This window comes from Phalacrocorax carbo, chromosome 5 (assembly GCF_963921805.1).
Source record: "Phalacrocorax carbo chromosome 5, bPhaCar2.1, whole genome shotgun sequence".
Lineage (NCBI taxonomy): Eukaryota > Metazoa > Chordata > Aves > Suliformes > Phalacrocoracidae > Phalacrocorax > Phalacrocorax carbo.
The window spans coordinates 34,007,698-34,079,786 of NC_087517.1; positions in this window are offsets into that span (position 1 = coordinate 34,007,698).

Consider the following 72,089-nt stretch of genomic DNA (forward strand, 5'->3'; position numbering starts at 1 on the left):
TTTGTCAAAATGAAACTCAAACTGAGGGACCTTAAGAGAAAAAAAATTCATCTCTTGCATTAGATATTACGCATGAAACCCATATAAAGAAAGGCATGCCAAAATTCTCTTGAAAAAGTCTTTTAATGCCAAAGATTTACATATGAGCATATAACCCTTTGACTTCAGCCAGAAAACCAGGCTTATCACAGAATCATAGAATGTCCTGAATTGGAAGGGACACATGAGGATCAGAGTCCAACTCCTGTCCCTGCACAGGAGTGTCACAAATTCATACCACATCTCTGAGGGCATTGTTCAAGTGCTCCCTGAGTATTGTCAGGCTTGGTGCCATGACTGCCTCCCTGAGGAGCCTGTTCCAGGGCTCCATCAGCTTCTGCATGAAGAACCTTTTCCTCATACCCCACCTAAACCTCCCCTGGCACATCTTCCTGCCATTCCCTCAGGTCCTTTTATCCTCTGTACAAACCTACTACCAGCAAAATGCTGATGCCCATGTGCTCCGGGTGCATGAGCATGTTAGAGTATGTACCTGTAGTGCCTCCTGGCAAAAGGAAACCCTCACACAGAGCTCAGGGAATAACCATCACCTGTGTATAGGACAGCCTAAGTGGGCTCATATCTGAAAAGCTCCAACACCAAAACGCTATGAAATGGTTTAGCTTTGTGAGAAAGGGAAGAAAGTATACACAGGTGTAGGTTAGGATCAGTTTGTGGGCCAGGTAAGACTCCTTTCCACGTTTCAAAAAAGCTCCAAATGCTCAAGTCATTTTCCTTAAACTAAAAATACTGATAGCCATGAAACAGATGGGAAAGGATGTTTACCACACATTCTTCAAAGTAACAAATGAGCATCTGTAGGATATATCCCACCTCCTTCAAAGACACTTGTGAAGTTCTTCCCTAGCGTTGCTGATAAGTAAAAGGTGGTCAAATGTTTCATATACCAACATGAAGAAGTTTGTTTCCCTTTTATTACTTAAGTAAAACTGAGAAAGACTTATAAAAATATTTAGGAAAATCTTCACCCTACCAAACTACACCCTTGCTACATTTAGAAAGCTAGAAGCCAGCTCTTCCAGAAGCTTTCAAGGTTTTCTCAAATACCTTAAAAATGAACTGCAAAGGTACTCTTCTCATACAAAAGGACTTTCATTTCTCAATCAATTGAGTTATTCAAAGGAAAAGACAGTTCACATTAAACTGAAACAAGTTTTACTAGGGAAAACAACCAAAATAATTACTAATTAAAGCTAACATTGAGAGTTTCCTCACAACTCTCAAAGTCAAAGCAATATATCTGTAAAGGTGAGATGAAATTATGGCCCTCTGCATGCAGGAACAGACTGGCTATTCACAAGCTGAAGCTGCTAACAAACCAGCAACAGTGCCACGAAGGTGCCAAGGCAATGAAAGGAAGGCGGTGGCTAATTCTAAGTCTGGCCAAGAGTGAAAGAGATGCTTTTCCCTCCCTCTAACAAATTATGGAAAAAGGGCTTAATAAAATCACTTTGAATTGTTCAGGCATCTCTCTCCACTCCCTTTGGTTTTATGGCACCCGTCACAGCTTATCTTTTTCAGCCTTGCCTGCGCAAGTCGCCAGAGAGTTACGAAGGAACAGATCAGTGCTTTTGCAAAACATAAAATGCCACTAAGATGATGTGGGTCAAAGGCACTAGAGGATCTGTTCCCTTTGGCTATTCTGAGGATATTGAAATACTATCATAGCATAAGGCAACAGCTTCACTTATTAACTGCCAGACTCTTTAGCCTGTGTTTTCTTGCAGAAGGTCATGTAGGTTTAAACAGAGGGACAGAGCACTTTAATTTTGATTTGAGACAAACTGAAGAATTAGTTACCTCTTGACAACTGCTGGAAAAATTCTTGGCACCCACTTGTTTTCCAGAGAAAGAGGTATGTTTCTGAAGGTAGGCTCACTCAGCTTTGTATTGTCACCGAAAGCTGCTAATAGCAGAAGGCTCAGATTTGAAGGAAAGTTTGTCTGTTTTTTTCTCTCCAAGTGGCTCTCAAAAGACAGAAGAAACTACATAGAAGGAAAGTATTAAAGTGCTGGCCTCTGCCTCCATTTAGGAAGCTGCAAGTGCAGCTTGGTGGTGGTGGCTGAAGGCACACCAAGGAGGTAGGCAGAGAAGAAATCCCAAGATAGTTATGAGCCCCCTGAGTAACTGCTAAGTAATGGGGGACCAGAAGGTCCATATACTGCTTAAAAGGCTACAAAAGAAATGTGTAAATAATTACATTTTAAAGCATCTGTTTATGAATATGAACAGGAATAGCTGTCCTCAGAACACACAAAGTCCTTTTCTAATGGCAGATAACAGTACTTACACCACCTGTAACAGATTTGAATTGCCAGAGCACCAAGTGGTCCTCAAACTGCGCAAAACATTTATTGCTTTCTGATTGTCTTTTCTATACCTAGTATGTGATGGTGGAAAGTTGTAGGAAGCACATCTCAGTATTTATAGCTTGTAGCTTTCCAAAACTAACATCCTCTGAAACATAAAGGATGGATTTCTAATATATCTGTATGTAAAAATAAATCACATAATTGCAGCCCTCCAAATTTAGTTATTTTTCACATCTATTGCCTTTGTGGATGGTCGAAAAAATTTTTTGCTTACAAAGAACACCCGTCACCAATCATAGCCCTTCCCCCCCCTTATTAATAACAATTAAAACATTCTTACAGAAGTGTTTCTTGAACAAATGAAGCAATTTATCATTTGTGCATGCTCAGAAATTCAGATTTAAAAAATGTTTGTTCCAGCAGGCAACATTTAGTCAAGGAAAACCAAAAACAATGGGCAAACATGAGCATGTCAGTCTCCACAGACACTCAGCTGGAATGATAAATGGAGCTCACACATTTCACACTTGGACTATCTGAAAACAAAATTACCTGTTGGCACTTGTTTCTCTTTCAGCCCTGCTGTCCATAAAACACAAAAATCAGTGCAAGACCTGCAAAACTCTTGATAGCATTGTTCCCTCCCCTCCAACAGAGGTCCAGCTTGGGACGAAGAATAGGACTTCAGCAGGGAAAAGGAGACAGGTGAGGGCAAGCAGTAGGAAAAATGCATAGGAAGCAGGCAATAAACCAGAAAGACGAGGAAAGATGGATGGCTGAAACCAGTTGCTCACAGCTGTGGTGGAGGTTCCCTTTGTTTTGGTACTAGTCTTTCTCCACACTTCCCTACACACCCTTGAAAAAAATACAATCTCCTCACTGATCCTCTTAAAAGAGGATTGGTAATGCTGTCTGAGCAAGGTGAAGAGACCTGTGGCAAAATAGAATTAAAACAAAAAAAAGCCCACATTTATGAAACTGGTGACATTTTATGGAAGCAAAATGGTACAACTTTCATGTATTTAACCCTACACACCATCATTTCTTGAAGAATTGAGTGTAAATCGGTTCTTTAGGGTTTTTAAAAACACATTTGAAAAGGAGGAAACGAAGCCAGGAAATGTCTTTCCCCAGCAGTTACTGTTCTCAAATTTACAAAGCGATATATACGGTAAGTACTTTGGGTCACATTTTAACTGTTACAGCTTTGAGGTCAACATGGTGGCAGAACTGCAAGAGCTATCTTATCAAATGAACCTAGTGACAAAAGCAGATTGTCACTACAACAGACCAGTTAGGACCCTCTTGGCTCATCCCTAGCACTGAGGAAACTCTGGTGAGACCTCAGCCCATTAGTTTCTGGAGCCCATCCATAGCACTCAACACCACAAAGCAAACTTTATGTGGCTTCTGCTGCCTCCATAAATCCCTCTTTTATAGCTAGTTTTGTAAGATATCAGCCCCAGTAAACGCCAGTTCTATTTTATGATACAAAAAGAAAAAAAGTCTGCAATGATCTGCCTAATGATAGCATCTCATGAGAAATTTTATATTATAACAATAAAGCGCCTGTTTGTTTTAACCTGCTATTACTCTCTAGGGACTCATTCACACTGTATTGCATAGAATTCACATGTACCCTGTGAAGGTTTCATATCTGTTGCTCCTATATTATTATTTAATAGATTTTTTTTTTTAAGTACTTTTTTTCCCATGGTACTGTGCAGCAATGCTGAAAACCGCAGGCAAAAGGAGAGACACATCTTTCACACTAAAATATCAAGGGGATGGAGTTCCAAGCAGCAGCATTCATTATCTGCAGTAAGATGCTTTTCAGTCTTGGCTAACACAGGTAGTGGAAGTGGTTACTTGTACCTAAGTCTGAAACGATCAAAGTGATAAAAAAGGATTAGATGTCAAAATACTTGAAGCATATCCCTTTGATCGGGATCAAAATCAAGACTGAACTTTGAATATAATGTGCTAGTACATTTCAGTGGTCCTTTGAAGAAGAAAAAACTTAAATTCATGAACATGTAATGCTGTTGCTATGAATGGGATAGTAAAGCTGACATCTTATTCTCTTTTCCTAATTTGGTAAGCCTACCATGCTTACAACTTTCAGTACTTGCTTAAGAAACTGAAATCCTGCTTTTTAACAGAGCTGCATGACTCATGTCATCCTCATAAGCTGTGGTGCTGGGTCTGACACCTTACTCCCCTTTTCCGCACAGACATTGAAAAATTCAGTTACACATGACCAAGTATGAAAAAAAGCATATCAGTCTTTCATTTGTATCTAGACTCTGTTCTGTGTCACACTCCGTAGTCTTACACATTGTTAAAACATATTAAGGCAATGTTGTCCCTTCCCCATGGATGCATGCCGGACCTTGGTTGGTTGGGTTTCTTCTCCAAAGAAAAAACAGTAGCGTTAAAGGACTGAGGCAATAGGATCATGTAGTAACATAAGTTTGCCATGGACAATTGGACTATGATGAAAAAGCATTCAAAACAGTGACAAAATAAAATTAATGATCTCTGCTACCTCTCAATTACCAGGTCACTAATACTTTGAAAAACATAGAGGAAAAAATTTAAATTTAAAAGGAAGAAGTCAAAGGGAGAAGCATTCCCAAAGGCCACTTTCCATGCAAAAGAAACCTGTAGGAAATGAAAATTTCTACTCAGGCCCAAAATCTAGAAGTTATGATGAGGTAAATAAGGTAAGAAGAGGTCTGAAGGCAACTAAGTGGCTTCCACCAGACTTTAAGAATGAAGAAACAAAGAATGCAATTGCAAAACACTGATTAATGCACAAGGTCATATCAGACTAAGCCAAATGTAAGCAACAAGGTGGCTACACGGACTCTCAAGGTACCTGTAAAAATTAATAAACTAGTAGCAGACTTACGTAAAGAAGATTGGAAAGTCAGCGCACACTAATAGATAGGACTAGGGGTGCTTTTGGTCCAGTATCAGCTCTATTACAAAGCAACCTTCTCAGGGAAAATGACAAGTTCAGGTTGTCAACAGTAACTTCATAGTAACTTTAGTTCAAAGCCTGGATTGAAGCTTGCTATTTAAACAAAAGAAACCTCATCTTTGTAGTCGATAAGGATTTTTCAGGGAGTTCACTCTGAATATGCACAAATTACATCCGGAGACAGCCATGTGAGCAAAAAAGTAAATGACTGGACTATTAAGTGAAATTACAGTATTGGCTAGAAGATAAGAGAACAGGCCAAGAACTGAGACACGGCAATGATTATAAAAATTACACTGCTACAATTTAAAAGCAAAACAGAGTAGAAGATCATTACAGCATGCCTGAGTCAAAAATAATGCAGACAGTCAGCAATACAATGTCTGATTTTTATTACTGTTTAGACCCCTCTATGATTAGGAGCCTGCTTGTTGGCTTGCTTCAGTGTTGAGCGACGAATGCATTTGTTGACTTTTTAAACAATGTCTATTTTCTGCATGGTAGGAGCTTGCATTCCATCATTATGTCACGGAGTTTTTTTTGACCAGGAAGATAAAAATGCGGCTAATGACTGTACAAAATCATTTGCGCTCAAAGTACTCCACCCCTGACATTAAGATGGTGTCCAAAATAAGGCCAGACACTGAAGTTGCTTCATGTTCACTTTTCAGGAAAAGTTACTTTTATTTTCTATTCCTGTGGTATAAAAATGATACCGACTCAAACACTGGAGAAAATTACCACACTAACTGCTGCCAATTTTTTATTTCTCTGAGCAAAGAAAACAATGCTTAAAGATTCTTAGCTAATACAAGTTTTCTTAGACTAAAATACATTGCTACAAGCAGCCTAGTTCAGAAAGCGCTTGCATGCACCTTGATGGGCACTGACCAGAAAAAAATAAAAAAGGTCCAGCTTTGATAAAAAAAATTGTTGATTCTGGTGCCCTTTGCATGGTAAATAAAGATGAAGTGCACAATTACTTGCAGGCTGAAGACCTAGGAGCCAATGAAAAGCTCCATCTTGAAGTGACAAACCTGAACCACAACTAAAATTTCCTTATGAAGTTACCAAATGTATTCTGGAACGGTCCTGCTCATGAACTTTTTGAAAGGATTAAAACTTTGCGTCGTATTAAACCCTTCCAGTCATTCCTTTTATTTACTCCAACAAAAAAAAGGACAGAAGAAAATTTAATGTAAACTGTTTTTCATGCACCTTATAATTGTACTGTTTTTCTATGGCATATTTAAGATCTTGTTATTTATTTAAACAATTACTGGTATGCTTAGCTCTCTAGAAGTACATTTCTCAAATAACAGTGGCAATTTGGGAAATCATTATGATGGACATTCATTCACTTTTGAAATAATGACACAGAGAGATAAGCACTCCAGGACTGAAGAGCTGCTTTTAACAGTTTGAATTATTATACATCAAAGGTTGAGCCAAAATTAACCTCCAATATAATCCTAATTTATCTAATAAAAAGTACTATGTATCTCACTCATACATAAGTACATTTAGCAATTTCGCATGTTCTTCTAGTAAGAACTTTCTTCCCATAATGACTGAAACTTTCAAACTTGTGAAAGCAGCAATTTGTTCCCTGTCTGCCACGAGTAGTTCTTTGCCAGGTGCAGAAAGGGACTTTGGTATATGAGAAAGACTGAAACAATGAAGTCAGCAGCTAAAGAAATGACTGCGTTCTGCATTGTTACATTCCATAATTATAAAAATTTAATCCTTAAAAGTTGGCTTTTGTCATAGCATGTTGCTTTACAATGTTAAAATTGGTTTTTGACTGAGACTGCCATTCTTCTTCCTGTCCACAGCACTACTGACAAGGCCATTCTCGTCAAGTGTTGAATAACCAGAAGAAACACTATCAATAGTGAGATTAGGTCATGTTCAGACACCAAATTAAGCCTTTCTAAAGGGAAATTATTAGCTAGAGCTCTTTAGTCTCTTCCTCTCCTTCTCCGCCCTCCTCCATATACATCTTAACCTAGAACCCCACCTTCTACCCCTTCCTCTAAACTTCAGCAAAAATCCAGATAGCAGGCTCAAGCTGAGCGTCTCAGTACCTGGAATTTACACACACAGAACAGAAACACAGAGTTTAATGGCAGGGTGCAACAGTACTATCCCTCTCCCAGATCAGGGCTTAGGGCTGCCCGCAGCCACCATCAGCCCCTGATGGATAGTGAGCAGCTCAGACTATGTAGCGTGAAAAACATCCTGGCCTTGCACATGGCTCCACCACTCTGCATCTGGGAGCTGGCTGCCTGCTGTTGAGCTGTAGCAGCAATAAACTCACATTCTTAGAGAGCTTCTCCGGAAGTTTCGTTTCTTTTAAGCCACCTCATTAGAAAACAACTTTGATGTTAGCTATTGCAGAGGAAAAATATGTGAGGGAAAGACACATCAACAGGCTGATTTTTTTTTAAATACAACCTCTATGTTCTTACATAGAAGGCGCAACTGAATTACAACAAAATTAATCCCCTCTAAAAATTACATAACAGGCTATTAATATTTGCTTAAAATCCTAGATTTATTTAAAAATAAAGTCAGCCAAAGTAATAAGAAATCGGAGAGAATAATTTATATGATGATATGAATCTGAACTAGTTATACAATTTTAAAAAACTCATATTTGCTAAAATATATGTAGTCAAAAATGTCATAATGAAACAATCCAGAGCATTCTAGTAATATGGGAACAACTAACACTTGTGTCCATATTTGAGTCCACTTGGTCTTTGCACTAAGAAATCATAACTACAATGAAATTAAACAGGAGGGGATGAGACAAAGGAAGCAGCCTGACCAGTGGAAGTCCAGTTCAAGACGTATGCTTACTCTCTTTTTAATCAAGTGTTTTAATTTTATAGTAATAGTGTTGCTTCCTTATGTTTCTATATTTTTCCCTTTCTTCCAATCATAATTGAACATGCATAAGTCATGTTAAGAATGTTTACATATTAATTGAAAATATACATATAGATGGATCCTAGGGGTGAAAATGATAATTTTACTGTTTGGTCCATGGGCAAGCTTTCTAGGAAATATTTGTCACCTCATAATCTCCCAAAGGGATCCAAATATGCAAATAAAATTATTTTTATTTTAAATGGTAGCCATATAAACCCAAGTGTTTTCTAGTCTTAAAATATTCACAAAATGCAGAACTATGTTAAATATGATTTCATAGCACCACAAATAGAATACATACGGTAAAAACCAAATGAGACATTAAAATTACTAATTAGAATAGAAGATTCATAGTATGAAAGTAGGTCTGAAACTATTATTTGATGTTGCTAAATGTTCCATTGTGAAGAAAAGCTGATTAAAGCAGAAGCTAGGAGAAGGCTATTTTAGAAATTCCAGCAGCAGATCAGTGTCTTGGTACGAGACTAAAATTAAACAAGAAACTAAGTATTCTCACTGAGGATGAGTACGTATTATTAGGAGCAAGGACTGGAATGAAGGTATTCACCCTGCCTGGGGAGGGGTGAGGGTTGGGTTGGGGAGAGAGAAAGAAAGAAAGAGATAGAGATATGTAGACAAAAACATTCATAGTTCAGAAAGATAACTTTGAAAGGAGAACAGAAACTTTTATCTCCCTTAGGAAATAAAGTACTGAAGGGGATAGGATGTTCCTCACCAGGTAGGCAATTTCAGAAATTCATATCACAGCCAGATTTATTCACCACAGATTTTAAAAACAATAATAGCAGCCACAGTCTTTGGGGCAACTTATTCTTTCCTTGAATTCCTCCTCCTTTACAGTTCAAGCTGTGGACAACCATGAGATACTGATATTTGATACGTATGCTAAGCTCAGTTTAATTTGCTCAGACTTACGTAAAGAAACATGTTTTAGTATTATAGATTTCAGAAGTGTAAAAAGTGAAGGAAAAGTATCATTGTTGGTGTTGCTATTACAAACGATGTACATTAAAATGGTTTGATCTTGAATCACCATAACCTATTAAAACAGGAACATTACAGTTCTTTCTTGCCTGTTCTGCCCTCCACCTCCACAAGGTTATATTATCCCAAAGCTGCCGCAAAGTTCTGCTTTGTTAACACCATTTTATTTTAGCAGAGACTCTAACAAACCAAATTTATTTTTCCAGGTATGCTTTTTACAGAATAAGATCTGTTTCTATACAATTTCTGTTGAAGAAGCTGCAACAAGAATTTAAGGTTTTCTAAACTGAAAAAATGTACTGTCTTGTTGAGAAACTGAGCAAGTGACACCTCAGCACGAGTCCAGGAATAACTAGTTCAGATTATATTGAAAACACCAAGCCAATACCTTCATGCATCCGACAAGACATTCACATAGTGTGTGTCTGACAAAAGCAGCAGATATATTGAACAGAAACACTTTTCTGGGAACACATTCCCATAGCAAAGGACAGGGCTAAGCACTGAAGTCATATTGACTCTTTGCTCACAGAATAAACGGGGATTTGTACTATGTCAAAGGGAAAAATCCTCACGTTATTCAGAGACAACCTATTCATTACCTTCAGTGCACTGTGTGTACAGTTTCACCAGACACACGCAGCACAGCTGGAATTTCCTCAGTCTCTAGTCTAAGGGCAAGCGTTGCTTGTACTACACCCCAAAACCGTACAAGTTGCCACCTCTCTACAGTGTCGGAAGAGAGAAAAGAAGTTCAATAAAACTGTTACTGCTCCCCAGAACAGGAAAGTTTTCTGAAAATTAAAGCACTCTCTTTAAACTCTGTCTTGGAAAGACCCACTCTAGGGGCATCCTGCTCAGAAATGAAGATATGAATTAAGCCAGTTTTCATACAAATACATGTTAAAGCTGAAGCAACATTAACACGCTTTAATCCTGCTACAGAAATTGGGATCATCAAGCAGCAGGGAGGGGCGCACAGAAGAAATTCAAACTTTAGACCTCACTAAGCTACAGAGCAAATAGCAATACTTTGGTACTCCGCATGCTTAAGTGGTAAGTATACATTACAAAATTTTAAAGAGCTGTCCATATGCAATATTCTTCCTTTCAACAGCTACTTACTTAAGTGGTAGAAGACTCTAGATGTTTATTGCAGGAGTGCCCAAAGGAAAGCAGATCAGCTGTGTCAGCTACCATAACCACACTCAGCTAATGGATCTTTCAGAACTAAGCATGGCTTATCAGCAGGATTTAGGTGATGAAATACATAGTTGAGACAAACCATCAATAAATCTGCTTTCAAATACAGTATCTTAATTAAAACAGTTCATCGTTTGCCTTTTTCCAGGTGAAATTAATTGCCTAGCAACAGTTACCAAGCTACCCCAATCCTAACCTTTCATCGACAGCCAATTCTCAAAAGCAAAGGAGTCAATAAAGTGCTAACCGCACAAATTCTTAAGACATAATCAAAACCCCTTATTATTCCAGGTCACTGCAATCTTCACCAATATATTTTTGCTGGTTTTACCCCCACAAACTTATAAAGAGCACAAATGACCAAAGTTTTGCAAGCTGGTTGTGTTAAATGAAGTAAAAAGCACTTAGACGATTAATTGATAAGATTGTTTAGATAGTGACAAGAAGCCTAGCATTCTCTTTCAACATGGACAGCAAACCTAAGCCTGTAGTTTTCATTATTTGTTCAAATTCAGTTCACTCATCTAGAAAAACAAACAATTCAAGTCCAAGGTCCTCCCCGTTGCTGCAAACAGACCACAAATCCCACACAAGCACCTGACTCCCTACATCTCCAGACCTTCTCCTACAACTCTTGAAATGCTGTTAAGAAGTAATGTTACCTACATTAACCTGTTGCTTAGGGTAAGACTATCTACTAGTAATGAACACCATCCACTTACCTAAGGAGACGCAACCTGCCTCACCCTCTTGCACTCACACAAGAATTACTAAAAACCCTTCATCAGCCCCCTGCCAAACTCCCTTCCAAGAAAGTCTTTCTTTTGGAAGCTCAGACCTACCTCCGTCCCCAGCAAAGCCACACAGAAACTCCTAGAGCAAATACAGCCCAAGTCTGGGCAGCCTTGGTGCTCAGCAGCCCAGAGGAGGTGGCTCCACCTGGCCCCTCCCCACCCAAACGTCCTCATTGCCACCACCTGGACCAGCTGCAGGTTAGCTCCTGCCCTGCGGGCTCAGGAGCATCACCCTCGTGTCCTTAAGCACACCGCTTCAGGTGCACTGTAGAAAAAGGTTAAGAGATATGAAGTCTAGCGTGCTTCGGGCACTTGTAAAATCTGCCTACGTTACACCAGAGCTCCTGTGCTTTTGTAGGAGGGCAACAAATCCCACCAGGTCCTTGGCTATAATGTACGCCTCACAGTAGCTCACTGCTGGCAAATATCCTCCCCACCTTAAAAGTTCCTAAAGGGAGTGTTGACACCGAGCAGGCAGGCAAATGCCTACATGCGTGTTGCACAGCTCTTCTGCCATTTCAGAGGTTCAAAGTCCTGACAGTGGCACACTCACCAGCTGACTGGCGCCCACCTTCATTACTGAAACTGCAGCGTACACCAGATTTACTTAACATCTACTAGAAACAGACAAAACTAGAGTTATGTGAAATAGTTCTGATCTTGGGCACTGCTGCAAGGGAGTGCAAAATCTCGTGACTTGTATTGTTTCTTGACTTTGTTAGGTAAGGACCTTCTGGTTATTCTTTTTAACATATGTATCATATCTTATCCCTTTCATATACCGTAACCACAGCAGAATCTTAAGGGTGGAATCCCACACCAGACCTCATGCACTGACCACATCTGGGTCTGATATCTCCTGATCACTGAAAATCAAGAATATTGGAATGGCCCTCGTGTTTATCATGTAGAATTAACACCCTAAAATATAAAACATAACAAAATTTAAATCATAGTCAATAAAAAATATAATCTCTGCTAGTAGTTAAAGCAAAGGTTTTTAAGAAAGAAGAAGTAAAAAAAAAAAAAGAGAGACTAGCTGGCTAATATTTTCCTTCTCTGCAGTACTTGGTTTGACAATAGTCCACAATAAAAAATAATTGCTCAGATTAGCACCTCTTCAACACCTTTTCAAAACTGTGTAATTAAAAAAGTAATGAGGGCAAACTATGGGAGAATGCTTTTTCTCACAATTTCAAATTAGGTATAAGTTAGCAGACAAGAGACTGCAGGATTCAGGGAAGGGTCTTGGCTATGTTGAATATTCATGTATGCATCATGGTGCTTAATGTAACCCAAGGGCCTCTGCGTGCCTTTTCTTTGCGAATGGCTGGATCGCTCTGAGGCTGTCACTCTGCTGGGTCTGATCGACCCCAGGCCAGAAGCGGTGGGACAGACTGCATGCACGCGCATTGCCCATTTTTGGTGTGGATTTGATTATCAGATTATCATAGCCTGAAGCATCAATACAAGTCATTCAAAGGAAGCAGGCTGATCTGATGACCAGCCAAGGACATGGATGGTGCAAGAGGGGTGCCAGTTTCCAGCTGTTTGGTGATGATGGGCACTGGGACATAGTATCATCCTTGGCCACCCTAAAAGAATCTGGAAGTGTCTGTGCATCCATATATACGCACTATCTCTTTGCTGGTAAATTCGGAGAAATGCTAGAGATGCCTTTGAGGCTGCTGTAAGAAATCCTGGGGGGAATTCTTGGCAGTGGGGCTGTGCATTGCACGAGGGCACCAGCCTGTGCAGAGGGTACTTGGCCATTTTAAAATGTTTGTGGAGCCAAGAGGTGTTTTTGTTTCAGCTGTAGAATGACACTTTGTTAGTTTTTCTTCCACTGTACTTGTCAGATTATTTTTATGTGCTTTCAAAGGAGGGATATGTGAAAACTGTGTTGGGTTATGGAGTGTGCAAGCATTCATTATTATAGGGTGTATTTTATAAAAGTGCAATGCCCATTTGTTCTAAGAGTTTTTCCCACTGTCCAGTGAAATACAAACCAAAGCAGCATGGTTCAAAACTGCTCTTTTTTGGACTTACTGATAGATTTTAAAGTAATGTCTTTATTAGTGAATATTTTAAATTTTTTTTTTTTGTTACCTTCATTGAGGTTATACTCTTGGTGTTGGAAGTATGAATCAAAAAAGAGGGAAAGCTGAAACACTGGCTTTTAGCTATTTTCTGTAAGTGTGAATGTGTGTTTGTTTTTATAATCTGCTTTGATCTATCTATATCTTCATGTACACACACATATAAATATGCAAATATTTAACTATTTATCCCTTTAATTCATCTTATCCAAAATACAGGTATTTGTTACCAGACTCTCAAATATTACAAAGTATTTTTGCTGTATTATCTTCAGTGAAATTCTATTAATTTATAGGAATTTTCTGATGGATTTCATGATTGTTCTTCCAAAACTGCTGACTGTTATCCCTCACAAAAAACAAAGTCATTCCAAACTCCATAAACTAAGGCTTCACTTTTGCAATCATTTTTCCTGGTGTCTAATGCTCATTTCTGGAAGTAAAACCAGGGATGAACACCTTTAATTTAAAGTTCTGGTCACAGTCAGTAAAGGTGATAGACTTGAGGAAATCTGAAGATTAATTAAGGATTAAGTGTTAATCTGAGGATCATATTAACAAAGATGCATAGACCAGATCTCATATTTAAACCAGTAGGCATTTTATGTTTACGTACCTTTATGGCTCAGACATATATCTTGATGATCCTGCTTGCAATGTGCATAAAAGCCTTTTTAAAATATTCTGGCATCTGCGCTTATGGGAAGAGCTGAACCTTAAAAACGGAAACTCATTCTGCCAAAAGTTAATGGATAATATGCCTCAGTTTGTCTGCCAGACCAAGGAATCAGTAATTCAAATAAGGTTAATATGGTATTAGGTATTGAAACACGCCTGAAGCAATGTGGGACATCAGCAGTTTAGAGCAGAGAAAGAGCTGATCTGCAGTTGTTTGTCTGTGACACAGCAGCAGCAGCACCAGCTATGTCCCTTTACCGTGAGCTGTAAAGTTAAGATAACTTGGGATAAAAAAAAAAAAGCCCCACAAAACTCAAACCATGTTGCAATTTAATTAAAATTAATCTTCATTTTGATAGGATTTGATTTATGAAGATAAGAGTATTTTATTTGCTCTGAAAATAAATCATGTGTGTTTCCAAGACCGAGGTCTTTGTCTCAGTAAAAATACAATTATCGCAGTTAAATCTATAAATCATGTTCAAATTGTATTGTGTATATGTGCAAATGATCAAAAGATGTAAAAACAATTTGTGAAAATTTAATTACTTTAAAAATCAATCCAAAAAGTGAAAAAAACATCAGGCACATTCTTTCCCTCTTTATTTCTTTTTAAATAAGTTCATTTAGATTTGTAAATATTTTTCATTTTATAATTTTTTGCTTTAATAACAGATTTCAAGTCAATCACAATATTTTTTGATTAGTGAAAATCTTTCTTAATAGTCTTAGTTTCCTCTTTAAAGTAGCCCATTTCAAAGTAATTCCTATATGTGAAAAATACTTTCATTATGTAGTAGAGTACTATTCTTTCTCAAAAGGAAGCCATGAAGAAGTTTTGAAAGTCTCTTTTTCATCTCTATCACACGGGTCAATTAAGTCCCTTAGATTACCTATACCATTGATCATTTATGCAAATTATATGGATAAAATAGTTATGTAGCTGCATAACAAATAACCCCATAACCAATGTTAGGGAGACTTACTTTCCATAGCAGTAAATCTTCATACAGTTCCATTCTTTCACCCAGAAAAGGATATCTTATTATATATGGCTTTTATCTATACGGAAGTCTCCAGCTAATATAACTTCAGCTTTCAGGGTGAAAAACATCGCTATTTATTAAATAAATGGTAGATCTTTAAAATTACCAACAGACATTCATACTTACTAACAATGTTACAACTAGGTGAGTCTCTGCAGTTACAGCCGTAATGGGAAAACATATCCAGATTCACGTGATATTCATGAGCTCAAAATTTACTCATAGATCAAATCTTTGGAAATCCTATTAAGGGTAGCACCTTGAGATGTCATGATTAATCCATACTAGTCCTTCAGGAAATCTTGGTGTAGTCACTTTGAATGCCTCAGTAATTAATTCCACAATGTCATTTGGCTTGACTCAGGAACATAATTTAGACTAAGTTGAAAATAATGCTGTCCTCCTCATCGTAGACGACATATGACAATTAGGGGATCATTTATGCTTTTCTTATTTTAGAAGTAACTCTGTATTATTATTTTTATTAAAACATTTTTAATATTTTGGTACTTTATTGCACAGTTACCTACACAGAAATACCAATATTTTAAAATTTATTTTTGTTGTGGGATAACGTGGAAAAATTGTCCATTACACATCTCTCAGGGTGAAGCAAAGGGGTCACTTATTTGGCCCAGATAATACTATACCTCTAATCAGAAACACAGAACAGAAAGAAATCTGAGAATAGGTTTGTTTAGTAGTTAACATTTCTACTTCATGATTCCTTAACCAAAAAATTTCCACTTTCCCATATCATGTAAAACCGTTATAGCCTACATATAAAAATGGGTGAATTACTGTATTAATGATGAATATCAGTTTTACTAAGCTTTGATGTCCTACTGTCACACATTTCTAATTTCTACATGCACACATCTATATGCCTGGCGTACCTCCAGACCCCTGCGTATTAAAGCTCTCCAAATTCAAATCACTCCTGAAAGCTTGCTCTTTCCATGCATTGCTGAACCCTCCTTGGGCTGAAATGGGAAGTGCTGGGACTGTGGTGGGGAAGCGATGGGCAGGCCCTGTCAAAGACAGGCATCAAGACAATGCCTGTGACAAGGTAATTAAAGGAGGCTGTTTGGAGCCTCCACTGGTTGGAACTAATAAAACTGATAACAGCCTGAAGACGAGTGTTTGATGACTTTTATTCCTCACTGTAATTTCTGTGTTCTTGTTTTAAATTTCATGGACTAAGGATCTGAAAAGATATCGGTTTAGTATTTTTTCATCTGGGAATGGTTTTAGGCTTATTCATAGTTTTGCTCTAAACATGTTGGATTTTACAAAGATTCACCTCATCTCACCTGGTTTAGGTAGGCGCCTGCCCTGATTCCATGTCCCTTTCATTCTGCTGACAAGGTCCTGCTATGACCGCCAGACCAGACCTGCCACGTACGTGCCCTCCATCCCAGGCTATGGCAGCTTTTTGAGGCCTTCCTTTAGGCTTCTCCAGGACCTTCCCAGACCTGAGCGCCAGGGTGGGTGGTGAGTTTACTCAGAGGACGTGACCCCCATGAGCCCTGGGGAACTGCAGAGGCTGCGGCTCTCTGGGAGCCCCACACCAGAGCCAAGCCACCAGCTCTGCTCTGAAACGTCCCTGAGGTTCAGCTTAACTTTCCAGCCTGGGGCCAGGCACTGGGAACAAGGGTGGTGTCCGGGCTTTCGGATTCCTAAAACTGGAAAATATTGATTTGATGGCAAATCATAAAACATGAAAGGAAAAAAGTAGCCAAATGAAATCTGTAGCTGAATTAGATGCCTGACCACAAAAAAGGGAAAAAATCAAATGGTACATTAAAGTCTTTAGGGTTTTGCCATTGATTTAAGATGGAACTTGAGATTTTAGGCAGATATTTGGGGAAAGAGGACATCTTTTGGGGAAACCTAGCCAAGATTTCTTAGATATTTACCACAAGCTTGAAATACTTGTTTGTATATAACTTGCACATGGTATAAAATATGTGTCTAATTAAATATACATTGTAAGTCTGGACATCTTAAAACCATCCATAGGCTTCTGTTACCCACATTTCATTGCGCTTAAAAGGCAAGTTGGACATTCAAGCCAGCTATGATCTAGTAACAGTTAAGTCTTTCAACTCTATGGATCTCTTAGATTCAAATCCCTTAGGAGTGAACCATTTAACTTGTAAAATTTATTCAGACTTAAACACTACTTTGTAAATCTTTAAATGCTATCATACACAAAACTAGAGGACACTTGCAGAAAACAAGAGTATGGGATATAAATAGGAAAAAAACCCCACCAACTACTGTGCATAGGACCCAGAGTTTTAAATAGCAATATGGTTAAAATTCACAGTGTGTATGTACGTGCATATATTACACATATCTATGTAATATACTGAAATAGATATATGTACTGTATATATATACCCGTATGCAAATACATAAATATATACATATTTAGTTTGACTATTTACACACATTATATCTACACATATAATATATATATATGAAGTGTGTGTAAATAGTCAAACAAAATATATATATTTATGCATTTGTATGTGAGTATTTGTGTGTGTTTGTTAGGGGAGAGAAAGAAGCCACGGACCTCGAGTAGCACAGATTAGTAAACTGTGTTTATTTCTGACAGGAATCAAAAGAGAGCAAACACACTGTATGAGAATTGCTATTTACTCGAACACAGAAGCCAGCGGTGCAACCTGGTGTGATCTAATCCTCCTGGTATGAGAGTTGCGAGGAGAAAAATAAGCTAGTTTAAGGCATCGCTAAGCAGAGTTTGAAGCTGCCGCATGGAAGCTCTGCCCTAAGGCACTGCACTCTCTGCTTTAAAAATGACCAGTTGGGGCTGCCCTGCTGTGCCCTGTGGTGTGGGGTTTGTGGCCTCCTTGCAGAGGAATACATTCCTTTTCATTTCAGTCTAAGTTAATTTTAAATACTGATTTATTAGTGAGCCTAAAGATGTAAAAAAAAGTATTTTGCAGTGAACAAAAAAAGGGGAAAATCCCCAAAGAGATCTATTATACACATATTCCTATTTTAGATATAGTGACAGGTTTTCTAGCACATTTCCTCTCTGAGGTGCAGTCCACAGCATATTACTCAAAAACTGACTGCTTTCAGATGTGTTTTAAGATGACTGTATGAGCAGATGGTTTTCCAAGAACTGTGATAGCCTGATCCATAAAACACTATGCTTGATATACTTTTGCTTCATTTATAAACTTAGAAGAAAGCAGACGCTTATGCTCATTGTCAGATTCGAAAATGAAGACCTGAACTTCACAAGGCACCAGACACCTCTGCTGAAAAATTTGTGCTGTAACAATGACTTCGGTACCTGTTCCAGTACTGTTGTTGTCCGTTTCGTGAGACGCTTTCACCTCTTCTAACTCAGATTTCTGTTTGTGTCCTACAATAAAGAGGCGTTGGCCTACACTGAGGATACTTAAGGGAGGATATCCTAACCTTAATACTAAGAAAGTACTCATAATGTAAGAAAAAAATAACCAAGATGGCTATTGTTCCTTGACTGGAAGAATTTATTGCATGGGTCACCAGCCACCAGAAGTCACACATGTGTCCAGGGGTTTGACTTATACTTGAAAAAAAAAAAAAAGGTGTGATTTGAACTGTAAGGACAATCTCATCTGAAGTGACAAGGTAACTATCACTTCTTTAATAACAGCAGTGGAAAAAAGTGAGGGTAGCCAAATGGTGACACACTGCTGACTTTGCACAAAGAGACTATAGCCATGTTTATTTGCTTTCCCCCCAGACTTTTATTACATTTTAAAATTTATCTATTTCTATTCTATTGATTTTCCATAGTAGTGAAGGCTGAATTAATTTTGTTGTGTGGGTCATTTGATGTATCAGGAGACAAATTTTGCCTGTTAGACATGGTTTAGAGGAGACAATGCAAGTCTAAATGTCTGAGATTTGGCAGTTTACAAATCAATTATTTCTGTTAGATAGCCAACTGCTGCACCAACTGGGAAACAGATTATATCAGATTACTCCACTTTTAATTAGCCGATCGTGACAGGCAAGGTTTGAAGAGGAAAAGAAATCAATCAGAAACTGCCAAACTTGGTCAGCTGAGTACACAGTGCTGTTATTGAATTTTAGACATTGTTCTGAAGCAGAACTTGATCTCCTGGGCTCTGCGAGGGGACCTGCGTCATGTGAGTGATCCATCTTAGAGCCAAAGGTTATTCTGGAGCAAATATTTCCAAGCATTTGTTATAATTAGCCTCTGACAAGATCTGTCACAAAGCAGAATCTCATTAGAGAGGAAGGAGGAACAGGGCGCACTGCACCAGAGCTATTCCCCCAGTGAGATGGTAGAACAACAAAAGCCTCCACACACATTAAGTGTTTGTGTGTGTGGGAAACATGCATATGGGGATGCACTTCTGTGCATAGAGGAATGCATTTTGGCTGGCAGATTTTAGAGAAATTTCTTTCACCTGTTCAAGGGACTGGAGTGCTTCAAAACTGAGTCGCTATTTGTTTTTCTATCTCATTGGCTTTATAACAAGATAATTCTACCGACCCAGAGTATCCTGTCCTATAAAGCAAGATTTATGGCATGCTGTCTTAGAACCTAATTCTCTCATGCCCTCACCTCACACAGACATTTGCTTGTAAACTACATATACAATGGCCTTACATCAAGATGGTCCCACATTGCAGAAGCAAAGGGAATTCAAGGTTAGCAGCTCAGCTGAATTATGGTAAAAAAACCCCAAAACATCAGAGGACATAGGAGAAGTTTCTACATTTTTGCAGGAGGACAGAAAGCAGTATGTCTATCTCTCCCAGTGCATCAGTCGGAGGTTAGATTTTGGGAAGTCTTGTTGAGATTTAAATTGTGCATGGGCACATTTTCCAAAAGTTTGTCCATGAAGGGACAGACCGCAGAAGTATCCTTGCAAGTGCCTCTGCTGCCTTCACTGTTCTTCATTTTAGAGCCTGATGTGCATCCCTCCCTAGCAAATAAAGACAACACTTCTAAAGTAAATTGATGCCTTTGTATCATCCTCATGCAGATACCTGGGTGACAAGGACCTAGCAAAGTCCTCTCAGTTTCTCATGTGGCTTGATCCTGCCTGAAGAGGACATTCAGTCTCAGTCTAACAAAACATTTAATGATAATTCAATGATAATTATGTGGTTTGTCCCAAGGATTGGAGCGTTGATTCACACTCCAATTAAATGCATACTTCAGAAGATTGTTGGATCAGAATGACATTGCTCAGTCCTTTGCAAGATCAAACAATTCCTGGTTAATTTTTAAAATATCTTTATTTTCAGCTTTAAAATATATTTTGTTTTAAAAGATGGAGTAAACCACTAACTGTTTCTTATTCTGGTATATTAACATAGTCTGGCTTTAATGTCCCTTTTGCTAAACCTTGAGTCCATTTCCACACATTGATCTGTGGTTATATGTATGCTTTTCTTTTATTCTGTTTGTTCCTTAAAAGAAAGATTCTTACCTTGATAATACAAAAAAGGCATATTATACTTATATAATAACTAAAACCACTGCATGTCACTTTTGTGGATTTTGTGAACTGTGCTTGATGTTTGGCACCCCAGAGCTCCACGTGGGGGTTCTGTTTTGTCTAGTCTTTCTGTGCGTTTCATTGATTAGGTGGGTGCAGAAGCAGAACTTCTTTGTCACTTCGCTGGAAGCTGTCTGGATGGCTGCAAAGTGTATCATAAATCAATTCTGCTCAGAGGACTGCTTGCAACAAAGTCAATAACAGAGCAGGGAAGCACACATGCTATCAGAGGAGCCAGAATGTAAGAAGGAAAAAAACCCGGTACTCAACTTAAAAAAAATAATTGAGCTGCAGCCAAGTTTTGTCAAATATACGGTACAAGGCCACATTCCTTGCTTTCTTCTACATCATCTTTTTAATGCTCTGCCAGTTAACACACCACCACCATGAGGATACATACTAAAGCAAGGATCTCTTGTGAGCATCTAAAGCATAAAGGGTGTTAGCTCACCCTTCAAAGATAATTTTCTAATTTCACTCTAGTGCAGGCTATCCCCAAACTTGTAGGATTTATAATTGCATCTTATACCTTTGTAAAATTTTGTGCTTCTCATTCCTTATTGCAGCCCTTTTTTCACTCAATATTTATGTATTGCCATCACTAAAATTACTCCCACAGCACTAGTTTATGTATTACAGATGGAATAAAATTATATTTGTGCAAAACCTACTTTGGGCAATACCACAATGCATCTTATTACTGTTGTTTCTGGCAATTCTGCCTGTCTGTTACACCTAGTTTTCTTCTACCTAGAGAGCCCCGATTCTGGCAAAACACCCTGACACCCATTAACCTGACCAGATACAATGATGGGAAAGAAGGAAAAGAAGAAATCTGCACAAATGGACAATGTTCTGTTAAAGTCATTGTCAACAATCATTTTTCTGTACTAAAACAAGTAAGTAACGTTAAACAAGGCATGTTATACTTCAGAGAAACTCTTGATTTAAACACCAATAATTTCCCTTCAGTTTAGAGACCAAGTACTGAAATCATTAGTGTAGTTTGCCAATCTGTGTGAAATTGCTAAGAAAAATCCTCTGGGGACAACACAGATTTAAATTTCCTTCAGTTCATTTTCATGATGAATATTAATACTCTGTGTTTCCCAGTTTCAAGTTGCTTATTTTTTGATTTTGTTCTCTAATGGAAAGGTTGGCTTTCAAAGGAAGCTTAGTGCTTTTTCTCTAGTCTCTTTGTTCAAAAGTTTAAGGATTTGTAGGCAATTCTTCTGAGAGTCATTAGTCTTAACTTAAGACAAATATGAAAGTTAATTAAAAGTTTAGTTCATTGACAGATAAAATAAAACTTTACATTTATTCACTCTGTAAAATAATGAGCAGGACTAGCTACCAGCTAATAAGCAAAGACCATGATAAAAAATAACAACCTAACTTTTCATCACTAGAGTCAGAAATTGTACATTTCAAGTTTTGTTTTGATCTTTGTCTTTGCTTATTAGCTGTTATCCCTCCACAGCCATTTTCACACCTCCTTACTTGATTTCCAAGTCCAAACATACTTCTGAAAGTGACTAGGAACAACAGGAGCTCATATAATGATAATTTTCTGTTAGAAGCAAAAATGGAGATGAGGCCTGTGAAGGTGTAACCTTCCCCTCCTGCAGCAGCCAAAGAAAGAATTTGCTTTTCACTCTCTGTACAGTTCTTCTCCCCATATCCCAACATGGCCTGGAGGGAATATAATTTTTTGCCTGACTAGGAGAGTACTTTGCAGATTGATATTTTTGCCTGAACAATTCTACCAATTCTGCCATCCAAAGATGTTCTGACCAACAGGTTACACCAAACAGTATTTTTCAATACTTTGACTGCTAGGACAAACAAGGAAGGACAGAAACATAGGCTGCTGCTTTTCTCTCTCTCTAGCATCTCTAGCCTGAGAGCAGTTCACCTTTTAATTAAAAAACAGACACTGGAAAAACATGAACAGTGTTTTACTTTCCCCTCCACCATATGCCTCAGCAATAGGTTCTGCCATCCTTACTGTCTCAGTCGAGTGGTACCCAGCAGTATCTGTTCTTTTCCAAACACTCTTTTCTTTCTCATCTTATTGCTAATGTATGATGAAAAGAGCATGAATTTTGAATGCAGCAATTATCGTTCAACAGATAGGTTTAAATGCTCTAAATGCTACTTGAATTCACAGAGGAAAACTTTTTTTCATGCTGTTGGGGAAAAAGTATTTGAAATAAAGTGAAATCAGTTTTTATAGAATTATATCTCTTGAGTTGCTATTGGGGTTTGAAACTCACTACTTCTGTTATTACAACTCGAGATAAAATCCCTTAAAGCTAAAGAGGTCTCTTCTTTAATTGTTTCAGCTAAACATAGGTCTCCCATATATGATCCTACATCTGATGTTGACCAATGGACAGAGTCATGCAGAAATACACAGACACCCAGCATGGACTAAAAAATTCCCTGACTTTGCTTTAAATAGGTAGCTCAAACCATAGCCTGGATCATCAAGAGATTTTACTAAGCTACAGAATTGAATTAATTTCTTCAAATATGTAACTCTCTCTAAACTTATAATGAGTTAGGAAGCATCACCTGAGAGCTAGTTTTCCTCATCAATGTGCATCTGAATGCATACTATGATATGAAGGATATTTTGAATGGTAGCTTTGAATAGAATGACAAGTTTTGCAAGCGACTGAGGAATCATTGAGCATTTATCACATCACGTGAAGCCAGGATAACTTATTAAAACTTATGACTACTGTTATACAGTGAGAATTCTTGCAGAGCTTGCAGATGTTTACCAAGCAAAATATAATTTGTTCACCATTTCATATAGAAAAAAAAAACTTTCTCAAACCTCTTCTTACATAATAAGGGTCCTGGAAGAAAACAATGCTGTGACCCCCATGAGAGACAGTCTGACAGGTACACTACAGACCACCAGGCTTTCATCCACAGGCCCAGGGGCTGTTTAATGCAGAGAGAAGGTGAACACCAGCCAATTACCAATCCAAATGTGTACTCAGGAGAGTGTCTTTCCTGCTCAATGATTCTAAAAACATCCATTGATGTCCATATTTAGAGACAGTAATGTTTTTAGTGGGGGTAAAAACCACCTTCTATCATAACAAGCCATAGAGAGAAGCTTCAAGCCAATTAGAGAAAATGGACCACAGTAAGTCAACATTCAATAGCTCATGATTTAGAAAAGTATTCACCTTGAAACAGTCAATATGTGCATTACACATGGATATTTAACAGAATACCTCACCCATAGTTTAATTAACTGTGCAAACAATTAACAGTGCTCAAGTACGACGACTGAAAATTCTCTGCACAGCTTAAGTGAGAATGTTGTCATTCTCCAGAATTGAACCCTGTGACATGGCTGGCTCCACCGATTTTGAAGGGATCCTTACAGATGTCCAGGGACTCCTGCTATTATGACACTTATTTATCCAACTGTGAAAATTTTCCAAAGGAATGAAAGTATAACAAGCTGTAATAACAACCAATGCTCAGTGGCTGTTGAAGCACAAAAGGTTTAGATGCATGCTGACCAATGATTACAGTATCCCACTCATTTTCTGGAAACCAAATGAGGTGCAAAATAAAGATACGAGTCTTCTGTGCATCGCACTAAGTAACAGCTTTATGGCCACCTCTGCAAATAGTGGAACATCTGTTTCACTATTCTCTGAAAACTACAATATTGACTTTTATTTTCTAATTATCTTTTGGAGGCTAGTAGCTGTATTTTGCTACTTTTCCAGTCCCTGTGCTTGGCTTCCCAAGTCAAGGAGCAGGGTGTGTGAGGTGAAGGCTTCTCCAGGCCCAGTGGATTCCCATCAGGGAGCACAGTGCTCCTCCAGGGCTCCCTCACTGGAGGGAGCTCAGGAGAGAGAACCACTGCATTGCCTTATTCCCCATGTCCATCCATCTGCAGATGGTGCTGTCCCCTGGGCTTGAAGGCATGAAGCTGATCTTTCTTCAGGAGCCATATGCCATCCAGGGATGATCCCAGAGAAGGGAATTCCCAGGTAACTGCCTAGGAAGCTGCTGCGTACTTTGGGATTAACGTTACCAATAAACACTTCAGAAGACATCATTAATGATTGAGTAGGTAGTTAAATGGGTCCAGAATGATGTGAGACAAATCCTTAGGAACAAAACATTGGGAAAGTGGTATGGGGCACTGGAGTTTTACTCAGAAAATGTTGGGGGAAAGAAGAGAAGGAGAGCTATAGAGAGATTGAGGAAGTGGCAACATTTTTGCACTTTCTTTGTATTACAAAAGGCTCCAGGTGCAGCATGTTTCCATTCAGATCAGCAGATCTAAAGCAAACTTTGAAATATTACCTTGCATCAGAGGTTTTCAATTTTTATTTTCATTTCAGAGTCCTTAATTATTTTCCTGGGGAGGTATGCACTGTAAATGTAAGCCCGCTGCCAGTCAGCTTTAGTTGACCCTGTGGTCCATAGGCAATTTAGTCTTCAGGATCTGCAGATCAGAGGTTAAAAGCCCTGCCCTCACACCCTTTTGAAAAATTGATTTGGTAAAGCTTGTCACTTTAAGGGGTGGACTGGCTGCCACAACTGTAAGGGTGCCTTTTGATATCATTACACTTCTCTTTCTATTTAAATCTGTTGTTAGACTGGATGAGCAGAATTCAAGCTGTAAAATCCCAGGTGGGCTTGGGAAGGCTGTAATCAGAGTATCCCAGCAGGCAATGACGGTTCTCTGACAAGATAAGTGCTGTGTATCAGAGGCTTCAAATACTGCTGATGAAGAGCACAGAAAAGGGAAAATTAGGAACTGTAAATACAAAATATTCTTAGTCACTGTAAAGACTAGGTAATTATTTTCATAGCAGCTGATCTATAGGAAAAGCAACAGACTCTTGGCTGTGATGTAGTAGCAAGCCTGGTTCAATATTCTTAACCTTTGCCAATCAGTTTATAGAGGTTTAACTGTATCGGTCTGTCTCCTGTGGACCTATGAAGGAGACACATCAGGTGCTAACATAGGTACTGTGCAGGGCAAGAATGGAAGGAGGCAGTTTCTAAAGTCAGTCACTGGGGCATGCAATATTTTCTTTGCTCTCCCTGGCCCCTGAGGGAATTAAAAAAATATATATATTTTCTACTAGAAGTCACTTTCCTGTGGTGACTTCATTCCTGCAGAAATATACTTACAGACCTGCCTGAAAGCACCTGTGGTAGCTAAATAACAAAGGTGGATGGCCTTTAAATTTATCTTAGCAAAGCAGGTAAATAGAGAGGGATGCTGAGCCAAGAGGATCCTGAGCCACTGGGTGCCAGTGCTGTCCTGCCGCCACTGCTGAGTTTCCCCCTCCTGCCTTTCACTTCTGAAGACAAAGAGGTGGCGCTGCTTATGCACAATAAAGTGAAAATGGTCAACATCTGAGAACAAAAAGGAAACAGACTTCTTAGTGCTATGAGAAGAACTGATAAGTGTTTTCCATTTTCTAAGAAACTTAAGCCTTCTTTCAGAAGAAAAGAATGAAAAGCCAAGAGAAATACCATAGTCCATGTTATGAATATGACCTTGACATTAGCTGAGTAAAGTTATCCAACCTGAATGCCACTGAATTACTCCTCTCCTTCCTGAGTGGTTCTGAAGCTGTCGGTAACCTGAACTTTAGTAAATTTGTGGCTGTATTTAAAATGTATTTAGACAAAGACCAAACCATCTTTGAAAATAAGTCTCTCCCACTAAAAGTCTGAAATATATGAACTTCTTATTTGTACCCTTTTTATGACCAGAAAGGAGCTGTGTTTATTTAATGTTACAGTTCATTAACTGACTTTCATTTCTTTATAATAGCCAGTTGAATTTTGTTGGTGACTGTGTTTTGTCTGGTTTTAGTTATGGTGAGCAGTATAATGATGCACAATAACAAGAGAATTGCCCTTCTAGGTACATCAGTGTCAAAAGGTACGTGAGTAAGAGCATGGCAGATCTAACATTCAACTTTGTAGGCAACTCACTTTGCATTCTGAGCCATTCAGCCATTAAAAAATATATATAAAAAAATAACACTTCATGACAAGTATTCCTTTCAGTTCCTGTAGCTGAGTGACAATGTTGCAAAAAACCAAAATTCCACAGAAAAAAATTATCCAGGACATATCATTCAGTTTATAAATTTATTAAGAAAAATGATATTTTGTTGGAATGCACAGACTTCGTGGCTGCTGCTACTGCTAGTACTGTCATTTTGTTGGGAACAGCTACCTTTCTCCCAGTGGCCATTTACTGCTCCGGCAGGAAGCTACTCAGCATCAGCTAACAAGGTTCACACGAAATAGGATGGCTGCAGGCTGCTTTTGAGTGTGAGCCCTTTGGTGCTTGCCTGTTTGCTCAGTTACCTCAAACCTTCTGGCATATGCTGTATTTCTGACAACTGCACTGAGTGTTATTCATACTGAAAGAGATTTTAAGTAACTGGGGAAGAAATATAACAAACCTAACACGTTGCTGACCTCTATGCTATCAAATGGAAACCTCCCACTTCTGTCATATCCCTGGCAGAAATTAAAAGAGGGTTTGTACAGTTCTGTGATACTCCTCTGCACACTGAAGGTGCTAGCAGAGTTGCTTCTATATAGGGTACTGCATGGTTAAGAAGCTCATCACAAGAATTAGTTTTATAAATTCTCATAACGTTTTAGTGATCCCAAAATTTTATTAAAAATGTTTGAGAGCCAGATGTTGAGAGCCAGCCTAAAGCATAATTTACAGAGGTGGCTTTCTTTGCCAAACCAGATTATCTGAGCAGATCTCTCATACATACTCACTTATAACTATATACCCCTAGACCACTGAACCAGAAATGCACAACCTTGGGAGGGCTTTTTTGTTTATCAGTTCCTTGCTTTCTTTGTACAGACTTTTTAGGCTATGATACATCAAGTAAATTAGCTGGCCTCCATATGAGAGCCCTATCTTTTAAAAAATTAATATTTTAATTTTTCCTTTCTCCATTTCCAAAGGTACAGAAGGAATGTTAGTACTACCTTTACCAAGAGCAATCACGTATTTGGGATCTTCTCAAAGGTGAGGCAGCCTCTTGAGCAAGACACCTTTCTTTCTGAGGTTCTGTGCTGGTGCTTTATGGGAATTTTCATAATGGATTCCCAGTATCCCAGAGGGAGGACCTGGAGTTTTTTCACAGGGCACCCTCACTGCAGCCTAGCCGGACATTCTGAAGGCAAGAATGGGAACACACCACATAGAGTATAGGTAGTGTTTCAGAAAGAGAGAAAGGAGGAGAGAAAAAAAGAAAGATTGGGAGGGGGGGGAGAGAGGAAGGATTGAATGTACTGGACAGCCTCATATGGAAAGCCTTTCATTGACTGAGTTTGGGGAGTGCAAAGGTCAAATTCGGAGTTTGATTGCCATTATTACTTTTTAGCTCAGGTCACTTTGGTATTACTTGGTGCTGGTGTGATTGACCATGATGTCTCAGAGGGGTGATGAGGATGAGGACTCAGTGCATCTTGGGAAAAACAGTTTAGCAAAGTAGCCCTGGCCACCTGCTCAACCACCAACTGTTCACACATTTTTTTTCCCCTTTTTTTAAGCAAATGTGCCAAAGGATATCAAAACACATTTATCAGAACACTAAAGTAATAAACTAGAACAAGGTGTCAGTTTAAATAGGAAATGTGGTGGAAAGATATATTAAAAAGGTTTGAAAAAACACTCCTCTCGATTTTGTCCTTGAAGGGTGAGTTAGTCCCTCCAGTATTATTTTCTAGCTCAGCAGCTTCCTATGGCTTCCTGGGTTGTATAGCAATAGACACCAGTACAAAACACTCCCTCCTCCTGCCACCCTGAGACTCAAGCTCCCCTCAACTTTCCTTTGCTGCTCTCGCCTCCTTGTACCACCCAAGGCCTTCTTCATGCTGGCCAAACTCACTAGATAGAAACTATTCCCTTCCCTCCACAACAACCATCCTAAACACATTGACCAGGCTGTTTCCTGTCCATCTATTACCCCATCTCAGAATTCTTCTTACAGGTCATACAGAGTCTTTGTAAACAAACTGGAATAAACCTACCTAAATACACATCCATTTTATCACTCTATTATAAAGGGAGGCAGCTTCATTTGTGGAGGCCTACAGGCTGTAGATATCTGAAATGGAATTTTCTCTTCTATGGAAATAACTTCTTTCCTGTTACTTTTACCATTTTCATTCAGCATGAAAATCAGAAAATGCAATTTCTAACCTGACAGAAAATCCAGTTTTTACCTACTTATAATAATTCAGAATAAGTTGCACCATATTTTCTGAATAGAATAGATCAGCACATTGGGTATTTTAAACACTTTTTTTTAATTATTGAAATATAGATTATTTCAAAGGAAGACCCAAACATCCTGACTATTTCAAAAATGTCTTTCATTTTGGTTTAATCAATTTCTCTTACAGCTCTCCTTATAAAAGCTTCATTAATTTAAATTCAGTTTGAGAGAGACAAGACAGAATGCTTTCAACAAGATAGATTCCAATTGTTTGTTATGCTAAAAACAAAAACATTATTATAAACTTTGCATCTAATACTCATGAGGAAATAATTACATTTTTACTGTAGGTTAAGATTTTCAGAAATGTTTGTTGCATTTGTTATCTGTTTTTTCAGTATGAGCAATCAGCATTTCTAAAAATTAGTCCTTCTTAAATTGGACAGCTGAAATAATAAGGCATTCTGGTGTTTCTTTTTTTTCCTCCATCTTTCACTATTTCCATATTCAAGGTGAAATTATTCCTTTTATTCAAGGCATCTTTAGATACCCAACACTTCCAGGAGAGGAGATTAAACTAAACAAAAGCTGCATGTTTAATATAATGCCATAGAGTATAACATTCCTATCTTGATATCTTATCAAAGACTTACAAGGGTGGGGAAAACATTCTTACAAATTTTCAGCAGGGAAATGTAACTTCTTCTTGTAAGGACTTCAAATAAAATCAGTGTGCAACAGAACCATGTAAACTCAGACTTCTGAGTGTTAAAGGAGGGTCCCCCCACTGCATTCACTGACAAAGGCCACCAGTAATCCCCAATCTGTTTCATGCTGAAACAACGGAAACCTTTAGGAGATGTTACAATCTGAAGCTCAGCAATTTTCTAGTTTGAAATTCCAAATATAGAAATCAGAGCCTGAGGCTATCTGTGCTGTAGTCCAGCTGACACCACACCAGTGATGGCTTAAATTATTTCTTTTCACTTGCAGATAATCTCGAGGTGTGTTAAAATCTCTTCTTTCTGGGTGAAAGTATAATCTATGTCTGCCTTATTCAGCTAAAGCATTTCATGGCTATGCAAACAGCTACTTTCCTAATGGGGGACACACAGGGCCTGGTCAGCAATAGCACCAACATCCTTAGTTTTAAATGGACCCTGTGAGAAGTTGTTGGAGAACAGTATCTTTCTTCCCTTTTTTTTTTAGTATTGATGCAAATCAAAATGCCCTTGCAGTTATATGTCATTATCCCCATTGCTTCCTCCAACCTATCAAGTTGCTCCCTAATCTGCTTTGGAGTTTAGAGCTTATTGTAATCAAGTCAAAGTAAATTGGGTTAACAAAGACCTATTTATTAGATTCCTAAGTAAACCTGTTTGATTTTGAACCTGACAGCCAACAAGCTGAGTGGGAGGACAGAAAGTACAATATCTAGCAGAGGGGAAAAAAATGTCAGGCAGCTAAAGGAAGATGAAGGACCATAACCTCCCCATTTGGCAAAGGGGAAGATATCTGTATCAGGGGTGGATACTGTCAGCTCTCGCACAATGATTCTCTCCCTTCTCCTTCCAGGAAATTACAGATGTGTTTGCAGGCAAGTAATTGCTGTTCTCCCCTTCCTTTCATCCTCACATCATGCTTTTCGGTGATATAAGTATGCTTTCTTGCACCTATTATCTAGGTGCTTCATTATATGTAATATAAAAAGAGGCCGAGGAAGCAAAGACAGAAGACGCTTCAGCAAATCTCAGATCTCAGTGCTTCTCACAGAAATCCAGCGTCTGCAATTCTTAATTCTCTTTCAATGCCAACCATGATGATTTGCTTGAATTGACGTGGTAAAACAATATGCTAAATTTGGGAACAATTCTGTGCGCAAGCTACAGCAACAGTCCAGCTGTTGCTTTTACGTGAAAAATTGTCCAATTATTGCCTTGAAATTGTGCAAATTCTATCATGGTCCTGGGCTTTTCTGGCATTCATCTGTTACACTGTCTGTCAAATAAAACCACCCAGAATTAAAATCCACATCCCTTTAGCATCTCAGCAAAGAGTTGTCGGCCAGGGTTCTTGTTCTGATAGATGGTACTAGTGACAGCTGCCAGAAAACACAGCTAAATTGCTCAACAGATACCTTGAAGGCGTATGCAGCAATACATATTACCTAAAAAGAACCAATATATATCTTTCCATTCATCAGTTTGTACTTGTACACTTTATTCTTTAATACAAACCTTCTAAATCCAATTACTCTGGAGTTACTTATTCAGACATCACTGCTATGATTAATAAAAATAGAACTGGAATTGACAATGGCTAGATTAAAACACCAGGCTCAACCATCAGAAGCTATAAATTGGTATAGATCTATTGACAGAAGTATGCCAAGGGTTTGGTCACTCTTCTTTATGATACTATTATTTCATTATCGTATATTCACTGACAGAATGACACACCTCCTAAACCTGACTACTGAAGTAAGCCCAGATTTTTTTTTACACTGTGAGCTGACTTTGGATATCTCTTTTTCTTTTCTTTCCTTCTTTATTTTTGGTGAGCCAACTGATTGTACTTGGTTTGTAATGAGACTGATTTGTCCTTCATTTCTAAAGCAGACCCAGCTTCACAGAGCTTAAATGGATCTACGAGTCTTTCTGCCAAGTAGGTCCCATATCAATAGGTGGCCTGTCAGGAGTAAGTGGATTTGGAAAACACAGCTTCCAGTTTCCTGGGATTTTGTATCGTTCATTTAGTTTTGGTCAAAATCAGACCAATTGCTTATTTTTATTGTATTCAGCTAATTTTGAATGAAATTATTCTGACCAGATTATTTTTCAATAAAAATTGCTCTATCAAAACATTTCCAATAAGCTTTAACAGAAACAATAAAATCAGTGTTTTGTAAAATTTAAGATTATCATCAACACCCTTTAGCTCTGCATAAGCTCTAAAATACTGACAGTCCAAAAAAGTATGAAAGGAAATAGTGTTAAAAAAGTAGAAACATTGGGGTGAAATAGCTAAGGTCAAACTTCAGGTCAGTAGAAAAGACTCAAAGAGAGCACAGGTCCCCTGACTCATAGTCTGGGGCCAGACGTTGGCCAGCAATGTCTCTAATTAGCAGTGTAGATATCCACTTTATTCATGTCAATGATATTTACCTACTTAAAGCTGTGACCACAGTTAAAAAGTCACATTGAGGTTCCCTTGAAAATCCAGGTTGTTATTTTATAATTAGCATAGTATATACACATACAGGACAAGGCTGTCTCAGCAATAGATTTAATTCAGCAGCTAAGCCTTGGCAGTCAGGGTACATTTTAAATACTCTAAAGCTGTTTATTTAGTCCCTGTTAATTTTAGCACTGAACAAGCTGACCACACATTTATTTCATGGTACTGCTATATCCCCAGCAGGTTCTGCTCTTTCTTGTTGATAAATATATTTGCTGTCAATTATTATTAAGTGGGGTTTGGGGTTTTTTCAGATCAATGAATGAACCAGAAATATCATCTTCAGTCAGTTCAGTATATGTATCAAAAATTAAAGTACTCTCATCTCTTAGGGTTTCTGTCAAAAATATGGAGGTATAAAACTATTTCAACCTAAACTGTGCCATTTCATGCAGAAGTAGACATATAACTGAATCTGTTGGGTTGGTTTTATTTTTCCCCCCAGATAAACTATTGGTTAACGGAATTCTATTTAAAAAACCACAAAGCAATCAGGATATGAAGTGAAACAAAAATAATACTGTTAATATGTTAAAAACTTTACAAACTATAATTAAATTAATAACTAAATTAATTTAAGCATTAATTTTCTGAGAAAACTGAAAAGATGAACTCAAAAATAATAATTTCACTAGAAAGATATTAAAAGAAACATAAATGATTCAGGGGAAACTGAGAGTATAGATTTAGTCTGGTTTTCGTAGAACCCCAGATCCATAATTTCACATGTAAAGGTAGATAGTTACCACATATAGTCACAGTTCCACTTGTAGTCTGTAGCTATCATAAAGAAATGCTTTCATAACAGTCATGTATCCTACAGTCCTTTCACCTTATGGGCTAGCCATTTCAATACTGCAATCAAGAGATGTTCATCAGGCCCAAGAGCTCGTTAAGCTATAGACCAGCTACAACGAATTAAAAATTTTGGAGGGTGTATGCCCTCCTCGTTCAAAGTCTCTTTTAGATTACTACAAGGTGGCATTGGTAGATGAAGCTGAAAAGTGTTAAACACCTGCCTATCTGGCATTAAAGTATGGGCAAAGGAAACCATGAATGGGACTGCAAAATCAGATAAAGGAGAGAAAGAACCTGCTCATATAAACATCTTGGAGCACCACACTGGAAAGCAATATTCAGGAAGCCAATGCAGTTAGAGAAAGCGTTGCCTAAGCAAGGATGAGGTTAATGAGAAAGCAACTGAGAGACTTGAATGCCAATGTGGGAAGTTTGGAGAGACAAGAACTCTTGGTGCAAAATGTAAAAAATGCTATTAAAGGGAGAGATGAATCCATGGGGAGGAGTTCCATATTGGAATAAAAGAATCAAAGGTGTGTGGTGGCCAGGAAAAATAGGAATAAAGGTTACAGAAGTGGGACAGCATTTTATGATAATTGAGTGGGTTTTGGGTTTATTGTTTGTTTGGTTTTTTTTTAATTGATAGCATAGATAAAACTAGATTGGTTTAGGACAAAATGTCTCTGAGGAAGAATGGCTTGTGATAGGGACCTCTTCTTGGTCTCCACACTTGGTTATAGATATAGATGAAGAACTTTGCCAAAAATACACCTATAAGACAGAAAAGGTAATGTGAATTATGTCATACTGAGAATGTATAATTTCCCTAACACAAATTAATTTGGACTGAATACCCCTGATCTGAAAATGCCATGCTGGAAGACACAAAATTCTGCCCTAGTCTTCCTTTTTTATCATTATAATGGCTGCCTCAAACTTTGGGAAAGAGTCTAGACTAATCCACATTTCTCTCTGATAAAATTAAAACATAGACTTTTGGCAACAAATTGATATCCATCAGTGATTTTTGAAAAGTTTATTAAGAGAAATTAAATATAATGAAGTGATGGAAGAGTAATTTTGAAGTAAAAAAAATCACAACCTCTTTGGTTGTAATAACTTTGGTTGGTTGGTAATAACTGTTACTTTGAGAGGTGGACTCAGTTGTTTTGCAAAAATTTATATCTTACATCACCTACTCATAAAATACTTATAAATATTAGAAGATGCATACAATATTTTTCATAAGCTTGTTTTAATAATTGTGTAGCTTAACTTTTGTTATTTCAACATGAAATTGTGGGCTTCAAGAATAGTTTAGTTTACCTCTTATTTCTCTTCTAGACAAGCCCAAGAACTTAGTCTAATATTTGATTTTTATTTCCTTTGCATAAAATATTCATATACATACAGCATGTTTCTGCATGGAAGCTAGGGGTACTGTGTTTACATTAGTGTGAGTATATGCATATGAGAGTAACAAAGGCAGAAAATTGTCTGGGTAATTTCCAAGTGAGACAAGCTGAGCCTTTCTTTAATATATTTGATTATTTTTCTTAAATTATAGAATCATAGAATCAATCATAGAACCATTAAGGTTGGAAAAGACTGACCTCTAAGATCATCAAGTGCAACCGTCAGCCCAACACCACCAATGCCTCTTAAACCATGTACCAAAGTGCCATGTCTACACGTTATTTGAACACTTCCAGGGATGGTGACTCCACCACCTCTCTGGGCAGCCTGTTCCAATGCCTGGCCACTCTTTCAGTAAAGAAATTGTTCCTAATAGCCAATCTAAACCTCCCCTGATGCAGCTTGAAGCCATTTCCTCTCATTCTGTCGCTAGTAACTTGGGAGAAGAGACCAACACCCACCTCACTACAACCTCCTTTAAGGTAGTTGTAGAGAGCGATAAGGTCTCCCCTCAGCCTCCTCTTCTCCAGGCTAAACAACCCCAGTTCCTTCAACCTTCCTCATAAAGCTTGTTGTCCAGACCCTTCACCAGCTTCGTTGCCCTTCTTTGGACACGTGCCAACAGCTCAATCTCCTTCTTGTAGTGAGGGGCCCAAAACTGAACACAGTATGTGAGGTGCGGCCATACTGTTCCTGATACAAGCCAGGATGTTGTTGGCCTTCTTGGCCACCTCGGCACACTGCTGGCTCATGTTCAGCCAGCTGTCAACCAGCACCCCCAGGTCCTTTTCTGCTGGGCAGCTTTCCATTCACTTTCATAAAAATGTAATGTTTGACATTGCTGTGTGGAGACACCTGAAGTATTTCTGGAAGAAGAAGTGAACAAGCTTGCTCAATATGATGCTGCAACTAGCCTACCCACCTAATCCAAAAAGGGTAGAGCATCTTACCCCACATAAAGTACTCTGAATCTGGCACCGAAGCACCTCGTCTGTGTGGTAATAAACATGTTTTCTGCAGAAAGGTGTATTCCCCTGTTTGTGTGCTTTCCATAGTCAGAACTTTTAAGATGGGACTTCTGCTATCTTTGAAAGGGAGGTACAGAAACAGAGAGATGAAAAAAACCAGTATCTAGACCAGTCCCTTGCCCCAAAGTCATATGGTCTATTCCCAAGTCTTTAGTGACAGGTGTTTGTCAAGAGTCTTCTTGAAAACCTGCAATGAGGGAGACACCACAGCATCCCCAGGCAATCTATTACTTATTTCAAACCATCTGAAAACAAGCTCAAAGGTACAGAACGTAAATTAAAATCTGCTTACAAACCTCAAACAGGTGCTTTGGGAAAATCACAATCTGCTTTAACACTTGGAGAATACTGTTTATCTTATTCATGAAATCTATAAGTATTGTCTATATAACTACATAAAGCAGTAATTTGCTAAGTACCATTAACTGGTATAACATTACTTAACAATCAGTCCTAATCTTGGGCTGTTTATTGTATCTGCCCTAGAAACACAGAAAGACTATCTTTGTCCCTGGAAAGTTGTATTCAATGGATAAAAGAGGTGGCAGCCCATGGGCAGACCAATCAAAAAGTACACGACAGCACTGGAGTGCAGGTAGGAAGCATTTACTATTTCAAACTGTCATGAAGCTTTGGTAAGCTTTTAATGGAATCATGGAACTGAAGGAAGAAAGAGAGATGACTTTGCACTTAGTTGTAAATAACTCCTTGCAGGTACGAGAAGCATCACAGAAAAAGCAGAAAAACTGTTTTAATGTGAATCCAGCAATACAGGAGGTTGATGGCATGGACCAGTCAAGAGCCAGGCAAGTGGCTTCTCTGTAATGATTGGGAGATTATTTAAGAAATGATAGGTCAATAGTAAGAAAATGGGGATAGGCTGTGATCAGCTTAGAAATCGATGGTGAGCAGCTTGTATTTGATTAGAGTAACAGAAAGAGAACCCGGGAGAACTGCTTATAGATTTATAAATGAAGAAGTAGTACCAGAAATAAATCCTGTCCTCAATATTTTCTGGAAGATTAGGGGGGAAATAGGGAAGATTATATTTTTCAAGGTTGGGCAAAAGAGTACTTTCAGTACAAAAGTATTAAGTACAAAGAAAGGCTAGATGAAAATTTCACCTGTGTGCTTTGATATAAAGTCCATGTTTTAGTTATGTTATTCAGGAAAAAAAAATCTGCAAAAGCTAGACATGGAAACACATGTTGGAAACACAAAGGGGTTTGAACTGAGGTTATTACTTGTAGAAGACTGGTATGATAATGATATTTTCTGCAGTGATTAGGAAAATAGGTAGGATGACTTCTGGGAATTAAAATTAAAAGCTCCATTTACCAGCCACGTGTTACTAGAGGCAATTGCTTGTAAACCAAAGGAAGACATCTGAGACATGGTAAGATTATTATTTCTTTTGGGGGGGGGGTGGGGGTGGGAGGGGAGAGAAATCAATTTAGACTATGGTTGTAGATTTGTGAGTAAAGCAACTGGAGGAAAAGTTTGTCCTTGCTGATGAGGTTTATAGGTGGGAACTACTTCAGGAAGAGAAACTTTAGCTACTTTTAGTGTGTGGTATTTCTGTACTTTGCAATACCAGACTCTTCTGTTGTGACATGTGTAATGATACTGCTTATGATCACTATTATACTCATACATTGCAATTATATAGAAGGAGTGATTAGCAAAGAGAAAACTTTTTGAAGCTTTATCAACCTTTAAGATATGCTGATTTCTAGTTGATCTAAAGGAATATGTTGCTAGCACAAATTGTATTTTCAACTTGTTGCTTCGCAAGTACTTTAAAGTATTAAATATTCAAAACTAAAATTAAAAGTATGCTTAGTTGAATGGATTTTATGATGATATTGGCTTAATATCACTATGACATTGGGCATTTTAATTCCAGCTCACAGAAACTACCAATGGAAGAAACTCTGGTAATATGAAAGGGTAATATTAATAAATCATTCATCTTGTATTTCTCTGATGCTAGTGAAGAAATTTAGTCAGTATGCAGAGAACTCCAAGCAACACTGAGGAAGTTCTCACTGGATATTTTCATGGCAAGAAAGTGTGCGTGTGAGGGACTAGTTCTGGAGAGGTTTCACTGCACCAAGGAACTTTGTAAATCTTCAAAATGGTCATGAGGACCATAAGTATTTATGCAATACACGACCAATATCACAAACCAAATATTTTTACCCCCTCTTTCACACAGCAGAGTAGGACTGGACTTCAAAAGATAAAGACCAAGATATTTTCAGAGGCCCCACAGGCTCCAGCCCTCCTCCAGGTAGAGGTGGATTCCTGAGCCCTCAGTTTTTACTAGAGAGCTGCTACCCTGATCTGTATATATTTACACACAAAATCACAAACTTGAAGGTTTTTGTAGTTTGTTTGGGTTTTTTGGTTTGTTTGGGTTTTTTGGTTTGTTTTTTTTTGTGTGTGTGTGTGTGGGGGTTTTTTAGGTTTGGTTTTGGTGTGGTTTTTTTTGTTTGTTGTTTTGTTGTTTGTTTGGTGTATGGTTCTTTTTTGTGGTTTGTTTGTTTGGTTTTTTAACACATTTTAGGCATGCTTATGGACAGCTAAACTTCCTTAATTTTAACAGAAAATGGGCTATTTCAATTTAATTGTTTTAGCCTCTTTGTAGAATTGTTTGCAAGTCTGTAATTCTAGCATTGCTTGTACCTTGGAGAAACTGTGCACCAATAAACTGTTTTGATCCCTGCATAAAACAGAAGTAGTTAATCCTCAGTATGCTGAGTGAGAAATTTTCCTAAAAATCTTACTAAATGACCTATAAAATTTAGGCTTTTTCTAGGATAACTACCTGAGCAGTTGCCTGATGAAATGCCAACACCTTCATATCATGAAACACAGTATAACTGTGTTCTCACCCTTCTATATTTCATAAGGTTACTGCCATGACCTGTAAAGTCAATGTAGAGGTAGTATACAGAGTTGTGTTCCTACTCTGTGTGTGGGTTCTTAGTGGAACTAGGCCTTCATAATAGGAGTCCTTTGAGGAGTTAAACTGAGTTTAATTAGGTCTGATAACCCCTTACAAAGAAGTTTTTCGCAGCAGGACCCTTACAGCGGTATATTGGTGAAACCTGTAGTCATTTTAGCTCCAAGATAAATGAGCTTCAATGATTTTACTATGCAAACAAATTTGGCATCTATTTTTTCAAAGCACAACTCTCACTGCTTTGGCTTCACATTGTACAATAGGTTGAAAGAGTGCATATAAACACTGTGCAATCCATATCATCTCCTGAGTTGTTTAATGAATTGCATGGTCAGCAGTTTCAAGATCCCACTTTGTGCATAATTACCATCAGTTGAGGTTAATTACAGCTACCCATAAAGCTTCATTACAATCAAGCAGAGAGTAAAACTAATCTGAACAGTTTAATTATTTAAAAAATTATATTATATAGTCAATGTGATAATCACTGTACAAGAGTTTATACCTTTTCTAAAATACACTCTGCAACTTCCTAGCTATTTTGCAAGTATTGTGTGCAGGGAATTTCCTAAAATACATTGTGAAATCAGGTAGATAGTCTGTAAGTACTTATAACTAGTAATAGGAACACAAGCAGCTGTACAAATAATGCAAAGAAACAGGTCAATGCTGAACCTTGGTCATCTGAAAATAGAATTTATCAAAACTTGGTTGTGATGATGCAGGGGTTTTCACTTCACAATTATCTTTCTTCAAGGTGTAGTTCCAATGCTTTATCTATTAACCATCTTCTTCCAGCATTCTTCATCCAAAGCTAGAAGAGTTCAAGATCTTAGCATTTTTCTCTATGTCCCAAGACTTGGCTATAAATTTTCTAGCAAATGGAAAAATTAGATAGTGTGATGTTCTTTTTTAAATCATCTTGAAACCCTCTGTACATGGAGCAGGTAAATGTTACTCTGGTAACCCACTAAAGTATCTTCAAACTGAATCTAATAGTTTATCTCTTCTCAGAGAATGAAAAAAAAGTATGAGAGAAAAAAAATATGAAAGAATTCTTCTTGCAAATGATTGGAAGCTGGTAAGACTAGACTGGCTTCTTAGGGTATGTAATTTTTACATGGTTTTAATTGTAATCTGAAATTTCAAATCAGTCTGTAAAATTACCTGATTTATCTAGACGCAGGCATGCAAGTTACTATGACAAGGATTTATCACCAAAGGGAGTAATTCTGTCTTCGTATAGAGAGACAGAATCTTATTCTTCACCATAAAGTACAGTCACAAGAAATCCAGAATCATAGAATCACAGAATGTCCTGAGTTGGAAGGGACCCACAAGGATGAGAGTCCAACTCCTGTCCCTGCACAGGACAACCCAAATTTACACCACATCTCTGAGGGCGTTGCCCAAGTGCTCCCTGAGTATTGTCAGGCTTGGTGCCATGACTGCCTCCCTGGGGAGCCTGTTCCTGTGCTCCACCACCTTCTGGGGAAGAACCTTTTCCTAATACCCCACCTAAACCTCCCCTGGCCCATCTTCCTGCCATTCCCTTGAGTCCTGTCACTGGTCACCTGAGAGAAGAGATCAGCGCCTGCCCTTCCTCCTCCCCTTGTGGGGAAGCTGCAGACTGCGATGAGGTCTCCCCTTGGTCTCCTCTTCTCTAGGCTGAACAAACCAAGTGACTTTAGCTGCTCCTCGTACAGCTTCCCCCCTAAACCCTTCACCAACTTCATGGCCCTTCTCTGGATGCTCTCTAGTAGCTTTATATCCTTAATACTCTATACTCTAGTCCCTGGAACACAGAGAGGAAGCTGAAACATGCAGGAGCAGCAGGGAATTATCATCTTATATTAAAAAGGTGACAGCATTGTAGTGCTGTAAGATCCTTCCTATGGCCCTTCCAATTTGCCATTGTATCTGTCAAACCCAGTAATTTCAAATACTATATTTTTAGAACATTACTGGATACAGAGAAAATTATTTTGAAATTCTCTGAGAAAAATGGGGATAACTTCAGATGTGCTCAGTCAGATACCCAACTCAAACATGAATTTTGGCTTCTGAATAAGTAATTTAAGTAGAGAACAAAAAATCTTACGAAATTTATTCATGAAACACTGAAACAAATTTCTTTGCAACATACTGAAGTAGATATATACAAAATATGAACACTCAGTCAACATCCACCTAGGTCTTATTAAACAGTACATAAATGACGCATATTTAAAAGCAGCGTATGGCTCCATGGCTGCTGGAGGGAATGTGCCATACCCTTATGTTATCCACATCTGGTAAAACTTTCCAGAAATTAGAACACTTTAGAAGGATGCTAAAGAAATGACCCATAGAATTCCTAAGGAAACACTAGTGATTGACTCATCTGTGTCTATTAGATTATATCTTTGATATACCTAGTCTAGAGTAGGAAAAGTTTTCTAAGAATGCAGAGCTTTATTTTGCTGCCAATGAGATTTACTGCAAAATAATCCACATGCATCTGCAAAAGGGTTTGCATATTTCAGTACTTTAAAAATTATGGTTAATGGCATGTGTCACATTTGCTCCCCCATCTGGACTAATTTCCAAACTTTTTTTGTGAAGATGCTGATGAACAAAAAGGCTAAATAGTTTATTCCCCTGATAAAGGCCAGTACCTGCCTCAAGACTGAGCAAGCAGGTTTGGCATGGGTGCTGCCAAGAGAGCCAGGGAATGCACCTGGCCCTGGCTTTCTGGCTACTTCTTGCTTATTTAAAAGGTCTGCATTTATCCTCCCATACAAATGCTGTATAACAGAATTACAAGGTGTTATTCCATCTTTTTTCCAGTTCTTGCATTCCACAGGAGGAATAGGTTAGGCTGCCATGCGGATCCCATGGAAGCCAGCTCAAGACTGTGTAGAGCTGGAAGAAATTAGACTTTTATGATTAAGAGGTTTTTCTGTTGGTTGGACAAAATGTACCTTTTCACAGGGAAATATTAGTTTATGCGCAAACAAAATATTGAAAAAAAGAGTCTTAAACTAATCTCAAAGCTGTTGAAATGAAATATTTTTATCATGTCTTTTATTGATGGGGATAGGCAGGAGAATGTTTAATGATTAACAACAACAAAAAAAAGACATTTTTTTCCCCCTCTACAAGAGGAAAAGTGGAACAAGAGAACATTAGGGAATCTCACTTTTTCCATGATGGGAAACACAATGGGCTCCTTGTTCTCCAGTCAACGTCTTTTACTCTTATTTGAGCTTATTTGCAGGGAAAAGCAGATTTATCCCATGACATTTGGAGTTTAACATGTAATTAACTGGCAAGATTGCCGCATTGCATAGGGTACAGAAGCAACTAACAAAACTGTTAACAGTTACCGAGAAAATTCATAATGGAAGGAAGGGATACTCTTACTTCATTTTTGTCCCATCAAGATAAAGTTAGCTTAGTTTTACAATGTACCATTTGTTATTTTGCTTTCTATATTTTACTTATTAGTTGTAGGTTACATTCATATAGCAGGTCTATTTCCCTGTCTTTTTGCTATGTTCCTTCCTTTGAAAATATTGCAAAACCTTACTTCAAAGAATAACTTTCCACTGTGAGAATCATGCTTCTCACTGCCACTGATGCTCTTGGATTCATTTATCACTCACTAATAAAAAAATAAATCAGTAAAACGTAAAACAAAAGAATGATAAAAACCCATACTCCAAAGAAAGTTTTGACAAAAGGTAAAAGAATTAGTAGAGCTCCATGACATTTTCCAGGGACTTTAGTATTGCTTTTGACTAAATGGAAGGACTCCAGATAACAAGGTGAATAGAGGCAACCTAGAGTAAATTAGGGAAAATTAGGATAGAAAGATTTCTAATAAAAATCAAAAAGGAACTGTAGCACTAATTTTTTTTTGCAGGGAAATGGAGAACTTTAAATATTTTTAAAATAAAGAAAAATAATTAGTCTGTCAAATTGTTCAAACATACTTAACTTCAAGCCCAAATTTAAATTGTGTTTCACAGGGTATTCAAGCACTGAAACAGAGCACATTGTGGTTATCAGCATGGATAGTCCCAGCCCTTTCAATGGGTCTTAAAGGCACACTTGGCTTAAAAATCTGCTTGGCTTAGGGCCCTAATGAGTTAGTTAAGCGATTCATGGTGGATGCAGTTCAGAAAAGGACAAAAGCAGGTATTAATCCTTAATTAATTTTTAAATGCTTTAAAGAAATTAAGGTCAAATACAGTGCTTAAAGTCTTCAGTAGAGAACCATGGGAAATGCAAGGTCAGCCAGTTAAGTATGTGGATATGCCCATATTTCATTTTGAGGGTCACCCCAGACACCTGTAGCCCAGAGTTTGAAGAAGCAGCTCCTGCCAAGGCTGTTGCAGGTACAGCTGGGGATGCGCCTGCCAGGACAGCCCAAACCCATTTGCTCAGGTAGGCTGCTCAGCAAAGCAAGCATTTAGATGGGGAAGAAGTAGAGCATGGAGCATGTCACACTCTCTAAAGCACTGGAGGCACATTCACCAAGGCAGATTTATAGTAAACCAGATGGACACATGTTATAGATGATACGGCATGGAAACCATGCTCAACTATCATCAGCTGCTGACTTACCTAATCTTGGGGTAGGGAAATAGCTAGGACATGATTTTAGTATCTCTAGCAACTGATATATATTTCTTTCTTTCTCTCCCCCATTTCCCCATACATGCACCTTTTACTGTTTTCTATTATGTATTTTTTTATAATATTTTATTTTTTAAAAATAGATTTTGCTTGCCAAACACACACACAGACACAAAAGCCAAACCGTATGGACACTGCAGTAATAAAATTAAAATTAATCTAAATAGAACTTAATTCTCTGAAATCAGTTTTGTTCCACTGCATTTAGCAGTATGAAATAAAAGAAACCATGGTTTATAATAAAAAAAATGAGATCTAATGGAAATTGAAAAACAATGTAAATTTCCATGAAAAGGGAGGCAAACCAGTTTCAGATGTGAAAATTTACATTTCATATTTATTGTTAAATAGCAAACATTTAGTAAGATGATTTGTGGAATGACCAAAGTAATTTGGGATGCACATAATACACAGAAAACATACATAACCTGACATGAAGTACATTATAATATTCTTGGTGCATATCAGAATGTAGCTGCCCTTAAATGAGTAATACTTTGTTTAAAATACTGTGTGATGGATCATGAAATTAGGAAAAAAGTTAACATACACAATGAAAAACTTGGAAATTTTATAGGTGTGTTTGGTAAACAAAAGTCATTTGTATAATTACAGAATGCACCCAGGATGTGAGCCTGAAGGAAGGAAAACACCACAGATTATATCTCTGAAATGACAGAAAATTCATAGAAATGGATATGAGCTGTTTTAACACTTGAGTCATTTGGGACTTCTCAACAATTCATTCTACCTATGTTTCAGGGACTCTGCCAAAAAGCTTTTCATTCTTCCGATTACAAGTACAGGCAGCTGTATTTTGGTGCATGCTCTGAATAGATGTATTAGATACAGCTAGCAAATCTCTGGGTAATGGGGGTGGGGGAAGAGATGAGGTTTTAGGAAAGGGGAAAGCTTTACTGAAAAACAGTTGCCAAAAAAATCTTAGTGTCACAGTTGTCACCCAGGGTGGCTGCAGAAACTCATGGATTTTCCCATGGCACAGAGACAGGATCCTACCCGGAAGGAGAGTAGACCTCAGTCCCCAGAGAACAAATTCTATGAGAAGGATTGAAAATGGTTCATTTCAGTTTAAACTGTGTTAACTTTCTTTTCCCATCATAATGATGTTGTTTGCTCCTTCACATCTCCTCTGTCCTAGTTAAATCGGTAAGAATCCCTCCCTGCTGAAAGAATCACATGAGACAACCCATCACTGGTGACAGGACAGTGTCCTGTTCAACCTAGTTTTGTGAAGTACAATAATAAGCACGACCTTGAACCCTTAAAATGGATTCTACATACTTCCTTAAAAATATTTCTCTTCTTTCACATGTATTTTTCGGGGTTTTACACTTTTGTTTTCCAGTGACATAGAACTACCTGCCCACTGCAGGTGTTTCAAGCCTGATGCAAAACTACTGACAGTGGGAGAAAACATTCCCCTTGAATCCATGGAGTGTTGGATCTGGACCTCCTTCCTGTTTATCATTTGTGCTAAAATTTTTAAAAAATTTAAAAATTAGCACTTTACCTCTCTTGAAAACAATATTGACCTTTCTTTGGCTTTTCATCCAAAACATTGTTCCTTTATGAAATCATGTCAGAGGAAGAGCTATTAATTTTCCCGAAGGGTATGCAGCACACATTTTGCAGATGAGCCTGACTGTGTAGAGGAAGGAGCCTTCAGTTTTAGATAAACAGTAACATATTCCAGCAGGATGATTTAAAAGACAATTGTCATAATTTTTCACTTCTTTTTGCTGACAGCCACAGTGGTCTAGCCCATTACTGGACTATGTTGTTTGCCAGCTCCTATTCACAAGATGCGCAAGAACTAAAATTCTTTGTATTTATCTGCATAAAATGGAAATTTTCATTTCTATTTTCAGAGCTGCTCCCCCCCACCCCGAAATTTCCTACATACCCTCCAGAGTATGAGCCAAGTGACCTATGAACTTCTTATCCCTCAGAATTAAGCTTTTAGGATTCAGCAAAATAAAGCTTATGACTGACATTAGGAAACAGCTAGGCTGTGTAGCTCTTTTCTGTGCCCCACAGGGGGTCACAGAGATCATACCCTACAGCTTCAACATCATCTCTCCTCATTTACATTTTATCTAATTTTCTTTTGTCTGTCTTGGTACTTATCACCATAATTGCTTTGCAATGAGCTTTGACAACTACTATGAAGGCAGGGAATATGGGCAGGAGAGTAGGTGCAACAGGCCTAAAAACTCAGAGCCTGCCACTATGAAATATTGTGCAAAACAAGAGCGGAAACCCTCAAGTTTCCAGCAGAGAACCCCAAGATAGCAGGTGGTTTCTCTATCAGCAACTTTTTGTTTTTACCCCGGGTTTCTGGATGTGCTTGTTTGTCACCCCACATTATTTATATCCATCCAGTTTGATGCACAGTACAGAATTACAGTTCAGATTTGACTGCTGGAAAAAGTTAAGGTGTGTTGTCTGTGACATCTTCCTGGGGAAACAGCAGAACTAAGTTAAAAGTGATGCAAGCCTTTTAATATCATTTCTTTAGTAATTGGATGCTTTAAGAGTAAACAACTGTTAAATAACATTGATGAAAGGTCTGTCAAAAGATTAATACATTGTCTGGTAGGCAACTGTGTGAGCAAATATTTCAATTGCTCCAGTCTAGCCAGACACACTGTGTCTGAGTAATTCCTGAACCTGGTCTTTCAAATTGAGCTGGGCTGGTTTCCAGACAAGAGCAAATCTATCCTCTGGGCTGTGTGGCTAAAGACCTCAGTGCAGAGCTATGATCATTGTTCCTTCTGTGATTTCCCATTCTTTCAAATCCTGACATTCTGTGTTACAACACTGGTTTTGTTACTGTTGCTTTAATCCCCTAGATACTGCTAGATTTAGAAAGCAGAAGAATAACTAACCTACTATACAAGGGTTTGCTTCATCATTACAGATTAGGATTCCAGTTCTCCAGAACTTCATATATGTGGGATAAATCTTCACAGGACTTACTCAGGAGTTGCCCTTGAAATATTTGCAGGACTTAGTCACAGATAAAGTTTCTGTTTAACTGAAATTTTCTTAGTCTGCTGGTAAAATGAAATAGTTGCAATGTTCTGTGAATTTAATGGAGACCAAATAAAGTGAAAGCATTCCATAACAACCCTTTCAATACCAACTTTTGTTACAGACATTATCATACTAGATGTATAGTCTTAGCTGCATGCACAAAAAGAAGTCCTGCTAGTTCAAATTCAGTGGGACCAAAAACATCTAAAAGGAATACTGAAGTAGACTCGATCATATATTCCCCTCACTACAAGAAGGACATTGAGCTGCTGGAGTGTGTCCAAAGAAGGGCAACGAAGTTGGTGAAGGGTCTAGAGAACAAGTCTTATGAGGAGAGGTTGAGGGAACTGGGGTTGTTTAGCCTGGAGAAGAGGAGGCCAAGGGGAGACCTTATCGCTCTCTACAACTACCTTAAAGGAGGTTGTAGTGAGGTGGGTGTTGGTCTCTTCTCCCTAGTAACAAGCGATAGGACGAGAGGAAATGGCCTCAAGCTGCACCAGGGGAAGTTTAGGTTGGATATTAGGGAAAACTTCTTCACTGAAAGGTTTGTCAAACATTGGAACAGGCTGCCCAGGGAGATGGTTGTGTCTCCATCCCTGGAGGTATTTAAAAGAAGGGTAGATGTGGTGCTTGAGGATATGGTTTAGTGGTGGATTTGGCAGTGATAGGTTAGCGGTTGGACTTGACGATTTTAAGGGTCTTTTCCAACCTTAACGATTCTGTGATTCTATGTAAAAGATACATGCCCAAACCTAGAAAGGTTTTTCATGATATTCATATAAATATGTTCAGTGTTATTTTATTTAAAGAGCTCACTCTCATGTTTACAATTATAGCATCTTTGCAGTATTAAGACCAAAATTTTTTTCCCCTCAAGGTTACTAACTACAAATAAATACAATACCATAACTCCTGAACCTCACTTTTTACTGTTTATACATGGGCAGGTCAAATATAACTATTGTTCACCTAATGATACTTGAAAGCTAAAGGAGCTGTGCCTTTAAATTTGCTATTGTCACAGACAAATCTATTTCAAAAATCTGATGTTGTGAGACAATAGTGAGAATGTGACAGCACCCATGTGGTTTTTTCCCACCTAAACCAACATGATATTATTTGAGTAAACCCACATAGTTATCCATTACAATTTAAAAAAATACTTAATGTTGCTAGTAGTACTTTTTTGGAGGATTTTTTTTTAAATGTAATGGAAACGTTAATACACTCAAATTCTCTCTAACTAGTAATTTTAGTATGCCTTTTTCTTGATGCAGTTAGCAGAACCAGCAAATAAGAACATAAGAATAAAACCATATTTAATCCAGATTTTAAAAAATATGTATCCTTCAAAAGCCTTGCAGGACCTGAGTGGCTTAGGTTCCACCATTAGAAGTGACTTAGATATTTAGGGGTCTGCATGCCACAGAATTTCATGAACAGTTAATATACTACCAAAAGGTACATGATATTCTAATATTTCCTTTACCACAGAGATGTAACTCTTTACATTGTAGTAACATGCCAGTAAGACAGCATCCAGCTGGGATGCAAAATAATCTTTTTCTTCTCTTTATTTCCAAGATTGAAATTAATCCCTGCATTAGATACTGACAGAATTTATTTTGGGGATTAAATTTGCTCAAAGCCTTTGTTCATAGGAAATGCAGCATGTGATACAGAGATGACTCTAAGCATTACCATAAGCTAATAAAAAGACAGAGATAATAAGGACCAAGTCAGTAGAAACCAAATTTCAAAGGTAAAATTCCCCCTGCCTGCAAGTTTTCTTTCCTTTTCTCTCCCCTTTTCCCTTGTACCCTTTCTGCTCTACTTTTGGATTCAAACTCATTTCTTCACTATGTTATTTTATGGAGTCAATGAAAACCTGATAACCCCCCTTTGTTAAGGAGGCAGAAGAACTAATTGCTTTTTGTTCACTATCTTGGCTGATGGGTGAGAAGCTAAAACCCAATTTATCCAGTAATTGCTACGTTCATGAAAAACAGCATCAAAGCCTTGATGCGTTTTACTGTTGTCTCTTGGGAAGGCTCATGTCTAATTCTTATGCTGATATGGCTCATAATATAGTCCTCTGACTCTTCTATTTGCTCTTGCAATTACAAGGTTTCTTATTCCATTGTGCATATTCCTCTGAACTAAGATTAGCTTAACTGAGCTTCCTTTGAAAACTTGCCTACCCATCAAATGCATCAGGCCTAATGCATTCTGTAGCCACGCAAAATCAATGAACAGCACAATTTTCTGCTTCCTGCAATGATCAATAGGATTCACATAATGGGTGGAAAATTTTTAATCATGACAGCCCAGCATCTAGCGGGCATAAATCTTCCCTGCATTATAACCTCTCCATTTCCCACTAGGGCAAATTTGCAGGTATTGAATAATATTTATGTAGCAGATACATTACGAAAAGCAATACAATTAAAACTTCACACTTCAGTGATGATAGGTTGAGATCCCACAGGCCTGTTTCCTAGACAATGTACTGGCTTCCATATTCCAAATGCAAAATCTTTTTCTCCTGAAACTATGATTTTTGCTGATCCTGGGATCAGATCTGACATAATTCAGGAAAAGGTGAATTCAGGCGGACCATAGTTAAGAATAAGTACCTTTCAGTGAGAAAATATTCTGCCACCATATGAGCAATTTCTGTCTCTGACAGAGTTCGCTTTTCCACTGCTGTCCTGGCTGAGCTCATGGAGATGCAATAATCTCTCCCTGAGCCCTTCCTCATCTGAAAATGCGCAATGGAAGAGGAGAAGCAACAGGCACTGCCCTCACCTGCCCTCACTCACAATGTGACCCAAGGCACACTGGCCTTTTACAGACTACAGTCCGTTACCACAGGTATTAGAGAGAGAGAAAGAGAAAGGGGTAACTTTCATTTTCTGCATGAGAGTTTAAAAATAAAGACAGAATTGTAATATTAAAGATTCGAGATTTTTTTTCTAATTGTCTACGTTTAAAATTGCTTGCTCTTTTCACTTATGAAGTCACAGAAAAAATAAATAATTCTCAGCTAATTAAAAGTTTATCTAAAAAGGTTAATAGAGCAACGACTAGATGAACATACTTTTCATTGTATACCAGTTTTCTATGTCTGATGTCTATGGGCAAGATTTTGAAGAAGAAATTATCATAGAATCACAGGTTGGAAGGGACCTCAGGGATCATCTAGTCCAACCTTTCTGGGAAGAGCACAGTCTAGACAAGATGGCCCAGCACCCTGTCCAGACGACTCTTGAAGGTGTCCAACATGGCTGAGTCAACCACTTCCCTGGGGAGATTATTCCAATGGGTGACTGTCCTCACTGTGAAAAATTTCCCTCTAGTGTCCAGTCGGAATCTTCCCAAGAGCAACTTGTGTCCATTCCCCCTTGTCCTCTCCATGTGACTCCGCGTAAAAAGGGAGTCTCCATCTTCTTTGTAGCTACCCCTTAAGTACTGGTACATGGTGATGAGATCCCCTCTAAGCCTCCTTTTCTCAAGTCTGAACAAACCCTGTTCTCCCAGCCTATGGCAGGCTTCCCAGTCCTTTGATCATCTTGGCGGCCCTTCTCTGGACCCCTTCCAGCCTCTCCACATCCTTTTTGTACAGCGGGGACCAGAACTGTACACAGTACTCCAGGTGTGGCCTGACAAGCACTGAGTAGAGCGGGATAATGACTTCTTTCTCTCTGCTGGTGATGCCCTTTTGATGCAACCCAGCATCCTGTTGGCCTTCTTGGCCACAGCAGCACACTGTTCGCTCGTGTTGAGCTTTCTGTCCACCAGGACCCCCAGGTCCCTTTCCACAGAGCTGCTCTCCAGCCAGGTGGATCCCAGTCTGTGCTGCACTCCCAGATCATGTTTTCCCAGGTGCGTGACCTTACACTTTTCCTTGTTGAACTTCATAAGGTTCTTGCTGACCCACAAATTGGGGGTTTGGTGCCTGTTTTGAAAAGTTATTTTAAATGGCAGTTTTAAACTTGGAGTACCTGCCTACTTTGTTAAAATACGTGTGGTATTCAATGCTTTAAAAATTATTCTAAATAGTGGAACACTGAGAAGCACCACCTTATGCTGAATTCATAACCACTGTGGAAAACATGACTGAATGTTTGAACTAGAGTTATGCAAAGGTTGTAGCCCTTCTGCAGAGTCCTTCTCCCACTGCCTTTGGGCTTGGATCAAATGCTTAAAGGAAGGCTGAGCTTCCTGAAAAGAAGTGCAGGACAGTTGCCAGGTCAAACTGAATGTCATTTTGCATTTTTTTTGTTCTGGTTTTAGTGAAAGCAGACCATGCCTTCAATGTGTGGTTGTGGAAATTAACAAGACTGAGACACTCAATTTTTCTCTCCCAACTCTGAAGGATACCAGATCAGTACCGCGAAATGAAATTCAAGAGTAATATAAAAATCCAGATGCACTGTATTTTTAGTCAGTGAATTTTAGTCAAAAGAAACTTGAGCATCTTAAAATGTAATTAGTCATTTTTATGACTATTAAAATGACAAATTTGTAGGTTTGACCAGCTTCCATCTTTGCAAAACGTATCTTTCAATTAGAAGAACTAAAATTATTTCTGGAAATATGTTTCTAATTTATTTTTCTTTTATATTTTTCATATGACTGAGAATATATACTTGTGTTATTCGGGCTTTTTAACAATATTCTTAGCTCTGAGGGAGTTCTGCTGACCAAGTAGATACTAGGAAGTACTGGAGAAAGCCTAGCTTTCTCATAATAATTGGGGTTATACATATTTATATAATCGCATCCCTTAAGTTATTTTAATATTGTCTTCTGTGCTGTTCTTACAGACATACACATAACACACAGGATCGTATCAAATATGGCAAACCTTTGTGGAGAAACAACCACTCTTTGACAAACTTTGGCAAGCGCTTTTGCAGTGTTTAGCTTCTTATATTTTGCATAACAAACAGGAAAGGATTGGCATAAGGAATTCAGCAGGAATATCAAGTTTGAATATTGGTACAAACATTGCCATAGTCCCAAAATTGTCAGTAATGCGCATTTCTTCAATTTCATGTTTTCTCAGGAAAAGTACAAAGGAAACATTCTCTGTGAAAGTACGAAGGAAGACTTAGGTGCCCTGAAAAAGTTTCTGAAGGTTGAACAGCAGGACTGCCCCTATATTAAGGTATAACAGGGCCTTTTACTGGTTTTTGGGTCTAAAATCTCAGAGTCTGGTCTTAACTGGGAAGAGAGGAAGGTCTATGGTGCAAAAGCTTAAAGGAACAAAACAGCAGCTGAACTTCTGCAAGTGCCTGAGACATAGCCCACCCCTCTGCCTGGCTACATAGCTCACGGGCCCTTCTGCCAAATGAAAGCAAGCAAATTACCTGTTACAGACGACTGTAAAGGTTTATGTAACTGCAATGTTCTAGGAATGGATTTAATTTTCATCATCTGTCATTATGTTAAAATCACAACGCTATACATGGTTTAGTGCTGAGCCTTTTTTTTTTTTTTTTGTCCTTGCCAGACTGTCATATCATCATCTTTATGACTCCTTAAGCCAAGTGAATCAGAGTAATGATTCACTATGCCTTTGATCTCAGTTCAGAGCAAGTTTTACTGGCTATGAACAGAAGTGCTAGCCACATGTGAACCCCTGAAAGTTTAGACTGGTATGTATATTCAAATAATTCAGAGCATTGTGTCACTGCTCAAGTCTGATGCTTCTGTAATAAGAACGAAAAAACTTGCAGGGGACAGCACAGTTTTAGACCATTCTTATAATAACCACTAAAACAAAACTGGGAAAAACAAGGAGTATGCGATAAGCACTACATTGTCACACTATCGCAACCATAAAAGTCTACATATTTGCAGAGGTTTAGAAAGACAGATTCTTTCCTTCTCCCTAATTTTTCAAGAATTTTCTAAAGGAGAAAGTATTAATTTACAACTTGTAGTGAGGACACGTGAATGTACTCACTCAATACAGATATAGGATTATAGCATGAACCCATCAGGTATCTTCAGAGAGCATAAGGCTTTTTTCTTTTTTTTTTTTTTTAAACCTTAATATGAGTGGGTGGAAAAGACAGAAAGTCAGTGAACATTTAGTGGTGGGTTCTGCTGTTACTTCTCAATCTTTCAGCTTTAATTTGAAATAAGAAATTAAAAGCCTCAGAGCCTCTTTAATCGGAACATTGAATCACAACTTCACAGCCCCAAAGCCTTCCCTGTAGATAGATGTACTTCCTGGCCAATAGTCTATATTTGAAACGGATAATTCAGTGCTAGCTGTTGGCAGATAGTATGTGAACGAGAACTTGATTGAGCAGCGTCTATGGACTGGGTGCAGCTGAGGGTTACATGGCCTGTGGAATCCATAAGGAATTAAATATACAGGTTTTATAAACAATATAATAAAGGAATGTTTTATTCCTGTACACTGTATTGACTGCTTGCCTGTAGATATAATTTATGCTATGATATATCCTTCTTTCTTTACAACATTAGGAGGAAGACACATTTTGAATTTTTGCACCCAGCCTGCAGGAATCTGATTTAGGTTTAACCTACAGCAAGGTCTCAGGTTGCTAGCATAGTTCTCGACACTTTAAAAATGTAGCATCTGATTTATCCTCTTTATCTGATCAGTGTCTTTATTTTGATCACTTTATGGATCAATATCACAAGTAGTTTCTAAGGATCCAAATTAAGAGCCTCAGAAGATATACAGAATAGTAGTTTAGCAGTGTAAGCATACCCCTTTTCCCCCAACCCATCATACATACAAGTAGCTGGGTAACACCATTTAATTCCTCCTCATACAAGACATTCTACACTGGCTTTCCTTAGGAAAGAAATTCACCTATTCAAGTATGTTAAAAACTGACTTAAAGTCACAGTTTATTACCAAATTAGTCTCCAGAATAGTTAGAAGCTCATCCAGTTCTAACTATGAGAAGTGAAAATATAAAGAAGTCATTACATTACTTCTTTTCTATACTATCACAGGTGAAACGGGTCCCTCTCTGATCATACTCCTCAAAATTGGCATCAGGGAGATTACAATGGTTAAGAAATTTATAAATTACACACTTCATTGTTAGCATTAATTCAAAAGGTGAAAAATGCCGTTTCATTAGCAGACAGCCAGCATTCCCACTCAGCTTAAATCCCAAGATTAAGTGGCCTCTCCCAGGTAGGATACATTGGTTCAAATGTTCAGCGTCTGCCTCTCAACTCCAAATGCACTAACACAAAAGACAATGCTTACGTGTTACTTGCTATAAAATGTCTATGACATCTGTAATTGCTGATTAGCAATGAACTAAAGTTATCCTTTTAATTAAAAAAAGATTGTTCAGCGGAAATAAATTTCTGTCAGAGCCCTTGTTTCTCTCTTTAGGTCAGGGAACTAGGCAGTTCCCCTCTCAGCAGCTTCCCTCTGGTGAACACCAGTTTTTGCCCCACTCTTATCCCAACGTTGAGGTAGAGGCATGTCGTGCAATGCTGTGGCTGTGCAACATCACCAGTGGTAAGCAGAACTACAGAGAAAGAGGCAGCCCTTCATGAATGCCTTTGCATCCTGCACATAATTCCTATAACAGAGCATTGCTTTTAGTCACTCTTTCATTGCCTGTTTGTTTTTCTCCAAAAGCTCCTTCTGGCAGTCAGGCTAACTTTAAGCATGAGAAATGAAATATCCATGATAGTAACAAATAGAAATACAGCTGACACTCAGTGTGAAGATCCTCCTGATCATCCACTGCAGATATTTAAGCTAGTGTAGCAGTCAGTCTTTTTTTCATGTCATTAAATGACAGACCCATCTTGAACTTAGAAACTTTGCAAATGAGTGACTCTAGATGGGCCCAAGGTGACATAATATAAACACGGGTTGACAGTGACAAAAATTTTCTACAATTTTAAACTAATAAATTATATAAGAAATGGGCAAGATTACCACCATTTAAATTAAAGGTCTTAAATTCTGCCAGTTGTCAATTATTATGCTGTGTAGGTGTGGTGCTAAGTACTAGTAGGACTTGGAAAGTTTTATGTCCCTTGTAACAATGCCTAATTTCAACTTCACATCCTGTTACTATTTAGCTCACTAAATTATTCATGCATGTATGCACAAACACACAGACACAGACATATATAGTTGCCTGGGCTACAAACCTCCTAAAAATGATACATGTCTGTCTTCTTCCTGTTTAATTTGCTGTGTAAGTTTTATAATGCACTAGTTTCCTCTTAACATCAAGAAAAAAATAATTGCAACATTATATTTAAAATAGCTAGAATATTATGTTAAAATATATTGCTGGCATCATTCCTTGTCTCCATGCTCAGAGTAATCAAAATGTTTTACTCTCTTTTATGTTGCACATTAATTGAGGTTCCATCAGAGCTGGGGAGCCACAGTCTAGACAGTATAAAACACCACACAGAAATGACAGTGCCTGCTGAAAAGACTTTATGTTCTGGTAGTCCTTTTAGTCATTATAACTAATTATGTAGGACCAAATAAGCCTGCAATATTAACTCAGCACTCAGGGGTTCCTAGAAATGGATGCTCCCTGTGATGCTATGGATATTAGAAAATGCAGTTTCACAGTTCTGTTGTCAGCAGGGTCATGTGGTCTATTAAGTACTGTCAAGTAGGAGAAAGGAATGGAAAAAAGAAGAGCAAGTCTTTGGTGATACAGCTTGGTTCTCACTGGCACTTTTCACTGTTCGTTCATTTTTATTATAGCTTATTCCTAGGTAATGATATATGGACAGGGGGAAATCCTACTCTGCCTATGGCCAGCTAGCTCAGTGAGATGTTTACAGCCAATCTCAGGATACCAGGGGTGGGGTGGGGAAATATGCTTTCAGGGAAGATAAAATTTCCTGTAATTACTATTCAATATGAAATTCCAAAACATATTAGTAGTTTTAAAAATTCTTTGGAGGAGAAGGAAAAAAGAGAACATTAAATATTTCTATTTATATTTTTCAGATTACAACATTAAAATCTTTGAATCCAAATTAACTGGTTTTCCAGGAATCCTAATTTTTTTTTTTTTTCTAGAGGTCAGGTTCTGGTTCTCCAGAAACATTCTTTTCTTTATTGAAGATGTTTCTTGAAGGAAAACTAGTTTTCCTTGATAACACAAAACCGTATGTGACTATGCTGGGCATTGAGAAATATATAATTGCTTTCTCTTTCTTAGATGTTTTGCCTTTGATGGAAGTTAAGCTGTACAATTCTGTAGTTTCCAGGAAAGTAAGGGGTTTCTGTTGTATTAGTATTACTAGGCATGCTATTTTGTTATCAGTGATACTTTCTATTAATTGTAAAAAATTATGTTCATTCTCATTGAGCACGCGATTAATTAATAATCTGGAAGAAAATCTATTTCTCCTGATGGAGTATCTGTAAAGTAGTTACAGTTGTACTCAGTGTTAAATCCCCACATTTCCTTTATTATAGTGTCACACACTGTGTTGCCATTTTCCCAATTTTGTTTTTCTGTTCCATTTCAGTAGAAGAAGCTAGGCTTTCACTTGCTTTGTGAACTTTTGAAACAAAGTTGAAAGAAGTTATTAAACAGATCCAAAGCTACGCTAGGGTACCATTTGGTGCATAATACAAAGACATTTACATTTGTAAACCAGATCAGTTTGCTATAGAAATTACTAGTAGTAAACTAGAGACTCTGGTACCCCATTTTTTTCAAGGCTGCTTTTGGAGAGGAAGAGATCATTGCTGCCGTGAGTGAAAAACCATCTAAATCTACAGAGTCCTACTGACATGAGTAGGCTTTATTCAGCCATTGGTTCAGGCCTTTAAACACTCAATGTATTTAAACTTCAATGTATTTTGAACCAAGCAAAGAATTTTGTTTGAAGTTCAAGAATGTGTGCCACACTTTGACAAGAATATCACAGAATGTCTTCATACCTCTGTAACTACTATTTTGTGGCAGATTTACTGTTTATTCAATTCCAGCCTGGTTTTGTCCCCCTGTGACTTATACCCACAACTGTTCTCTTGTATGTCTTCAATGCTAACATCTATCCTTCTTGCTGAGCATGCCCCTTTCCTCTGGCATCTGCCCTGACTCAACAAGCCAGTCATAAATGTTTATAGGAAATCATGGTAATGTGGAAAGTAACACTGTTCCTATGCCTCTCCTGACCATTTGAATAAACAAGCTGAGGTTTGGACTAGCAAGCGGAGCCAGGAGATGATTGTTCAGCTCTGGCATATTACATTTTCATACACTAGCAAAGCATCTATAAATAGCCTTTGAGGAACATAAACGTTTTAGTATAATGGGATTCATGTTTAATATGGGCAATGACTTCCCTTCCCTTAGGATTGCAATTAAAATGTTTAGACAAAATTAAACTGCTTCTTGGGAAGATACCATGATGCACAGCACAATATTTAAACAAACTCCCAGCGCCTGACAGAAAATGGTTCTTTGCAATCAAGCTCTAAAAGAGGAAACAACATAGCTGTTTATTATTGCTACATATGCTGATAAAATATGGGCACTTGAGCACCAGTATCATAGAAGCTTATAGAAAAGCTGATTTTCTGAAAGAGAAGGACATACCTCTTTTCTGAAAAACAAATTAGTAGTTGTCTGAGGCAAGTTTGGGACATGTTTTCATTATTAACTAGCATCATGTTATTAGCCAACTCCGGCTTTGGCAAGACAGATTTTCATGTACCGACAGTTTGATAGAAATCACTGTCTGCCTATTATTTGAAAGAAACAGGTTTTAATCAGTGTTCTCTAGCCTTGCAAGATCATTGGCTCTGGCTGCAAAGCACTTGTGCAGAGCTCAGGCAGGGAGGAAAGATAATTGTACAATGCTTTTATGATGTTCCAGTTAATCCAGTAGCTAATCAGGGATTGTTTAGCCCTTGGCACAAACTGGGATAATATCTGGGCAGCTCTCACCTGTGCCCTATTCCAATCCTCTACAACAGCTTGTTATGGCAGACTGGGACTATCCAAATTCAGATAATTTTTTAGAAAGACAGCTAGGAGATTTTCTTCTTTGCTACCCTTGCACCCTGCATTTCGGAAATTTAGGAGAGGGATGACATGGATTTCTTCAGAACCCCTTTTTAATTCCAGGAGACAAGCAGCAGGAACCCATAGTGACTAAAAACAAGCACACTCGCACCCCAGTTCCATCAGACATTCAAGACAAAATGAGCTATGCTAGGCCAACTTAAAAAGGACTAGTTCATTGTTTCCAAATCTTAATTGGATGTATATGCTACTTAGTCACAGAAAAAGATCTACTATTCAACGTTTACTATTTAATTGGTTTTAGGCTTGCTGTTCTGGTCACTGTAGCTAAAGTATGCTTCTTTCTTTCCTGCTGTAAGGATTAAATGTTACAGTCTGTTGTTAAGTCCAGGCGCACAACAATATGCTTGTTGAGAACAATTATGCTAAGGATTTATCTCAGATGCGTTGAGAAATTTGTGCCTTTCTAGATCCTGAGTTTTGTCTATACTGCTGCCGAGAGTACAATGCATAGAATCACAGAATGGCCCAGGTAAGAAGGGATCTTGAAAGATCATCTGGTCCAATCCTCCCTGGGAAAGGGAGCCTACGTGGATTATTCCACACTTAATTACAGTTTCAAATTTTATTTTACTTTGCAACCTGCCTAGTTTCATGGGTACACTCTGAATACTTGTTCACACATACAGCAAGGAATTTCTCTCAAAGGTGGTGTTAGAGCTCTTCACTGTATCAGGTACCTTTTTCAGTTTCTGTTTCAAGTTGCAACACCTCCTAACACTAGTTCTACTAGTTCCAATCCTCTTCATCACATAAAGGAAATATGGGTAGAAAGTATGTTTCTGCTAAACACAATTCATTAAAAGCTGTCAAGAGCTTCTGACTTAATACCATAATGAGAAGAGGAAACAGACACAGCAAACAGAGATATTTTCTTCTTACCAGAGCTATTTAATCTCGGCACCGTGTTGAAGAACTGTAGCATTTGCATTGCAAAGAGAGGATGTGGGGAAGCTGTTGATTTCTTCTGTTAATGTTGCTACTCTCTGTCACAGTCTATACGCCCTGGAGATATATACTAAATGCTTAATTGAAATCTGTGATTCTATAATGCTTTTCTGCTTCCACATCTTTCCTAACCTTGGTTTGAGTTGATTCATGCTGTGCACAACTTGTGTCTGAGGTTTCTGGCATGATGGATCCTTCTTTAATTAATGTGTGTGGCCACGGCGAGATACATTCCAATGCCAGCTTCTGATTGACTGCCATGTGCATTGACCATGTTGACCTCAGCCGAATTTCCTTTCCACCTCTTACACACAAGAATGCTTATGACTTGAAAGTACAAGGACATTTGTTTTTACAACTTTAGTTATCTTGGTTCAGTTAAAGCTAGAAATGGGTATTTCCCTCTTGCACATGTCAGTTGTGTTAGCTTCTTGCAGAGCTATCGTGAAACCATGCTGCGTGGAAATCTGGTGCAGCTTGAAACCTGAGATAAAACACAGCTTCACAGTTCACGTGCTTGCAGAGGTATATCGATCTTCCATTCTCCCCCTCCACCCCACCTTGTGGTGCAATCAGCATTAAAAAGATTGGTAGAAACAAAGCCTGTGTCAAGCTGGCTAAGTCCAGTCTGGTATGAATATTCTGCATGCCGTAACTCATCATGATACATCATATCTGATTTATGCTGGCATCCCCTCTGGTTACATAGGGGTTGAACTCCTGCATAGCCATCTAGAAAGTTCCCAGTGGTCTCAGAGTGCTCGATCTAGCACATCAAATCTTCAAAAGGTCAGCATTTTAAATGATGCTATTATGGAGACACTTTTATTTTTGCTTTGTTTTATGAGCATTATCTAAATTTCCTTGTTTAAACTAGCCTTTAAAATGCTTGTTGAAATACAGTATAACTTTTTAATTCTTACAAAAAAAAAAAAAAACACACCAGAAAAACCCCAGCAAGATACAAGTACTTAAGATTTCATGAATCACTAAAAGCCATAGAACTTTTCCTCTTTCTAGTACATAAAACTGAACATTTCATAGTATCTATGAGGGTAAAAGGCAATAAACAAAAAATTAAAACTAACTAAAAATACTAAGGAATCATTAAAAAATAAACCCTCCATTCTGAAATACGAAAATATCTATTTAACACATTCACTTTCAGAAGTATTCTTGGCTTTGTCAAAGTGCACAATGAATACTTACTTCCTCAAGATTTATTTTTCTGAAAGTCTCTTAAAAATAAAACCTTTGCAGTCCACACAAGCAGGTTTTTCATTCTGATAATGTATGCAAATTGTATTACAAACACTTTTACAAACTCAGTCATGAAATGCTTTTTTTCCTGAATAAATGCATATAAAAATGTAATAATGAATTCTGAGAACAAGAAATCAACTATTAAAACTACATACATGCTCTCACTTCCAACCAAAATATTTAAAATATTACACTTTCAATTACTCTCCAGTCTTCATTAAAAAAGGAAAATCACGTTGTTGCTTTTTAAAATCTAAAGGCCATACAAGCTAGCTGATCATTTAGCTGACTGAAGATTAGTTGAGAAATAATTCTGCATGAATACTGCCCACAGCCTGAATTGTGAATTAAAGAAAATCACATAATCAGAGGAAGCCTGCAGCCTGCTCATAACACAATTCAGGTGGTTTCTGGGCACCCAACTTCCTTAGGTTTTTTGAATAGCCCTGGGATTCTGCAACCATCCAAATTTCATGTGCTAAGATTCAGGGGTTTCAGAACACAGGTGTGGATAGCAGGAGCAAAGGTAGATTTAAGATCAGAATCATTCTGAGTCACGGCTGTAACCTGTCTGATCTGACTACTGTTATGAGTTGTATATGAAACACACAAGCATATGAGCACCTGTGCTACCGGTCCCTTCCAAAATAATCCCTGACAGAAACACACACAGATACATCCATTCCCGAGGCTGTTTTGTGAGGTACAATGTAAATATTACCATAGGCTCTGAAGACAAGGTTTTCTTGTCCTAGTGTGATTTTTCTCTGGAGACTCTTCATGCAAGCCGTGTAGTAGGAATCCAGTATTTACAAGACTTCTAAACATGCTATGAAAACACCAGCCTGTTTGCCTAAAAACCATAAAATACAAAATTGTGAGGGATCCTCTAGAAACCACAGCTTCCATGATGTTTCCATTATTATGATACTTTAAAAAAATTTAGGTGTTCTTCAACAAATCTCCATGAAGAGACAGTAATGATTTTGTAAAACTATGATAAGATAGGTTGGATATTTCTCTACTTAAAGAGGAGATGTTATTTTGGAAAACATTAGAGCCAAAATGTATACAATGTATATATAGTTTCATTTATTTTAAAAATGTAATTTTATACACTAAGATAAATATGCTAAATATACAAAATAAGATAACAAGGAATTCGTGCACATATTAAATGTATTACTGTAACATAATTTGTACAATCAACATCTACAAAAAAGGGTGACATCTCTTTACAAGTTCCACATTACTTTAGGGACAGTATCTGTCTTTGGTCATCTAATGACCAATGATCTAAATAGGCACATTGGTCTTTACTGCATACTTCCTCAAATAAAATACATATAGGTCTATTTTTGAAGAGTTTGGATCTTTCATAAACAGGGGGCAATATGCTACTAAAATGTGAACAAAAAGAGTCGCATACCATGAAGGCAGCATTTTTCCAGATTACAGGAAACAGCTTTTTCCATATTACTTTCAGACTTAAAGATGAAAGTAAAATTTGGTCAGGGGTCAGGCTAAGGTTGGGGCTGATCACTACATTTCTGACTTGGAGTTGGGATGGGGGTCTGCTAAACACTGTCCCACTGGTGCATGGATTGCATTTGACTCATCACAACATCCACCTTGTTTTCAACAGAAGCAGATGGGAGGGGAAGAAAAAAATGAAAAGCAGGGCACTGTTTTTCCAAAAGGAATAAAGTGTGACTGTCAAATGCATTAATATTTCCTAACATTGCTTCTCCCAATTAGCAACTGTGTGTGGTTGCTATAGGGATGGTATGTGATCATGAATCCAAGAGAAGGAGACACACACAGAGGGACGTGAGTTATTGCAGCACCAAAGAGTCTAGAGGCATCAAAGTTGTACGGAAGAATGGAAGGGAGTCACATAAAATTTCTTGATAAAGATGGGTGCAGTACTATGTCCGTATTTGCAAACAGCTATGGTAAAACATTTTTCACAAGCTGGGAGTTACACACTTCACTGCGTCAGGACCAGAACTCTCAGTGCTTGGAAGACAGAGCTCAGATTAATCCGTAACATGACTTAGCTCCTGTCAATTCTACACCTATCACGTTACAAAAAATAAGCAGTGCTTCAGAAACAACTATTGCTAACGAGCTTTTTAAGGAATACCACAAAGTTTTTACAGGAAATACTGGACTAATAGTTTGGAATGAGTCGTGATGGCATCCTGAGTAAGTAAATCACATTTTCATGATGACTGCTAGCTACCATACCGATTCTTAAACAAAGTCTGTGCACATGATTAGGTGAAGAACAATTACAGCTGCAAAGGATGTATTATTGTTTTCTGAGGAAATAGAAATATCATAAGAAGTTTTTTCTTCAGTCTTATGTTCTTCTGCAAGAGTTTATCTCCTTTCAATAGCCAGTTTTCAACAGAAAAAGAATTTTCTTTGCCTTGTTGGGTTCTGCATTCATTCCCCATCTCCTGCAAAAAGAAGGTAAGTTTACCTCATTTTGAGTCACTAAATCATGGTTTGAACTTTTTCTAATGGTCATGCCACACTTAGAAGCTATGGGACTCATTAGGTTCTTTACCTGCTACTTTGCAAAAATAAGGTCACAATTATCTCTCTGTCCCTAAAAACTGTAGTGCTAATCTACATCCTGTGATCTCATCTACACCGTGAAGGTAGGTGAGGAAACGGGAATCTGTCTGCAGATGGTAAGCGGAAGTATCTCCTATCAGAGTAGAATAAAGTATTAATGCAGATATTCAAACTCTGGGTTCTCACTTTGGCAAACAATGGTATCAGCAATGGAATTGATCTATTTCTGTAGCTATGTAGCATTTAAAAATTCCAACTGTTTGTGCTAGCTAGAGAGCAAAAAAGCAGCTCTGATTCTGGGGAGTTCTGATTCTATGGGAAGGTCTGAGCTGAGAGCCAGGAGTCTCTTCTGCTTCCTCCGTGCTTGTCCAGAGTCAAACTCTGGCACAAGGTACAGTCTAAACCTGTTGCGGCCTCCAGGTGCAAAGGAAATTAAATAACACTTGATCAGCTGTAACAAAGGTCATAAATAGAATCACCTCAAAATTGTAAGAAGTGCAGAGTAACACTTCCAGAGGCGGCTAAAGAAGGAAAAACTTAAACCATATAGAGAAGGAATAACAGATTATGGAAAGAAATGCTAAAATTGTACCACATAAGGAAAGTTTCTACATATCTACAGGAACAGTTGTCTCTAAAGAACAGAGGTGTTACAAGTCAGACGGAAGAACCGTTCCAATGTGTGAATATTATGGAATGTTATCTTTTTATTTTTTTAAGGCAGGCATGATTTAATTCTATCATTAAAGCATTACTAGTACAGTTTACTCAACGTGTCAATGTTGGTCTGCTTGCACTGACATAGCATTCATATGCATAAAAGCTTTGATCTCTAAGTGATTGTAGTTCATATTACATCTACTCAACTGAAAAGGTAGTCTGCCCAGGGATTTCTTCATTGCTTTTCAGCCAGAAAATATTTTGGGCCAAACCTAGTAATGCAGATTCATAGGAATGGAATCTTAATTCACACACACAAAAAAAATGCTCAAAACTACAAAATACAGTAAGTGTAGTTTCCGGGAGCTGTTGACACTGTTTTCTTCACATTCTTCAGACAGAAAATTCTTAGTTTAAATCAGCCTCAAAGTACTTTATTATTTGGGCATTACTCTAAATGCTGCATTTTTCCCATATACTTTGAGTTTATAACCTGACTGGCTCAAGCACCTGACTGGCCCTTTGTTTCAACTGATGAATTTCAAGCAGGTGAAGTGTAATTTACTTTGACATTTAATCTGTTTTCTGACTTACAGAAAAGTGTAAAAGTTGCCCGCTGAACTGAATTCAGGCTTTATGTAAGCAAGCATCACCCCACAGAAATTTGTAGGGCAGACTGTGTGTTGATATAAACAAAGGTGAGGATTGATTAGAAAATTAGTTGCAAATGTTGTACTTAACTAAGGTTCCACAGAAAGGCAATGGGAGAATGATAGATGTATCCAAAACATTTCTGAGCCATCTATGCTGTTTGTCCTGCAGCAGTTCTGGGATCATTTGTGTTCAAGGGCACATCCAAGGACCTGTTTTTTTCCCTGATAATTTCTCTTCTAGGCAGCCTCACAACAGGTTAGTGAGTTTAGGCTCACAACAGATCCCATTTTCCTTTATAACTGGTATATTAACAATTTTGAGATAGGAGGGAAATGGATGGAGAGGGGTGTTATCCTAACTGGGTAACTAGGACCAAAGATGTAGGCTAGAAAAATAGGTGCATTTTCAAGAACCCTTCACTGACATCCTAAGCAACCTTAGACAAGTGAGTTAAGTCATATGTACACTGCAGTCAAGAGAGAACATGCAAGTCCCATCAACCATGCACTTGCCTTCCATGGTATTGACTTTAACTTACCCTCTGTATCAAGAGTGCAGTGTGGTGATGAAGTACCCCTCCATCACTTGCTACAGCGAAACTAATGTCTTCCACTTCGTACCCCCTCCCCACCCTGCAAAGGTTATGAGATTTCCTTGTACATTTGTTGGCAAATTAGATGCACGTATATCCAGGTCTTTTTGTCCTCAGTCTATCTAGACTGTCACAAATATGGAGCCAGCAAAGGTAGCCTAGGCTTTGCTCCTTGCAAGTCTCATAACCAAGGCTGGGGCTTCTTTTTTCCAATACAGGGCTTCATGTTAGAACAGGAGACTCATCCTTCCCTTCTCGTGTGTCTCTTCCCTGTCTGTGGAAACCAGCAAGAATCACTCTGTCATAAGTTTTACAGACCTGAGACACTGTGTCACTGCAGAGTTACTGCAGCAGGACACTGCTTTTGATTGAGACTTTTAAGGTTTCATATAGTATAACTAAAAATTGGGAAGATTAATATACTTCACACAGGAGCTTGGAACTGAAGATGGAAAACCCATAATAGAAATATGCAGGAAGAATATGCTGGTTTATTTTATTGTTTCCTGAGGGCTGCCACTTTCCTCCCTTCCACTCATCAGTACATAAATTATGTTCGTGGTTCCTTACACCCATTGAATACCAAATCTCCTGCTGCCTTCCTTCTTATGAAGATCATGAGTTAGGGGAACAATAATAGCCACTTTCTTAGGCTATAATAGCAACATTTAGAGGTATTTGTCTTTTCCGTTTTCTGACAGATCCATTACTAGTTCATTAGCCTTTAGTGGGTAGAGACATTCAGTAAACAAATGAAAGTAACTCCATTTAAGAGCTAGTGAGCTAAATACAGCTCTACCGCTTAGCCTGCTAATTATATGGAGTGTTGCAAGCGCACACTGAAATAGATCCATCCTTTTGTTGCAATTTTATGCCTCATCTTAAAATTTCTAAAAGCTAAGGCACACAGAAATTGGCTTTCTTTGTCAGAGTGTCAGTGGCTACAAAGATGTAAAATGGAAATCCAGTCCAGGAGAATTTGTGCTACTTGATCTTGTCATATTTCAGTAAGTGTGGAGAATATGTATTTTAATTTCAAAAGATCATTATCTTCCTCTTCTACTGTATTTCCCTGTTAAGGTGACAGACTACTCCAAGTATTAAAGAGTATAGTAGTTTAAAGACCAATCTTCCTTTAATTTTTAAACATAAAAGAAGATTTTAAAAAAAGAAAGGAAGAAGGAGTAGAACATGGAAGTCCAGTCTTATGTTTGTGATAAAAGCTATTCTGGAATTAAATAATCCAGTACAAAATAACATTCACCATACCAAGGAATAGGATATAGTGTTATTTCTCTTCCCTTTCCACATCCTTTTTTCCACCCCACATTCATGTTCCTGCAGAGAAACCAGAACTAATGATCTTCTAATACTCGGACAGTAACTTCCTTGTGGTAGGCACATACTAAATTTGAATTTGTCAACACAATGGGACCTTACCCCAGCTGGAATAGGTGTAAAAAGGGACTTCTGACTTCTGCAGTAGCGGCAGAAGTCAACAGAAACATAATTTCCGTAACAGGAATGTAATTGGTCCACCAAAACTAATCCTTTGTGGCTGAACACAGCCACACCCTATTCCTTTCTAGAATTATTTTATATTATTTTTTTAGGAGTAGTAAGTTTCTATGCCCTGTCTAGTTTTACTGGACTATTAGCAAACTTCCGGCTTCAAGACTAAGTGCATTTACTCTTTTATTAGGGCCATCCTTTAGCGGATTCCCTCCTCACGTTTACAATAGTGACCACCTTTCATGTATTAAATAGTAGGGTACATGTAATCATAACATACCCCAACTCCCAAAGGCACTGCCATAAGCTAACCTATGTTAGCGTCTTGTTACTCCCTCTTCCATCACATCAGGTCATCAGTTTTGGTGAGAAATTAGAAGAGTCAAAAGGAACAAAGTAAAAAATTTTATAACTATCCCTGCCAAAAATACCTGGTCATCTAAACAACTCTGTACTTCTAGGGACAGGAAGGGAATGCATATTTTTTTAATTTTAAACAAGTTCAGAAATTTCTTACTGTTTTGATGTGAAATAGAAAAATAGAACCGCAATCACTATTTTCTTTTAAATGAAAGAGAGGTCATTCATAAGTAGCTTTGGAATTAGTACACAGGACTCCATAGATGAAAGATTTTCACACTGATTAACAGGCAGAGTGAAAGGGAGTTGTACAGTTAGCCAGACTCCTTCTCAGAAATTTAACAGGGAGGCAGAAAGCTGACATTCTTTTTTTCCCCCCAAGTCACAGAGAGGAAGCTATTTCCTATCCAGAGCTTATCTTAAAATGACTCAAAATGAAATAAATGGCAAGAAGTTGCAACTACTATTTTAACATAACCTTTTCTGTTGGGGGTGAAGTTGGAGGTTGGAATGATGATTCAACATGAGGAGCCTAAGATCTTTTTTTACTTATTTTAGAAGACTGAATTATGTTGTTGGTGCAAATGCTGGCTGAAATTCGACAAGGTATGATGTAAATGTCAGTGATACACATTTTGGGAAGATATGTTATTGCAGGGTCCTGTTGTAAAGATTCTTTTAAGAAGCTGTTGCCTCTTTTTCTAATTGATCACAGGAAACGCATCTCTCTCAGAAGCGGTGAGAGCTGGGATCAATGACAGGCTAGTTTAATGCAGCTCTTAACAACAACCTGCAGAGATTAGGAGGCTGTCAGAAAGATAACACTGGAGATTTATAGATTGTTTTCTGAAGCCATTCTCAGCTCTCATGGGTGCTCTGTTATGTTTCTCTATGCTTGGATATGTAATATGTACTCCCCTTATAGATCCAAGCTGTACTTCTCATTTATGAGTAAAATAGCATTGCACCTTTATGTGCTACTCAACTTATAACAACCTGGGAGGGCAGTGAGGGGGGTGTCTGGAAGCCAAGTCAGTAAGTAGTTAGAATGGCTCAGGGATAAAGGGAAAATTTGAGCTACAGCTGCAGTTTCTTCTGTCACTTGAGTAGGGTATGATGGGCCTAATTCAGCTACTGTAATGCCACTAAATCAATGGAGAAGCATTATCAACAAATGAGCCCCCTTCGTGCAGAGCTGGGGCTCAGGTGCTGCAGTGTTTGAGTTTGAAGGTCCAGCTTCTGAAAAGCAGCTGAAGTCCTTGGGGAAGGGCTCCACTCCATCAGAGGAAGGAGAGTGCCTCTTTTCTCACGTTTGTAGCTTGGGAAGGAGTCAGAGTGATGCCTGCCAGACACAGAAGGGAAAATAAGAGGCCTTCTGCAGACCCAAGAGGAGAGCAGAACTATTGATTTTTCATGGAATTAGGCTACTTTGGACTAGCTAAGGATCTGGTCCCCTTCCCTCTGGCTGGATGAACCAATTCTGTTAGCATTACACTGAGATTTCTACAGCCTCTGACACTTTCAGAGGAATTTACCTTTATGGGATTTGTTTATCGTACCTTTAAAAACATTGCATTTTTTACCTAACATGAATTAGACAGGGCTATCCATTGTAATTATTCCTGAAGATCATGCTGCTTATCAGTACTCAGAACACAGGAAAAAATTACTTGAACAGTCACTATTTGAACACAGAGGGCACCCTGGTCAAAGAAGAGAAATTTAGGATGGACAGGGAAAGGTTACTCCCTCAAAAAGCATATAAATTGTAGAGATAAAACCAGTTAACCACTCCTTTAAGAAATATTAGGAAGACTTTCCCATGACTTTTACTTTGTTTTATTACTGTGAGTCGGGAATAGAAAGACCTGAAAGACAGAAGTATAATGTATTGGGCGGTCTCAGCCCACAGATTAATCTACACTTCTTTTCCAGCTCTGCAGAGTGCCTGCTATCATTTTCATAAATAGATAACAAGGACAAAGATGGACGAAGACAATTAACTTAGTTTCTCATGAGCTCTGTGCAACGTACAAGGTGATGACTTGAAACCAAACTCTGGAAACTCAAGATATATAGCTGTTAAAGTGGGTTGATGTGATTTCTTATCTACAGTGAAGCATTAGGCAAGACCACACTGGCCAGCAGCAAAAAAGTTACCTGTTTTCTAGTGGAACTGAGAAAGCGAAGGATTCCTTTTCAGTGGATGGGTGTGGATGGTTGTGTCCATGGCCTGTTTGTTGCCAGATTCAGTTTTTTAAATATTTGTTTAGGAAAAAATACTTTAAGTCATCTATGACAACAAATAAATGAGGTGGTTAATATTCTACGATTCTGTTTGTTACCAATTTGGATATGTTCACTATTGCTTTTTTTTGTCAATATGCCTAGTATGAAAAGTGCAACAGTGCCACCATTTAAATAAGTCTGAGAACTTGAGAGGACTGTTTTAAAAGTCTGAAAAAAAATAATCTAAGGAATTACTACAAACTTCTACACGAAATTCAGGGTTTATTTCAATTAGAGAGCAGAGAAAAAGGGAGAACAAGATACTTAAATACTTCTCTTTTTTAAATGAGAAGTGGTGGGCTGAGTAGAGGCACCCAAACTAAAGTGCATCTTTAGTGAAACTAGTACCAAAAGGTTAGCTGTAAGAAAGAGCTGAGCTAGTAACATTTATAACTTACAGCAACAATGGAATCTCATTTTGTGGACTGCATGTGCACAACAGTTGCTTCCCCACACTGCCATTTGGATTCATTTCAAGACATCTACTTTACAAAGGTGGCATTTTGATCTGAAAAGGAGCAACACTACAAAAAACTGGAGGAAATAAACCTGTGAAGTTATAGCTTAAAATAAAATTTCTGTATGTCGTAATGTGCTTGAGAGAAAAAGTAACCAAACGGGGTATAGCCAGCAGCCCACAGAAAACTATTCTTATCCTTACACTTGCCAGTACGCTTTCTCCAGACCACTAAGAGAGACTAAAAATGCACTTTGAATTGTGGACAATACAGGAAAATCCTGCAACCACACAAAGATATCCAGACACAAATATGTCTAATAGGTGTTGAACACTAGTCCCTCACAACTTCAGCACTAACTAAAAAGAACTAGGAGATTAATAAGTACAAAACCAACAGTACAGTAGCAATAGCTACCATCAAACAAAACACTGGGGAGTTGCCCACTTCTTTCAGACTGGTGGGAGGATGGAATGGAATATGTATGATTAAAAAAATCAAATAAACCTGTTTCTTGGTATAAACAGTTGCATTTAAGACAGTGGAAGTAGTCACTAAAGCCGAATATAAACCATTAAGACTTTGATAAAATCCATATGGCAGACAGATCTGAAATAATCCCCACCCCCAGCCTTAAAGTTATATTTTGAAAGCAAAAGTTGGAGAAGATAGTGTTAGCAGAAATTCTCTAGAGCAGCTGAGAGAAATGCAGTGGAAAAGAGTCTACATCTGCACTATGTTTATATGAGTTTAGTGTGAAAATTCTCCAAGACTAGATAAAATGTGGATTGTGATTGTCAGAGCATCTGCCCAGGATGAGGCCCTTCAGAAATGAGTTAAAGCAGCAAGGAGTGTTCTGTTAGAAATTTAAGTGGGGATTTCAATATTAAATGCAGTGTTATCTTAAGACTGCAGGATGATTATTTCTAAAGTGTTATAGGAAATGGGGAACACATGAGATTAAACCATTGACAAGAAGCTCAGAGATTTTTTTATATTGAACTCAAACAAACAGTAACATTGAGGGGTTGTTAAAGGCTCATTGTATGTGATTAAAAAAAAAAAAATAGACCTGCATAACTCGAAGGAGTTCATATTGGTTCCACAAAAGATCTCTGGCTTAGAGCAGTAAGTATAAATAGGAAAACATATGTAGAGCTAATGCATTAGTTTATTGAAATAGCTTTACTAGTGGATATTATCAACAAGCAATTTCATTGTACTCATCAAGTAGATTTTAACTGGCATGTTATACTTATCGGTAATGACTGACAATCTACCAATGTTTATAATCTAGTGTAGAAATATTTTTGCAGTTCAGTATAGATTAGATACATTACCCTTCATCTTATTCATGTCTTTTGCCCCTGGACATAGAAAACTGTTTTAAAAAAAAAACAAAGAATGTTTTGAAAGGGGATGCAGACCCCAGATCTCATCAAGATATAATTTTGTTAAGTTAGAAGACAGTATCAATGATGGTACTTGTTAATACTTTCTACCACAAAAAACCTAACGGTCCTCTCAGCACCTCCGATGTCTGAAGATATATAGAGAAACCAGTGAAGCAAAACCAATCCTAAAATGATGGGCCAAACATTTTTAAAGATGTCATCCATTTCCCCTCTGACAGAGTGTAGTGAGGAGCAGCTGTACCATGAGAGGTTTTGTACTAGTGCCAGGTGAACACATACAACAGCCATAGGCTACACCTTCTCCAAACTCCAAGCAATCATCTGTAAAACCTGGACGTCTCAGACCGAAAATGGCCACAAAAGGCTGCATTTGTGGACAAAGACAGCACTAATGGACTTAGACAACAGCCATAGTATGGATGTCACGATGGCATCTCAAGGATACCCTGGACACCAGAGTTTTTTAAATCCTGCATTAGGGAACAACATTATAACTGCCCAGGGGAGAAAAGTAGTTGTAGCCCTATGAGGTTTGTCAAGAGACTCTTAAGAGTAAGCATCTAGAATTAAAACTAATGTTGCCATCTCTAGGGTTTTATGGCACAACACTAACCAGCATAGTTAATAAATAGGGGAAGAAAGAGCTTCAATACTGGTTGGTTCTGAGTGATTACTGAACTACATGTTCTGCATGTTGGCCAACTTTTGTGTCACGTGTCTGTAGACGTACTTAGATATACTTCTTATGTAGGACTGTACTGAGAGTGCAAAATGTGCCTGTAAGGTAATTCCATGGAGCAGAGCCAAGAGTCAGCAAAGCAGCAGAAAATGCTGGCAAATACTGTTCAGCAAAAACCCAGAGCATGGGAAGGCAGGCATGGTTTCCATCTGTGCTCATTGCTGGACAGCTCAAAGTTGCCTATGCTATTACAAAGCTTTTCGCCAAGAGCTGCCCACAGCTGAGAGTGATCAAAGTTGGTCTGTCTTTCCTTATTGTGTTTCACCCTGGTATGCAGCTTCTTGTACACTTGCTCATTTGCCTCTGCTGCAAGAGGCCATTACCTTACATTACTTTATTTCTATCCATTTCACACATTTAGAGAATTTTGGGGACAGAATGCAATTGTTCAGCAATATTTCCTTTCAGTGAGAACAGTATGGAAGTTACAAACAACTGATACGTTTTTCATTATTAAGATATTTCTTTTCTTAACAAAGGAAACAAAACTGGAACCTACAAATGGCTCCATTGAATGAATGTCCATGTCTGCACATAGTCCTGTAGGCATCAGTGATGCACCTCCTAAGACTTGAACCCTCCCCCTAAAGCTAGCTGCAGGATCAGGCCTGTATTTCCATCAAACACAGAAAGCCATTGTTGTTATGCTTTTAGTTTGTGTGACTCAGCTGGGTTTTCTAGAATTAGAAGTCCTTACACTAGCCAGTCATCTGAAATGCCATTGTACAATAATAAATATATTTGGCCATTTGATGGCAGTGTTAAATTGTGCATCACAAGATATTTGTTAGGTTCAGATTTTGCTCTTGGGCCCATACAGGTCTCCTGCACATCGCCTTCTAGGGCTTTTGCTTCACATATCAACCCCCTTTTTTTTTATATTATGAAAAAGCCTAAAGCCAAAGAGCTGTCAGGAATAACGACAATATGGATTACTTTATCTCAAAGAAGATGCTACAAGTATTGCTACATACTGTTTGTAGATACTTTGGTGGTTTGGATGAATTGAGGTCCCTACTGCAATGTTCTGGATCATTCCATCAAATAAAAAAAATGTTATCTGTAGTCAGAGAAGTTCTTATAAAAACCAGTAATCTTAAAGGAAACCTTTTTCTCCCCATCTCAACACTACACATATCATCCTCTAGCAATAAGTCTAGTAGAAATATTTGCATTTTACTCTTGTACAGCTCCAAGGCACCCAACATTCAGGACTAGTTACAAGCTCTGAACACATCATACTACATAACAAAATAGCAATTTTTCGCTTCTAGACAGTGTCTGTAACTGTATTTACAGCTCCAACCACCTGTCAGCACTTTATTCAGTTGAGGGAACGATTCAGAGCGAACAATTTAGTTGCATGTTTTACCTTTTTT